The sequence below is a fragment of the Vigna umbellata genome, chromosome 9, assembly GCF_029865625.1.
Source record: "Vigna umbellata cultivar VRB3 chromosome 9, Vumbellata_1.0, whole genome shotgun sequence".
NCBI classification, from domain to species: domain Eukaryota; kingdom Viridiplantae; phylum Streptophyta; class Magnoliopsida; order Fabales; family Fabaceae; genus Vigna; species Vigna umbellata.
Genome location: NC_142173.1, coordinates 23,662,359 through 23,734,276, shown reverse-complemented (window position 1 = coordinate 23,734,276; position 71,918 = coordinate 23,662,359). Strand labels below are relative to the sequence as shown.

At 33.7% G+C, this 71,918-nt stretch overlaps 4 protein-coding genes and 1 long non-coding RNA gene across 6 annotated transcripts; 1 reads left to right on the top strand and 4 right to left on the bottom strand.

The window, feature by feature from the left end:
- Nucleotides 1-19,694: 19,694 nt before the first annotated feature.
- Nucleotides 19,695-20,577, bottom strand: LOC124823666 (uncharacterized). The gene has a single exon (XM_047295921.2). It carries the CDS (start codon nucleotides 20,333-20,335, stop codon nucleotides 19,931-19,933), a length of 405 nt encoding a protein of 134 aa, XP_047151877.1. The 5' UTR covers nucleotides 20,336-20,577; the 3' UTR covers nucleotides 19,695-19,930.
- A 10,401-nt stretch (nucleotides 20,578-30,978) lies between these two features.
- LOC148192973 (uncharacterized) lies at nucleotides 30,979-33,249 on the bottom strand. The gene is made up of 2 exons (XR_015782334.1): nucleotides 31,533-33,249; nucleotides 30,979-31,454 (listed from the first exon to the last, which is right to left on the bottom strand). It is a non-coding gene; the product is annotated as an uncharacterized LOC148192973 (long non-coding RNA).
- Nucleotides 33,250-33,811: 562 nt separating this feature from the next.
- Nucleotides 33,812-35,127, bottom strand: LOC124823667 (uncharacterized). 2 transcript variants are annotated; one of them, XM_047295923.2, is made up of 5 exons: nucleotides 34,972-35,127; nucleotides 34,761-34,900; nucleotides 34,556-34,626; nucleotides 34,390-34,446; nucleotides 33,812-34,206 (listed from the first exon to the last, which is right to left on the bottom strand). In XM_047295923.2, exons 1-5 carry the CDS (start codon nucleotides 34,977-34,979, stop codon nucleotides 34,006-34,008), a joined length of 477 nt encoding a protein of 158 aa, XP_047151879.1. In that variant the 5' UTR covers nucleotides 34,980-35,127; the 3' UTR covers nucleotides 33,812-34,005. The 2 variants fall into 2 exon arrangements, with proteins under 2 accessions (XP_047151879.1, XP_047151878.1); XM_047295922.2 differs by having other exon boundaries at nucleotides 34,761-35,058.
- A 7,768-nt stretch (nucleotides 35,128-42,895) lies between these two features.
- Nucleotides 42,896-45,910, bottom strand: LOC148192972 (uncharacterized). Its single transcript, XM_088099326.1, has 3 exons — nucleotides 43,854-45,910; nucleotides 42,961-43,528; nucleotides 42,896-42,919 (listed from the first exon to the last, which is right to left on the bottom strand). The coding sequence occupies exons 1-3, from the start codon at nucleotides 45,908-45,910 to the stop codon at nucleotides 42,896-42,898; spliced, it is 2,649 nt and encodes an 882-aa protein (XP_087955452.1).
- A 23,279-nt stretch (nucleotides 45,911-69,189) lies between these two features.
- Nucleotides 69,190-70,104, top strand: LOC148192971 (uncharacterized). The gene has a single exon (XM_088099325.1). It carries the CDS (start codon nucleotides 69,190-69,192, stop codon nucleotides 70,102-70,104), a length of 915 nt encoding a protein of 304 aa, XP_087955451.1.
- Nucleotides 70,105-71,918: the final 1,814 nt, after the last annotated feature.

Here is a 71,918-nt window from a genome sequence, read left to right as displayed (position 1 = left end):
AAGACAGCGTCTTCAAATCCGAATATGGAAGGTGAATTCATCTTCCAATTGGTATAATAGGGTAATGTATCTTTATGGATGTCAAAGCAAAGAACCTAACAAGGAAACAACTTAGGTATGCTAGGGTGCAAGGGTCCTATTAGCTGAATGAAATTACTATTTCAAGTGTTTGTTTTACACACAACATATGACCATAATTACTATTTCAATGTCTACCATTTACAGACAACATATGAGCAGAATTAAAGCTAATAATAGGAAGAACAGTAAAATTTTAAAATATGACATCCAACTAATATTTTCCATGGTTAAATGGTTTAGAACAAGTTCAGAACAAATTCACAAAGCTAAAAATTTAAGCAAAACAGTGAAAACAATATGAAAAATAGCAAAAATGAGGAGTAAAGAGACTTACATATCCACGGCAGACAAGTCCAGCAGCTGGGTTTTCTTCGATTGTTGCCTCCTCCACGCACCACGAAGCCCCTCCTCACCGTTGTGCCCTCCTCCACGAAGCCCTCCTGACGCACCCACAACAAATTTCTGACGCAGCCCCTGCAACCACGGAACGTTGGGGAATGTTGGTGACTGAGACGACCTCCGACAACAAAACCTCCCAAATTTGGGCAATGTTGGTGACGGTTTGATGGCTGGAAGAAACGAGAAAGCTGGTGAGTGTTTGATGTCTCCGACAAAGGGGGAATGCTGGTGAGGGTTCGAAGAAAGAAACGCAATATTTTGGCTCGAAAAATGAAAGTTAGCAGAGGGAAACCAAGTCCGCTGGTGTTAATTACACGAGCACCTTACCGAGGGTCATATATCCTTCGGTAAGTTAATTCACTAAAGCCAATACCGACGGTCCAAAGACCTTCGGAAAAAAATCCTTCGGTAATTAGTGCATTTCACCATGGCCTTCGGTAATCATCTTTGTGACCGTCGGAAACGTAATTTTACCGAAGGGCAAAAGGCCGTCTGTAAAAAGCCTTCGGTAATGACTGAATTTCTTGTAGTGAATAGGACGAACGTTAATATAGGACGAACGGTCACGTAGGATAGAGGACGAACGTTTGAAAGCGTAGAAAACGAACGCGCACGGTGCAGGACGAGCGATCTAAAGGTGGAAAGCCAAATGGTAAAGATTGCCGAACGGTCGTCAATAGAGGACGGACAGTTGCATAGTGGAAGAAACCGAACGGTCGGTCAAGGCAGAGGACGAACGGTAGACCCATGCAGAGGACGAACGATCCTCGAAAACGATCACGAACGCTCGGTCCGAAAGCTACAATAGGGAACGAACGCTCGGTCCGAAAGCTACAATAGGGAACGAACGCTCTCTTCTTTTTTTTTTTTTTTTTTTTTAACACTCCCCATGAAAATAAAAATAAATCTATTAGCCAATCCGGACGAAATTGGGTGTTGACACTCTTTGTGTATTTTAGTTCTGTACTTCAAGCCGTTCGGCTTTTGAACCTCATATCTTAGTGTAAAGATTGCCTTGTTTTACTGTTAAATGTAATTAATTCTGATTTATGGTTATTACTGTATTTTGGGATGTTACAATTGTTATTACCTTTTGATCCTTTCCTTCCAATTCTCTCCCTCACCAACTTCTCCAACAACTACTATGGTTTTCTTTTAATTTTAGACATTTTATTTACCAAATTACTACCTTCAAGAATAAATAAGTATTAATTCACCACGACCAATAAAAAAAGTTAAATTAATAAGTTTAACTAATAATACTATCAATTTAAATTTTATTACAAAAACATTAAAAAAATATACCCTTTAAGATACAGTAATGTTTAATGATTTCGAAATCTTAAAAGTTAATTTTTACATTTTATATTGCTAATTGTCAATAATTAGATCACTTTAATGAAAAATCAGTACACTTCACAATAATAATTGAATTATATATTGATAATGAATTAAAAAATAATTTTAAGAAATTGAAAGATTAAATATATTGTTAAAAATTTATAAAAACTAAAATTGTACGATCGGTGAGGTGAAAGTTAAATTTAAACTTAACTAAAAAGCATAATTAATACATTTTCAAAATGGTATATATTTCTTTTTATAATCACAAATTCTAATCCGAAAATATCATTTACATGCTCGGATTTTAATGGCCTTAATTAGGTCTTTGGTTTTAAAGATGTGATATAATTTGATTATTTTAATGTTAATTATGTGTTATCCCTTCATGATTTTTTTTAATTATTTATTTTAATTTTTAAAAAGTGGTCATGTGTCAAATGAGGAATCTACCACGATAGGTACAATGTGATGTGATAATGATTAGATAATGTGTTCTTGTTAAAAGAAGTGTTATGTGAAAAATCTCACTTTAATCTCTTTATTTGTATTTTGTCTCAATTTAGTTTCATTTTTTTTAAACTGCAACAATTTCATTTCTCTTGAAATTGAAAAAATTTAACTTTTATATAAATGTTATAATTGTTATAGTAATATGTTTTTTAATATTTTAGCAAGATTAAGTTTTTTTAAATTTATATTTTACATTGAACTTTATTTCAATTTTGTTTTAAAACTTTAAATATATTTATTTTAAATTGTTAAAAAATATTTTAAAATTTTATATTTGAATTTATAAAATTGTTATTTTTAAACCAACTCTAACATTTGTATAAAAATTATTACATCTAAGCAAACACCCAAGACTTGATCATTTGCAGCTCCATATTTATGGATAAATATGATGCGAGAGAAGGAGAAGTTGTGAAGTTGAACTCCAAGGCAGTTTCAACAATCTAAAAGTCACTCATCTAGTAATCTAAATCGTTTTCTAACTTAATTTACAACATTTTTACTAACACAAATATGTTTTCCAATACATCTTACACACAACTACTGTTTTACAGAAGATCAAGATAGTTAAAACATTGTATTTTCTAACAAATCCCTATAGATACGACACTTGTTATACTACAACAACCCAATATACTTACTGGTATATTTTAGGTGTTGCATAGATACATGAACAAGATTTTGGCACCATTGTTGGCGATTTAAGTCAAGAAAATCTTTTTTTAAACCAGATTGATAATTGCACAAAACTATATGAAAGTATATATAACACTAGTACAAAAACAACATATAACGTTACACCTTTAACGTCCAACCACTGAATAGCCAACGTTAAAAATAACCAGTGACATTTTTGTAAATAAATGCAATTATTAAACGTCGTTTAGAATTGTAATTCAACGTAAAAGGATATAAATCGTCGAATGTCCCAGCGTTAGACGTCAAAAGGTTAGTGAATTCAATAAAAAATTGAGTGGAATATTGAAAATTGATTCACTTTATCTTAGCACGCGAGACTCTTTTCTCTTCTCAAACTTTTCTCGAACGAAGTTTGACGACCATCACATGTAATCTTTCTTTCATTTGATACAAATGCATGTTTTGACCGATCATTTTCATTCTCTTGTCCTTCATAGGCGCATTCTGCTTTCTCTGTCACTGGTGACAACACTTTATTTCGACGAACCCACCTTTCGAAGGTTAGTTTTCGTTTTCGTTTTGAAAAAACTTGTTTGTTTTTTTTTTGTTGAACTTGTTTGTTGTTGTTTGGTTGAAGTTGTTTGTTGTTGTTGTTTGATTGAACTTGTTTGTTGTTGGTTATTGTTGTTTGTTGTTGATACTACACTACACGTTCATAGTTCTTGCTTTATAAAATACCAAAAATGAAATTTGTTCTGCTTCACAAGTCTCGTAGAGTTGTAAAAAAGGATCACAATTAATTAAATAAAACAAAATTCGACGACGTTAATTTAACGTCGAATTTTTTAAATTTGATGTCAATTTAATGTCTCCTGATATGATGTCGTTTGCGAATTCACCATTAAAAGCCCAAAATATTCGATGTTGTACGCGATTTTTGTACTAGTGTAAGCTAATCAATTTGTTTGTTTTCGTGTTATTGTTTTTTTTAATTACTATTACATTGATTGCTCACTACTATTTGAGTTATGGTGTATGCAAAGGAGAAGACAAAATCAAGTTTTATTGTTTGATCTAGAGGTTGAACGCATTATCAAAGGCATAACAACAAGAATAGAAACAAAGACAAATTATGACGCCACCGCTGTAGCCGTAGACTGAAGTCGCAGACTCAAACCTTGATTTGAAAGCAAAGTTTTTTAATCAAATGGCTACAAGAAACACTAAAAGGAGATTACTGGGGGATTACACTCATTCATAGGGGTCACACCACTTTTCAAGCATTATTAGACCTATAAGTAGTGTGAAGATGAAACCTACATTACTCTCTATCAGGGATGGCAATTTTACCCGCGGGCACGGGTATCCTCGGGTAAAATCCGCGGCAGGTAGTAACTATCCGCGGATATTTACTATCCGCGGGTAACGGGTAGCGGATATTTGAATACCCGCTTCTAAACGTGTCGGGTACGGGTAGTATACTACTCGCCCCGTGGGTACCCGCTACCCGCGAAAAATTAAAAAAAAATAATTTATATAATTTTTAATTAAATTAATTAAAAATAAAATAAAATAATATTTTATTAGGTTAAATTTAATTAAAATTAAATTTTAATTTATATTTAATTTAATTTATATTATATTATATATATATATATATATATATATTTTGTAATTTTATTTAAATTTTATTTTAAATATGTATTAAATATTTCTTTTTTATTTTTTGCGGGTATCCGCAGGTACCCGCGGGTTTTAAAATACCCGCGGATATTTTTTAAAGGGTACCCGACGAGTAGCGGGTACAATTTTATCCAGCGGGTCGGGTTGCAGGTAGGCACTACCCGTGCCCGACCCGACCCGTTGTCATCCCTCATCTCTATCATAACAACAAATCTATTTGCTGGTTTAGACTAAGAATATCCATTTAATCACTTGGTCACGTCCTATTAACTATATGGAACACTTGGGATTGATATTGATGATGAAGAAGTTGTGTACCTTAAGTTGTTTGCATTCTCACTTACAAGAAAGACCAATATTTGGTCACAATCTCACACAAATCAAAGCTTAACAAGTTGGGAGAATATGGAAAAAAAAATTTTGGTCAGATTCTTCGTACCATATTAATATTTAAGTGCCAAGGCTACCATTACAACCTTTTTCCCAGGATTGGATGAAAATTTTTGTGAAGCATGAGAAAGGTACAAAAGTCTTGCTAAAAAAATGTCTTAATCATGGATTTAATGAAGTACCACAACTCAACATGTTCTATAGTAGGCTTAGACTACCAACAATAATGTTGTTGGATGCCTCAGCAGGAGGAACTGTGATGATGAAGAGTGTTGAAAAGGTTACTACAATAATTGAATCACTAGCAACTAGTGATCACCAAGCACAATATGACAAAAATCAGCCTTTCACAAGATGAATACTGGAACTAGGCACACAAGATGTCATATTGGTACAAAACAAACTCATTTCTTTTCAAATGGAAGAGTTGAAAAAGCATATGGCAAAGCTACAACTTCGACCGCGAGCTCACAACTCCACAAAGCAGATAAATGTGATTTTTGTATAGGTGAACACTAGAATAATCACTCTTTTGTTGCTAAAACTGCAAGGGAAGAAGAATTACACTTCATGATGATGGTTCAACCAAAATTAAATGAGTTGGAGGTAAGATGATGGTTCAACCAACAAGAAATCTGCACAAACAAATTGCCATGGACAACAACCTCAACAATAGGACAAAGTATCAACAATTGAGGATGCATTAACACAATTCTTCCAGGTGTCTACATCAAATTAGAAAAATAAAGAAGCCTCACTTAGGAACCTATAGGTGCAGATTGGACAACTAGAATAACAACTAGCAGAACAACAAAAAGCAAAGCTCATGACCAATACCAAGATTAATCCAAAGGATTAATGTAAAGCCATTACAACTAGGCAAGAAATTGTTATAGATAAAGGAATTGGTGATGACTTGGCATAGAAGAGAGGGGTGAGGAAATGAGGTAAAAAAAATATAGAGAAAAAGAGAAAGATTATGAACCTAAATCAGAAAAATTGAGAGAAGAAAAAGAAAAACAGTGTGAGCATGATTTTGAAAATTTGAGAGAAAAACAAAATGCAGAGAAAGATGATGAGAGAATGTCTATTCGAAAAGAAGTAGGGAGTGAAAAAGAGAGCTCACGAGAGAAAAAAAGGAAGAGTGACAAAAGAAAAAGAAGTCTTTTGAGGATGACAATCCTCTTGTCACTCACCTACCATACCCTCATGGACCAACTAGAAAGGAAAATTCACAAGGTTCTTATATATGATTAAAATGTTTCAAGTCAATAACCATTCACTAAAGTAATGGAACAGATGCCTACCTATGCAAAGTTCATGAAAGATGAAATCTTGGAACTATAGGATGGATATTGTAATTATTCAAAAGTCCCCGCGATAGAAGATTGTTAATCCAGGTAACTTCACATTGCTTGCAACCATAGGATAATTGACAGTGGGAAAAAGATTAGTGATGTGGAGCAAGTATCAACCTTATGGCATTGTCAATGATTAAAAAGATTAGTGATGTGGAGATCTTACTTATAAGGATGACACTGCAATTTACCAACATATCAGTGAAACATCCTTATGAAATAGTAGAAAACCTATTGGTGAAGGTAGATAAATTCTATTTCCCTGTAGACTTTGTGATAATGGACCTAGAGGAAGATGCAAAAGTACCATTAACTCTTGGCAGGCCATTCATGAAAACTACGAAAGTCATAATTAATGTGGACAATGGCAAGCTAAAGGTTCAAGTACAAGACAAAAAAGTGACCTTTGACGTGTTTGAGGCTATGAAATATCCAACCAAAGAAAAGATTGTTTCAGAATATATGTGTTCGATAGAATATACATGGATGTAAAAAGCTCATTTTCTCCAGTGGACCCTCCACAAAAAGCCTTAATGAATATTGAACTAGGAGGAGATTCTGATGAAGAAGAGAAAATTAGAAAAATTATCATAGGATTTAACAAGTCCAAAGAGCTGTAAGAAGAAACAAACTTAAAAGTTGTAATGACACGAACCTACAGTTGGAGCGATACTGATGTCGTAGATAGCGGAACTGAAATAGATGCCTCCTCACTTGAAGTATGTGTTTCTAGAGAAGGAGTGCAACAAGTCATTCATTCTAAGCAACTCTCTTGCGCCTAAGAAGCAAAGAGGTTACTTGAAGTGCTAAAGGCCAATAAGAACTTAATAAGATGGACTCTTACAGACTTAAAAGGAATTAATGCTTCATAGTGTATACACAAAATTATAATGGAGGAAAATTACAAGCCTATGGCTCAGCCACAAAGGAGACTTAATCCTACCATGAAAAAGGTAGTTAGAAAGGAAGTAATCAAGTTACTTGAAGCAGGAATGATTTACACAATCTTTGATAGCACTTGGGTAAGTTCAATACAAGTTGTGCCAAAAAAAAGGAGGGATGACACTCATTTACAATGAAAAGAATGAATTGATCCTCTACAATAGTAACATGATGGAAAATGTGCACTAATTACAAAAGACTCAATCAACCTATGAGGATGGATCACTTTCCACTTTCATTTGTAGATCAGATGCTAGAAAGACTAGCTGGACAAGAGTATTATTATTTTCTTGATGGATACTCAAGCTACAATCAAATAGTCGTGCATGCCCAAGTCCAAGAAAAGACAACCTTCACCCTTCCATTTGGTATTTTTTGCTTATAGGAAAATGTCATTTAGTCTGTGCAATGTTCTAGCTACATTTCAAAGGTGCATGCTAGCTATCTTTTCTAACTTGATTGATAAAAGCATTGAGGTTTTCATGGATGACTTCTCTTTCTATGATGATTCGTTTAATACTTTTTTGAAAAACCTCAACATCGTACTAAAGATATGAATAGAAACTAACTTTGTGTTGAACTAGGAAAATTGTCATTTTATGGTTAAGGAAGAAATAGTTATAGGCCTCAAAATTTCAAAAAAAAAAAGAGAATAGAAACTGATCCTACTAAGACTGACAAGGTAGTTGAAGGAACTATGAAAGATGTTCAACTAGGAGTAGTAAGGTAGCTAGTAGGGAACTATGAAAGTTTTTCTTGAAGGCTTGCTATTTTAAGAGGAAATGAAAATAATGCACATATGTAGAGGGAACCCTTTATTTATTGATTAAGTGTCTTGTTAAAACCTTCTAAGCCAAAATCCTCCTTAGGGAAAAAATATTATGTAAGGAAATAATACACTATGGATTACAAGATCAACTGAAATAAAATTTAAGTGAGTTACGTTCCAAGTATTAGATAAAGGCTACCCCGACAAGTACTCCTGCCTATAAGGAACTTTGTTGACATCCTCAATTATTTGGTATGGTCGAAAACTTGCCATCAGACTTCCTGGAATTACTAGCAATGTGCCACACCATATCACCTTTCTTAAAAGATCTTGGTTTTAACTTCAGGTTGTATTTTCTATTTTCTCTTTGCTTCATGATAATTTCTTAAATTTGTGCTTTCTCTCATTTTTCGCTTAGTAGGTCTAGCTCTATATTTAGACAATCGTCTTTCTTCATCATATTTGTTTTGGCAATATGAGGGTTCACATACTCAACAGGTATCATGGCATCAATGCCATATGTTAAATTAAACAAAGCCTCTTTAATGGATTATTAAGGTGTGCACCTATACGTCCAAAGTACTTCCAACAAATCTTTAGACCACCTTCGCTTAGTTGAATCCAATCTCTTCTTAAGCTCCACTAGTATTATGTTTTTCCTAGCCTCGACCTACCTAACTTTTTGTTGGATCGTCAACCAAACTAGTAAAATACTTGATTCAAAGGTTGAAATTGAACTCTGCTAACTCTTTATCTACAAATTGTCTCCCATTACCAATTATAATAGTTTGTAATACTCCATATCGACATATGATGCTTTTCCATACAAACTTCTACACCTACTAAGCTGTAATGGTTATTAAGGGCCCGATCTCGATCCTCTTGATGAAATAATCTATAGCCACTAATAAGAAGTTCACCTGACCTTTCCTTAGAGCGAAAGGTCTGATGATATCCATTACCGACTTCAAGAATGACTAAGGGGAAAAAGGACATGGAGAAAATCCTATTGTTTACTATGAATCAAATTTCAATGCTTTTGGCATGGTACACACTTCTTCACGTATTTGGCACAATTTACTGCCATGGTAGGCCAAAAGTAATTAGCTCATAGCACCTCAACTACCATAGTTCACGCTCTTGAATGGTACCCACAAATACCTTCACGTATTTCTCTTATGACATAATTAGGTTGTTCTGGGTTGATGCATTTCAACAAAGGCCAAATATATCCCTTTCTAAACAAGACTTCACCAATTAACGTATACCTAACTACCTTCTTCGCTTGTTCTTTTTCTTATCCCTCAAGTAGTTCTTCGATATGCATGTATTTAACGATAAGTGTCATCCATGAGTGCTCGGTATCCATCACCATTACCTTATTCAGTGTACTAATCAATGTTGATACCAATACTTGTTGTAATATAGACTTGTATATGCCTTTCTTCTTAGTGCTTACCAACTTTGAGAGCATATTAACTCTTATGTTATCTCCCATAAGGATATGTTCTAATTTAACTCCTTCAAATCCTTCCAACATGTTTTTCATCAGATGGTACTACTAAAGCAACAATGCCTCCTTAACCTGATACTCTTCAATTAGCTGGCCGATAGTAGGTCTAGAATCAGTTCGACATATTATCCTTACAACTCTCATTTCTTCAGCAAGCGTAAGGTCGCGTATTAACACTTCATAACTCGACCTGGTTATCGGAGGTTTAGAAATTAAAGTGCAACGAATTCTCTACTAACATCTTTTTGATCCTCCTAGTACTATCCTTGCTCCTGCTCCCTTAAGCTTGGAAGAATTGTCTATGTGTATGATCGACCACTCATCTTCTAAGTCGATGTCCATATGAAGTTCACTAGTAAAGTTTTCCAAGCATTACACCTTTACAAGCCCCCTCTGTTCTTACCAAATGTTGAACTCCCATAACTCTACTGATAATTCTTCAATTTTGCATCTTTTTCTGTGTTTAGAAGTCTTTGTTAGTGTATTTTAGTTTCTTATTGGGTAGAATTAGGCTGGTTTTAGGATTTTTCTTTATATTTGTAGTTTTGTAAAATTGTAGTTAAAAGTAGGTTTTTAAGAGTAATTTTTAGTGTTTGTAAATAATTAGGAAATTAATATTTTTTTAGAAAATATTTTGATAAAAATCTTTCTTTTTGATTGATAAATTTTCTTTTCTTTTCTTTAATTTTGGATTGATTTTTTTTATGCAGAATAAGCCCTTATAAATTGGGCTAAGTTGACAAATGAGCTGTTGAAGCTGATTGGGCTAGTTGGAATTAAATTTGGAAGCTGCTGCACAAGCTTTTGGCCAACACATAAGCTGGATACTAGATATCTTGGGTCGCTGCTACTGTCTGGATGAGTGGGCCGCTACTGCCACACTTGGAATGTACTGCAACATTTCATATTGGGCTGCTGCAATTAGGCCTAAGTTGAACGGCGTCGTTTTGGGTGAAGAGAGAAGTTGCTGCTTTTGGGGGTAAGTCTCGAAGACTCAATTCATTTTTTCCCATTTTGGAAGAGAAGAACCCTCGAGCTAGGGCTCCTGTGTGAAAAGAAAAAGAGAGTTTGAGAGACTAGGAGCTGCCTGGAGATGGCTAAGGCACGTGACCGAAGGAACTACCCGACGAGGATGACCGGAGCTGAACCGACAAAAGTGGAAGATGACCGAAGTTGCCACGTGGAGAGGATCAAACGGCTGGAAAGCAGATGAAGGTTAGCCGTCCGACTAAAGTGAATGAAGCTTCTCGAGCAAGGTTCCCATCTCCCATTTTGATCTCTTTTTCCCATTTCTTTTCTCTTTTCTTTTCTGTAACCCTATATAAAGGGGTTTTGCTTCTGCCATGTAATATATACACTTTCACGGAGACATATATTTTTTTAGTTTACGTTTTTAGTCTTAGGAATAGATAGAGCGAACGTGAGAGCTTAGGGTTTTATCGCGCTTTCGGCTTCTAGTTTCTTGTGTTCTCGATCGCCTTTTCTTTGGTATATTCTCGTGTAATCCTTGTTTTCTTGTGAATAAAATTTCTTCTGTGATGTTTCTATGTGTTGTATGGTTGGTAATTTTGTTGTTTTGATTTTTCCTTTAAGTTTTTGTTTTGTTTGATGATATGTGTTGTATAAAAAAATCTGACTTAGACTATGTGACTCCACATAGTTGAAATTCCTTAGAAAATTACATGCCTCCATAATGAGCATGACATACCGAGATGTCTTCTCAAGTTGGGAGATGAGTATAATGAAAGACAAACACTGTAATTAGTATTTTGTTTTTGTTATTTCATTTTGATTAGAGTTTTGTATGTTTTAGAGTATATAGATTAGGTTTTGCATCTAGTGATGATTAGAAACATGAATTAGGAATTGAACTTGCTGTGATTTGGTATAGTAAGTGGACATTTACCCAATCTAGGTTCTGATTTGGAACTTAAATACCACACAATGGGTATGATTGTCCAGGATGTCTTCCTGAGTTGTAAATGACTACTTTTCTACACTAACTTTGGCGCTTTTGATTCTGATTCATGAATCTAGTCAATCAATCTGTTTCTACTCATTAGTTTAGGTGTTTGTTCATTTGATTTCAATGTCAGTTGAGAATATTAACATGATTATTCTTGATTACTTCTGTTTAGAGTAAGATTTGATGATTCATTTATGTTTTAATGAACGACGTTAAATTTGATGTGTTGTGGCATGCTGACCAAGCAGGTAATTTTGATGTGGCACAAAATATTATTGACGAGGGATTTGTAATTTTTAAATGAAAGAAACTTGGGGGGCGTGGTACTACGTCGTTCTCCGCTTCCTCGCTTCCCTTCGTCAAGCCTTCCATTCTTTCTCCGTCACCCACACACTTACAGCTCTCAAATACTAGAAAAAAAAATCAAAATCTAGAGTAACTGCAACTTGACAAAGCGTAATGTGCAAAAATGAATTAAATTTCTGTATGCGAAGTCCAAGCACAAAAGTCGTTCATACTTTGTCTTCATAAATCACTGTACAATTTAAATTGATTATTTTGTTTTGTCGAGGTATCAGTATTGTCGTAGTTTCACGTCATTTGATAATTAATAGTGTTGATTTTGGTGTATGGTTGAATAATTTGTAACTTGTAACTTCAACCTCTTTTTTTCTCTTTCTCTATGTTTTACCATTTGCAGATGACGGAAGAGGCACTTAGTGGAAATCCATGGACTCCAGATTCCATAACTAGTAGAAGGTTATCTAGAGGCATTTAAGGTTTTGGAAGTGTTCCTCATCGGTCGCGAACACACAAAATGGTGTGTTGTCTGATATCAAGGAATATATCAAAAATCAAAATATTGAAGAATCCTAGGTTGAGGTCACTGATGTAGTTGGAGGAGAGACTACACCTTCGACGTTGTCGCCGAATTCAACGCCTCCCCCAACGTCTTCTTCCCATCCACTACCACGACCTTTTCCCACTTTTTCCACCTCCTATTTCACAAGGAGACATTTTTTTAGTCTGACGAACCTTTATCAGAAATTCTCCCAATTCTTGCTTTTTACTCCTTGTACAAATCCTAGCATTAGAGGGTTTTCTCTCCTTTCCTGTTTTAAAAAGGCTTGACAGAATAGGGAGGCACCCTTCTCCTTCTCCTTCTCCTTTTGGTTCTGGTTCAGGTATGCAAAGAACCGATTTCTTCTCCCCTCTTTCGAGTTTTGTTTCGCATCAGGAGGACGTCAATCTCCTCTTCTTTTTTTTTGGTTATGGCGCGGTCTTTGCAAGGAAGGAGATGATTGGTTGGATAGGCGCGACGTTTCTATGACATCTGGGTTCGCTCTCTAGCGGCGAAGGTCTCTGTTAGTTGGCATTCTCGTGGCGGTACAAGGCCCTGCATTAGGGTTTCGTTTTGGGGATTTTGGGGTTTCTGATTTTGGGTTGAGTCCGAAGAAGAAGACCTGCATTTTGTTCTTGCTTTCTGTGTTTTGTTTTGATTGAATTGAAAAGTAAATAAAAGGAAAGAAATATAAGGTAGATAAGCTTTTAAAATGAAAAGTAATCAAAAGGAAATAAATACGTAAGGCAACTTTTAAAATTAAAAGTAATAAAAAAAATCCACCTAAGCGAATAAACTTTGCCACGTAATTAAACATTGCTTAGTCACCAAGTCACGCATCAAAATTTTTAACGCCGTCTAATCTAATTAACAGCGAGGTTTAAATTGATTCAATTTTTCACAATAAAGGATCTAACTAAGAACATTTAGAATACAAGGACCTATTTGAGACGATCCTGCATAAATAGGGATGTTCGAAATGATTAAACCTAAATAATACAAGAATTAATTCTACATTCTAAAACTTAATTTTGTTGAGTCCTAGGATTGATATTTTGGTCATCCCTATGCTACGTTAGTGGGGACCAGACTTTGTTCTGATTTTAGGCGAAAAAAAATCAGTTTAACATCTATAAACCATGGTGACATTCTCCCTACTAGATCCTAATTTTCTAATATTTTCTATATTGGGTAATCAGTTTTGCCCTACCACATTATGGCTTTGAAAATAAGACCTCAACCTTCTAGCTATTTTAATGAGGGATAATGTCACCTTTTCTACCATCTGATTTCAAGTTTCAACATTCTGAAGGGTTATACTAACAAAGGACATTGGGTGTTGTTCTCTATCATGTTCTTAAATGAGAGCTACATTTATGGCATCTTCGATTTTTGTTATATAGACAAGCAAAGGCTTAAATCACTAGTACAAAAAGAGCGTATAACGTCACATATTCAACGTCCAACCACTAAATAGCCAACGTTAAAAATGACTGGTGGCATTTTTGTAAATAAATGAAATTATTAGACGTCATTTAGAACTTTAATTCGACGTCAATTTGTTATAAGACGTCGAATATTGAGAAATTCGACGTCCTATTGGATAAATTTTGAGAAAATGTTTGGCTTGAAGGTGATAATATGTTTACGTATGACGTTGAATGTCTTAGAATTAGACGTCAAAAGATTATAAAACGTCGAATGCCCTAGCGTTAGACGTCAAAAGGTTAGTGAATTCAATAAAAATTTGAGCGGAAGATTTAAAATTCATTCACTTTATCTTAGCGCGCGAGACCCTTTTCTCTGCTCAAACTTTTCTGGAACGAATTTTGACGGCCATCACATGTAATCTTTCTTTCATTTGATACAAATGCATGTTAATTAACTACTTTAGATATGATTTTCTTTTATTTTGACTGACTATTTTCGTGTTTTGTCCTTCATAGGCGCATTCTGCTTTCTCTCTCACGGGTGACAACACTTTATTCCGACGAACCCACCTTTTGAAGGTTAGTTTTCGTTTTCGTTTTGAAAAAATTATTTGTTAAACTTGTTTGTTATTGTTGTTTGATTGAACTTGTTTGTTGTTGTTGTTTGGTTAAACTTGTTTGTTGTTGTTGTTTGGTTTAACTAATTTGTTGTTGTTGTTTGGTTGAACTTGTTTGTTGTTGTTGTTTGGTTGAACTTGTTTGTTGTTTTTTGGTTGAACTTGTTTGTTGTTGTTTGTTGTTGATACTACACTGTACGTTCATAGTTCGTACATTATAAAATACCAAAAACTATTGTTTTTCTATTTTTAAAATAACAAAAATTAAAATTTGTTGTTTTTCTATTTTTCAAGTCTTCGTAAAGTTGTAAAAAAGGATCACAATTAATTAAAAAAAATAAAAAAAAATGATTAACGTCATATATTGACAAATTTGACGTTAATTAACGTAACGTCAAACTTTTTAAATTCGACGTCAATTTAACGTCTCTTGATATGACATCGACCTTGAATTCGACGTGAAAGGCTAAAAAACACCGATGTTATACGGTATTTTTGTACTAGTAGATGTATCCGACTTTTGTAATATCGAGAAAGATTTCAACACTTTTAATCTTATCAAAGTTGGCTTGACATGCTTCTTCTGGGGAAAACTTGATCAACTTATTTAGTAATTTTATCATGAGCAAAAATTGAGATATCGTGGTCAACTTCCAATCAAGCTTTGAACCACTTTCACATTTTTTGGGCTTCTCATTTCTATCATCACTCAAAACTTCTCAAAGTTCTCCTCTATTACCCTCTAGGTCAACATAAAACCTAAGAACTTTCCTCCATCCACTCCAAAGACACATTTCTTACTATTAAGTCTCAAATGATGCATCTTTAAAGCTGAAAATTCGTCAGCCAAGTTTTTGGCATGTTGTGCGAGAGAAGATGATTTTACCAACATACTGTCAATGTATACTTCCACACTATATCTAATAAGATCAGGGAAAACCTTGTCCATAACTCTATGATATGTCACTCCTGCATTTTAGGTCGAAAGACATTACTTCACAATAACAATTAGTTCCTTCATTAACGAAAGTTGTTTTAAGCGTATCCCTTTTGTCATAGGAATATGATTATAGTCTAAAATTATCTGTAATTTTTACTATTTTTTATAATTAGTCGACATCTATGAAATTATTATGATACTTTATTTTAATATTTATGTAACAATAATTTATTCATCGAAATTTGATTTTGAAGAAAAGAAAATATGTACCCGTTTAATATTAAATTATTAATAATATATTATTTCATTTGTCATGATTTTATTTTTTGTAAAAATATTATTTAATTAATATCTAGAAAACTGCAAAAGTAGATACATGTTTGAGTATCGATGTATATATTATTTCATAGGAATAAGAATAAAACCCAAATTTCATATTCCAAAACAAATAAAAAAATAAATTCATATAAATTTTTAGTTCAAAGATGATATCTTCATTCCACTCAATTATCCTAATTGGTATTTCACGTAATACTAGACAAGACCAGGCTTAGAAGAAAAAAAAATCTAGTTATCACAAGAATAAAAAGTTTTACATTTGGGATAACCAGAATACAAACAATTAAAATCGTCAAATGTTTTCATTCTATTCTGTCAACTGTCATTTGCATCATAGTGCCAACCAACTCTTCATTAACTATTTGATCGATTTAGTGCTCCCATTTCATATATATATATATATATATATATATATATATATATATATATATATATATATATATATATATATATATATATATATTGAATAATTCTTTTTTTCTTTCTAGAGTGTATGTAGTATAAAAGAATATTTTGGGTGTCAACGAAACATTTTAAATTTTCTGGCAATTATCTCACTAGTGCAGAAAACACTTTAGACGTATGTTATTTTGGGTTTTTAACGTCTGATCTCTGTCCGACGTTTATATGGGTGACGTTAATGAGACGTCGGACACTATAGGTCAGACGTCTATATAGACGTTTGATCCATACAGGTCAGACGTCTCTGAGGTTACTCCTGACTTATGGTGATTCGAGTTTACAACTTTATATTTTAGTTGAAGAGAATGTATTGTACATTTTTTTTTATTGGATGGTTTTAAAAACGTAGTGGAGGGAATTGGAGGAGTGTAAAACACAAGAAATCGCCGCCGAAGAACGCCGCCTAAGGAAACGAGAATAACTGCACCAAAACCCAAAGAAAACGCATTTTAATATGTTCAAATAAAAGATAATGCATCAAAGAGTGATGTAATCGGAGTAAAATTAATTTAAAATGGTACGAAAGTGAGAAAACGAACCTGAAAAGCGTAACCCGTAGAGAGAAAACGCGACGAAGATGATGAACAATGAGTGCGCGTAACGACTGTCTCGTGTTTGCAGTGTTTTAATGCCGACATTTAGAAGTTGGTTCCCCCATAACAGATGTCTAAAGGGCTTTAGAAGTCGGTTACCCCCATAACAGACGTCTAAATGGAGTCAAAAAATGATTTTTTAAATTCTTGGGCTACGTATTTAGACGTCGGTTCCCCCATAGCCAACGTCTAAATGGCTTTAGAAGTTGGAGTGACGGGATCAGACGTCTAAATGGAGTCAAAAAGTGACTTTTTAAATACTTGGATTGTGTATTTAGACGTCGGTTCCCCATAACAGACGTCTAAATGGCTTTAGAAGTCAGAGTGGCGGGGTCAGACGTCTAAATGGAGTGAAAATGTGGCTTTTTAAATTTCTGGGTTGAGTATTTAGAAGTCGGTTCCCCATAACAGACGTCTAAATGGCTTTAAAAGTCGGAGTGACGGGATCAGACGTCTAAATGGTGTGAAAAAGTGACTTTTAAAATTTTTGGGTTGTGCATTTAGACGTGAGTTTCCCAATAACAGACATATAAAGGGCTTTAGAAGTTGGTTCCCCCATAACAGACGTCTAAATAGAATAAAAACTTATTTTTTTAAACTTTTTCGTTTAGTTTTGATGTCTATTCGGGGGAGCCGACGTATATGAGTATTTAGACGTCGGACCCCTCAATAGCCGACGTCTAAATAATTGTTTTATTTATGAAAAATGTCACTGGTCATTTTTTACGTTAGATATTCGAGGGTCAAACGTCTAAAGGGTGACGTTAAAGGTCTTTTCTGCAGTAGTGTCTGTTAACGTTAACTATCCCAAGGTCCCTTTTTTCTATCAACAGTTATAATGAGTCAAAGATGAAAATAAGGGCATTCTTTGTCGTGAATCTCAAATTTTCTATTAGTTTCATAATTAACCTCCAAAGCAGAAAAGAAAGAAACTCATTTGGATCATGATGCAAACCACAACACCATAAATAATTACATCCTGGAATAGGTGCACCGGTTTCAATCACACTTAATCTTAGTGATGTCTCTTCATGTTACTACGCATATTTGTTCGTTCTAAAGAATGTGGTTACTAATTTATTAAGGTTGATGTGACGAGGTTTTTCTGAATATTTCCAACTTGAAAATTAACATCTAAAAAATGATTGAAAAAACATCACAAATAAATTGAAACTCAGAATAACTAGTTTTCATTATAGTCAACAAATTATTATTAACCACAATAATGATGAACAGTGAGCGAATTATTAGCACAGGGAAATGTCCGTGATCCGTCCTATTAGGACGGGGAATTAAGTTCTAAATCTTTTTATTAGTGAAATTTTTACTATAAATATAAATTGAAGTTAGTTAATATTTTAATTGAACAATGTTAAATTTCTCTATTTTTTGGTTATTTTTTCTTGTTCAACTGTCTAACTGTTCTTAAGAGGTTCTTGGTTATAATCTTTTCTTTATCGGAAATGATACATTAAGACATTTTCTTAACACTAATAAAATTGTATTTTTAATTTGAATATAAAATAGTTTAGGTGTAGGATATATAGATGTAGAAAAATTAAATGGTATCCATCTCCTTTATTCATTTTTGGCAGTAGAATATCTAGCAGGTTTGTGAGCTATTTTTCAATATTATGTAACATAATTAAATATAAGTTTGGTATTTAAGTTGACAACGTCTAATTGGTTCGATGATGAAGTATAAAGTAAAAGATAGTAAACAACTTGGGAATAGTGTGGTTTTTAGTGGCATTTTGTCCTATGTTATGCAAAGAAAAAGTACCCCTCGTTAGGATAAACATTGAAAAACAGTAATTCAATGGTACTCACTTATAGTTGGAAATTTTGAATACAACTCAAGGACAAGGAAAAAAAGTTGTAGACTTAACCGATCTGCTTCTGTCATTTATATGCAACCTAAACCTAAAAGTTGTGCCCCATTGAAAGTTTCTCTACTGGAATTTTTTTAGTGCGTGAGATAGAATCAAACAGTGAAAAGTTACAACAAGATAGGCTAAACTTGTCAAACATCAAAGCATTAATTGGTCCCCACTCTATGTATGGTTGGTGTAACCGAAGTTGATGTTTCAAGCCACTGACAAATGGATCTTTTCATTTCATAAACATGAATTGAACTCTGACATCAGGATCCAACGGATTATACTTTAATGTCACTGCTCTCTTTGGTCCACTTACAAAATGATAAAGATCAGATTCCACATTCACACGTGGCTTGTCTAAGTTAAACAGTTTAGCCCCCTATAATACTTATCTCTTGTTAATTATATTAACCTCTTTATATTATAAGTTTCATAGTGTATACCTAAAACATTGGTGAATGTTTCTGCATATTTTGTTCAGGAGCATTTCCTTTTTCAGCTAGTTTTTTAATTAAACTTAAAAGAAAAATGGAAATTATAAAATTATCGGTGTTAATGGTTCTATAATTTCCACGATCCATCCTTTACCATGTGTATAGAATATAGATAGGTTACGCCAAACCTAAGAATCATTATTAGCAAAGAACGTGGACCCATCAACAATGAAGTTTTTGTGTATAATTTAGACGGCAATTTGAATGTGTGGCGCTGGTGGAGGTGGTGGATGATCTGTTGCATTCATTATAATTAATGCTATGTCTACCTCTCAACTATTCAACATTAATCTTTTTTCAGCACCGACTTCTATTTTTATTGCTTTCATCAAACTTTAACTATTCACCATTTTCTCACATCTCGAGTTACAATTTATTTATAATATAAAGTTTTACATTACTATTTATTAATTATATGACTTGAAAAATGTAACTTACTAAGATAAAAAAACGGGTAAAATAGAAAATCGTACGAGACAAACGCGATATGAAAATTTGATAGAATTGCTAGAAAGATGGATATTATTGAACAAATCGATGGCATAGAAAGAAGACCAGAACGTAGTGTGAAGCACTAATGTCGAAGTACAAGTACAAAATTCTCTGCGCTGTACCTTATGTAAATCTTGATATTCATAACTACAACGACATCATAAACCGTAAAATTTTCCGATGTTGTGTTTAAAATGATCTGAATGATATATCTATATGTCGTGGTTATTACCTTCTTCACAAGCGAATCACCAAAATGCAAGCGTAAAAAGCATGCCAACAAAAAGTGGCAAGGAGGCGGCGACGAAGCTCCGGCGGTGGCAGGCGGCGGCGCTGAAATCCTCGTCGACGGGATACAAGTTTCCCGGAGGCCCAGTTATGTATATGAAGGAGGAAGGGGGTGGCGGAGGGCAATACTGTGTGGGTGTTTTCTTGGGTGGTGGTGGCGACGGCGGTGGAATGGCCGGTGGAGGCGGGGAGGGGTAGACGGTGCCGCATGAACCGCACTTTTGTTCGGTGCCGTTTATGGCGGGCACGGGGGTCTCATCAAGTTTCCTTGATTCAACGGCGTTGACGGAAGAAACGAAAAAAACAAGGACCAAATTGACGAGAAACAATATTGGTACCTTAATTTGATGCCCTTTGATCAGCATGATGTGTTTCACTACAAAGATTGTTGTTTTTGAGTGAGTGTGAATGAGATTATGGATTGGGAGAAGAGAAGAGAGATTCAGAAGTGGAGAAGAAGGTGAAGGATTTCTTACGTTATAGGTGCATGGGAACTATAAAATATAAAAATTAGACCTTTTGGAATAGTTTTCTTAAGACCAAACTTGAGTGAGTGAGGGAGAGTGTTTCTCTTGTGAACTCTTCTCGATTGCTTTGTGAGTCTTTTAAGTAACTTATGGAATAAGGGAACTCAATAGCATGTGGCTTATGTATACTTTGGGCTCCACCAAGGTTCAAGTTATGTATTTTTATGGAATATAAATATAATTTTCTTGTGAAACACAATTTCCCTATTCATGATTTGTCCACGTGTCCTCAAAATTAAGATGTTTTGGCACATAATTCGAGTTTAATCTCGTGATCCCCGTATTCACCAATACTTTGAGGTCAAATCAAAACCCATCCCTGAAAATTCCGTGTTATAATCCAATTCCTAATGATCATTTTTGTTGAAATTTATGCAGATTAAAGTTGAAAGCAACAACTTTAAGGCGTATGCGTGTGGAAATCATATCTTGCAAAGAGGGGTAAGTCATTCCTTTTCTCGGTGAAAAGCCAGAACAGCTTTACCATGTTTATTAACTTTTTTACGAACTTTTAAATTGTTGGTTTGCTCAAAAAATTAATGTGATTATATTCCTATGAAATATTTAAAACAAAGTTTGACGTTACGCTTGAAATTTGGCACCACAACATGTAAATAAGGAGAAAAATAGAAAGGGAGATAATGACTGGGGAAGGGGTTGTTAAGCTGTCACTAACACATTCAAATGTTTATTTCTACTATAAAAGAATTGACAAAATTTAACAATTATTTTTGTGTAGGACTTATCCCTTCCCATGTCCTATTTTCTAACCCACCCCACCCCTCATCAAATCAAAGGGCTGAGTTGGTCATCATTTTGGACTAATGTAGCTTCAATTTGAGTGATCTTGGATTATACATATGATTTTGAGTCATCATCTTCACACTATATGCTAGAGATCTCTTTACATTTTCTATTACTTGCATATATCAAACTAATTATTTAACCCCCTCCTTGCTCTTTCTTTATGTAGGACAGGTGTGGAATTTATGAGGCACAAATCCCTATTTTTGTGAGACATATTCCTAGAATCTCTTGCTCCAATATCTGTAGTGCAGTGGTACAACATTTTATTCAGGAAGGTTCCTTTTTTTCTTAATCTGCACCACTCGTAAAGCAAATAATAGAGACTATTTCATGGTTGAAGTTCCTTACCATTGGAACGACTTTCTAGTTGTCCTCCATCCTCAAAGTTACGTTATTCGTTTTCTTTTTTGTCTGTCGAAGCTTTGTGGACGGATACCTGTCAAAGACATTCCGACGCTCAAGTCAGTAATATAATCGATCGGTTATCACAATAAGTGATGCACATAATGCGCATAATCCCTAAAGTCATACCTGAGACCTTTATTTATACTAGTTATGATGGATTTTTACTTTTCTCTGATCTAATGACGGCTCAATCACATCTTAATTTGCATTAGGGTTCCAATGAATTATTATCAATTATAATCTAACCATGTGATCGATCTAGTGATTAGTCGACCTGAGTGATCGGTTTAGTGGTTAACCTGGATGGATGGTCTTAATGGTCGACCCTGGATAATCGGCCTAATGATGCCCATAAGACCGTACTGTACAAAAACAAATAAAATCCAACTAAAAGTTTTACTCCTACCTGCCACAGCTTCTTTGACCTATGGGTTAACTTTTTGAAACTGTATGATGTTAATGGTTAACTTACAACTTTTTATTTCCTTTTAGTTAAGAAAATTCAAGGGTGTCGATTTTATAGATTATACTAGTATTTTTTCACAACTCTCGTGTATATGCATGCTACCGCAAAGAAAAGAAGTTATAATCTTTTTGTTTTTATAGAAATTTTGTTTTATAAAAAAATTCCATTCAGAACGTTATAATAAATAATACTTTCAACCACTTTAAATTGAAATAACACGTATGTCTTTCATGTTTTTCATAACATTAATATATTTCTATAATACAAAGTCCTACGATAGAAAAATGTACATTAATGCAAAATCTACACTACTAATGATTTATTACTTGTTCTAATCCATCCAGCATAACGATCGACATGGTAATAATATTATAAATTTGAAAGATTTTTTATTTTAATTATCACTATAATCGATATATAAAGTTGATCTTCATAACAATTTTATAATAAAACATTTTTATACAGGTTCTATAACGGGCATAAAAAGTTAGTGCAGTGATAATTTTATAATAAAGGAAAAAAAAATTCTTTACTAATTCTAGTTATAATTGGTATAAAAAATATGAGTGAATATGTTGTAATATAAAAATAAAAAACTTCTCAATTAACACACAATCAACAATTAGAAATTAACATTCTTATAATTACATGACTTCTCAATTATACTCCAGATTTCAATTATTCATTCCCTCTTGGTTTGAAACAGTAGAAAAGCTTGTAGCTATAAGGTCACACGCTATAAATACATGTGCAACTATAATAAATAAGAATAATGTTAGAAATTTTCTAAAATATCTCAAGACTCATTTTCAAGCTGGCAAATAAATTATTTCTATTCGCAGTTTGGATATAATTCTTTCAAAGTTATTACTCTTTAGACCTTTGGTAAGTATATATGTAAATTATCCTTGAGAAGAGATATATGGTGTGCAAATCATGCTGCTCGTAAACTTTTGTTCAATAAAATGTTTATCCACTTAAATATGTTAAATTCTATCATGTTGTACTGGATCATGAGCTATGGTAATTACATATTTGTTATCATAATATTGCAGGTCTGTTTCATTTTATCTTTAAGTTTTCTAGTATAATTTTTAGTCACAATAACTCCCATATCCCTTGAGTCATTGCTCGAAATTCTTCTTTAGCTGGACATGGCTATCATACTTTTCTTTTTACTCTTCCAAATTACCAAGTTTCCAAGTACAATATCCAATAGTCAATTTTCTATCAAGAACTTGCATAATCAACATTAGTGTATGCTTCAAGACTAACACTCTTGTTTGTTTGAACAAAATTCCCCTTCCAGGTGTTTGTTTCAAATATTGAACAATCATAAGCATTGCTTATAAATGGACTTCTTTTGGTTTATGCATAAATAGACCTACTAAACTCACAACAAAAGTAATATAAAGTCTAGTGATAAATAAAAAAGACTTCCACAAGCCTTTGATAATTTTCTTTATCAACACTACACCATCATCTTAATTTTCTAAGTTTACATTTGTATCAATAGATGTGCTCACTGGTTTACAAGCCATTTTACCTATTTTTGCAACAAATCAATAATATACTTTTGTTTAAAATCTCTTTCTTGTAGTGAACAGCTTCAACTCATAGGAAATATTTTAATTTCCTCAAAGTCTTAATTTCAAATTCTCTGACTAGACATTGATTCAATCTTTGTTGTTCATGTTTATTATTATTAATCACAATAATATCATCTACATATACTAACAAAATATGCTTGTGACGATTTTGAAAATCATTGTAATTCCTATTAATGTGATGATTTTAAGAAAATCACCATCACAATATCATTATTTATATTTATATTGTATAATGTCCTAATTTTTTAGAGTAAATTATGACAGTTAAAACCGTCATAATTTTTTAAATAGAAATTTAGTATACTAAAATTAGAAGCAACTTAAAAACACCATAATTCACATTATATTATGATATTTATAACTATCACTACTATCCATTATCATAATTTGAATATTTTATTATTTATTATTATTTAGGTATATTTATAATTTCATAATTTAATAAAATTTATTTTTAATAATAAAAATTAAAATATATAAGAAAATTTATGATATTGTACAAAAGAATTTAACAAACATTTTATTTCATTGATTGATCACTGTAACAAAATAACTACATTAAATACCATAATATTCAAGTATCCAACAAAAAACAATATTAAAAATCCATAAGACAATTCTATGGCTAAAGTTGTTATCTTGATCTTAAATGTTATGCTTCCACTTCTCTAAATTTTGGGTTAACTGCTCGTAACCAGTGATAATTATTTTTACATTTTTGTCATTTTTAATTGCGTTATTTATTAGAGTGACAGTTTCTAGAACCCGTACATCTTGCGCTACAAAATATAATATTATGACGGTTTATGGTGAATTGCTACAACAACTTTCACATTATACCATGTATAGAATGATGATTTAAAGAGATGTAATATATTTACTAAATAAATAAATTAATGGAAAAAACGATGCTTAGAACAGTAATATTCCAAATTTTAAGATGTCGGGGATTATATAAAACAATTAGAAATTTCAACTTTTTATCACAATGTGGAAACATATTTTTTTCAAAACTTTAATATTTAAACATATATAACTTAATGAAAGTATGAGTTTCAAAAAACTTATCAATTACATTATTCAAAATAACTCTAGTTAGATTGTCTTAAATTTTAAAAAAATCAATTTCAATAAAAATTCAAAATTTGTTTTTAGTCATTTTTTGACTCTATTTTATCTAAGCACCACTTTCTACAATATCATCACGTATAAAATATGATCATAGTTAATAATTTCATTGTGAAACAAAACAAACACATATAAAATAAGTTATCGATAAAACTATAATAATAATAATAAATAATAGAATATAAACATGGTGAATATATCAACCCATAAACAACAACCAAAACCCGATAATAAAATCAATAAAATTCATAATCCTAATGTTCTTAACGCGTTTTCACTGCTAAAACGAAATATTAAGCTTTGAATACTTCGACTGGTTTTTATGTCTCTTTCATTGTGTTGCGTTTTTGCTTTGAACTATCCTACCTATGACAAAGAGTTGTATGCCCTCATTAGAGCTTTAAAAACTTGGGAGCATTACTTGGTAACTAGAGAATTCATCATACACACTGACCATGAATCTCTCAAGTACATTAAAGGGCAAGCAAAGCTAAACAAAAGACATGCAAAGTGGGTGGAATACCTTGAGCAATTTCCCTATGTCATCAAACACAAAAAGGGGAGTACTAATGTTGTTGCAGATGCTTTATCTAGAAGACATGCATTATTAGTAACCCTAGGATCCCAAATATTAGGATTTGATGACATAAAAGAGTTATATGAAAATGATGAAACATTTGCATCCACTTATTCATCATGTCTTAAGAAGCCTTTTGATGGATTCTATCTTTCTGAGGGGTATCTTTTTAATAAAGGAAAACTTTGTATACCCCAAGGATCCATTAGAAAACTTCTTATCAAAGAGAGTCATGGAGGAGGACTCATGGGCCATCATGGAGTTGATAAAACTCTAAACATTTTGAAAAGTAAATTTTATTGGCCACACATGAGAATAGATGTTCAAAGGCATTGTTCTAAATGTATAGCTTGTTTACAAGCTAAGTCCAAAATTATGCCTCATGGACTCTATACACCTCTTCTTATAGCTAATACCCCTTGGGAGGACACAAGCATGGACTTTGTCTTAGGATTGCCAAGAACTCAAACGGGGTATGATTCTATATTTGTGGTAGTAGATCGTTTTAGTAAATTGGCTCATTTTGTACCCTTCCACAAAGTAGATGATGCTAGCTATATCTCTAGACTCTTCTTTAAAGAAATAGTGAGATTGCATGGCTTACCAAAAACTATAGTGTCTGATAGAGATGTGAAGTTCCTAAGCCATTTTTGGAAAACTTTATAGGAAAAGCTTGGAACTAAACTTCTATTTTCTACTACATGTCACCCACAAACTGATGGGCAAACTAAAGTAGTAAATAGATCTTTATCTACATTATTAAGGGTAATATTAAGAGGTAATAACAAATCTTGGGATGAACATCTACCTCATATTGAATTTGCTTATAATAGAGTAGTCCACAAGACTACTAATCTTTCTCCTTTTGAGGTTGTTTATGGATTTAACCCTATCACACCTCTTGATTTACTACCTCTTCCAGAATCATCTTCTTTTCTTCATAAAGAAGGTGCTTCTAAAGCGGAGTTCATCAAGAAGTTACATGAGAAAGTCAAAATCCAAATTGAAAAACAAACTCAAAAATATGCAGAATACAACAACAAAGGAAGAAAGAACATAGTTTTTGAAAACGGAGACCTAGTTTGGCTTCATTTGAGAAAGGAAAGATTTCCCTCTCAAAGGAAGTCCAAACTTAGTCCAAGAGGAGATGTTCCATTCAAGGTGGTCAAAAAGATAAATAATAATGCATACATATTAGACCTTCCTGAAAGTTATGGTGTCAGTCCTACTTTTAACATCTGTGATTTAATTCCTTTCACAGGAGATGATCAACAGGATGAAGCAGATATGAGGACATATCCTTTTCAAGAGGGAGGGTCTGATGGAAAACCATCAAGAAATCACATTGGACCTCTTACTAGAGCCATGGCAAGGAAGATTCAAGAAGAAGAAGGATCACCTAACATTTTACTTCTATGGAAGGTTACTTATAAAAATCCTTCTTCTCTTAACTAAAGCACTTATACTTTGTTTTGTAGGAACTAATAAATCTTGGAGACCATGATTGAGCCATCCAAGAAGTTAAATCAATAAAGGCAAGCAAAGGAGCCAAAAAGGAAGGTGCTTGCAGAATGGGAAATGCACCAGCATTTTTCACCCGAGAGAAGACCAATCCACGTGACTTGGCTGATTTGGAATGAAGCATGCACCTTGCTGGCTGAGCTGGAATGAGGCATGGACTTTGCTGGATCAAAATGAATGTGCCTCCTATGCTAAACATTTGAATTTAGGAGGGAATTAAATCAAAAATTAGGCTCCTCTTCACCTATAAATAAGAGGGCCTTTTCTTTGTATTTTCTCACTTTTGAGCTTAATAATATGCTGCAGAATTTGCTTTCCAGCTTTTGTGCTCTTAAGTCACCTTTGATTTACTACTTCTTCTCCTTTCCTCAAGCTTCCTTCCTCTGTCGGAAGGCCCTCTGAGCTATGAGGCTTCACCCATACACCTTTCCTCCATTAACACACCTCAAACACTGCATCATTTCATCAATCCGCTGCACCATCATTCATTACTGGTTTCCTCTGGTCTGGAGCCTCTGTCTGCACGTTTCCAGCTGGGGATTAGTTTCCATCACTTAACTTCCTCTAAACGCATGAACTTAGCATCCCTTACAATCAATTCATTCATGCTCGTCGGCAACGTCATGTACAAATCATTAATGAACGGACCCAGCTTTAGTGTCGTGACCATGTAATGGAGAACAACCATATGATTTAAATTCTTGGTCTTTAAAGTTATTTTGTGAACTTCTTAACAAAGGTTTTCAAAGGTTCATCCTTCTCTTATCTAATGTTCAAGAATTCTAGAGATTGTGACGACAACTTGTGACAAACTGAGCAGTAAAGGACGTTATTATTGTATCAAAACAATCGATAAATAAGGAGGGAGACTGATGAACCACTCTAGGTTGTCCCCTTGAGAGTTGTAGGAAAGACCTTACATATGATGACGTCATTTGTTGAATACAAGCTAACTTATGTAATGTAGACGACAACATGCTTATTTGGATGTGTGTTGCCATCATAACAAGCCAAAGTTAGGTCTGTCCACTTCTCAAGAATAGGGTGTCAGTAATATCATCTATGAAAGGATGACAATATTTTTCTCTTAGTATCAAAGAGTGGTGAGACTTAAGAGGGGTATGGTACTCACTCTCAGCCTTGTTCCTTTGGGAAGGCAAGGGGTTATCTATATCGAGACAACATTATGAACAACTTCCTTGTCCTTCTTCTTTTCAATTGGGTCCTTAGTCTCAATTATCTTTTTAAATATCCTCTTAAACCTGGTATTTTATTCTCTCAATGCACTGCTCTTATTAAAGTTCATAAATTCTTGTTGCATCTTGCTCTAAGCTTCAAGGATTACAGCTATATCAATTGAGAAGGGCTGTATTAGTTTCTCTCCAACCACTATATTTTTGGTGGACACCATACTTACTTTTTTTTCAAACCCAACTTTTTTTTAAACTAGACATTCTTTTAAAGAATATTTCTCAACTTCATAGTAAACGTTAATTATACTTACAAGACGAAGGGGTAACTTTAAAGAAGCTTTAACTACATGAACTCCTTCAACCAATCTAACGTCAACTAATCTTTCTTTTCCATTCGATACTCATCTTCCACAAAATGAATGGATATTGTATTTGCAGAAGGTTCTCTAACATTCAAATCAGTTTTCAAGAATCATAGAATAGTTAATATGATTATTAATGTCGAAAATAAAATCAAAACCTAATTTCTATTGTATTTATGGTAATATTTTAATACTTGTAAGTTCTGATTTAAATGACCCTGGGCTCAATGGTTCATTTATCATTTATCATTTACTTAAGGTGATTCTTAGTTATTTTTGGTTAAATTAAATAATAGTTAGTTTCTCAATATCTTTGACACGCAATACATGACAATGATAGAAAACACGTTTCTCCTAGCATTAGGCATTGATAAACAACATAAAATCTTAACAAGTAACACAACCTTTGGCAAGAGACATGAGTTCATTAATAGACAACACTTAATCTTATTTAATCTTTGACAAGTAATACACAACATTTTGTATGTAATACATGAAGCAACATCTGTCTTTTAGTCAATAGATATTGATATTTAGTGAAAGATTATCTATCTTTGGTAAGTAACTGTTAATCTTTACTTTAATAAGTAATACCTAATTATTAACCAATAGATAATAATCTTTACTAAAAAGCACACCACAATCAATGATTAACTATTAATTTATAAATGTACTATTAATTAATAAGTGTAATACATCGAGGGGTCCAATTATCCTAAAATTAATTTATAAGTGTACTATTAATTTATAAGTGTAATACATCAAGGGGTCCAATTATCCTAAAAAGAGATCTAGAACTAAAAAGAAAAAAAAAATATTTACCACACATACTGCAATATTCTTTTTTTAAATTTATTCTTTGAAAAATAATGTTTTAAAATTATTTGAATAATAATTATTTATAATTTTTATTTTATAATTTGTATTTAATCAACTACATATAAGAACCTAGAAAATAGACTATTAGAGTAGATAGGTATATTAAAATAATGAGACCGAATATTTTATTTTAAAATAATTTTATGATATAAATAGAATTTTATAAAGCTCAGTTCATTATCTAAATCACCTCTATCTCTCTAGAACATTATTTTACTTGAGTTCTCTCACTTCTCTTTACTCTTTCTCAGTCCTTGATCCATTATTTGACGATCAGGAGATACCTAGGCGATCAAGGCGTCAAGGTTTACCTATCTGTCCAATTAATTTCTAGATTTGAGCAAGTAAGTTTAGTTTCTCTTTTCTAAGTTTTCTTTAATTTTGTGATCACGCAAAAATTCTGCCTTGCATGTGTTTGGGGTCCTCTTCTAGAGATTCCTTGCACTACAAAGCACGATCAGAGTAATTTTTAAATAGTACAAGCTTAATTGAGGTAAAGGAAGCTAGTAATTTCTTTTATTTGTGTAATTACTGGAGTATATTTATAAAGAAGATGATTTTGAACTGTTTTGAATGGTGATTGGATATGTTTTAGTGATAAGAAGGGGTTAGAAATCTGTGATGGGGTTGGTTAGTCATGATTTGGAATAATTTTTCTTTGTAGTAAATCATTTTAATTAAGGTAGTGAAATGAGAATTAGAGGTTAGATCCTCAATTAGTCTGTTGGGACAGTTTGGGTAAGTCAAATATAACTTGTTTGAATACCTATATTGCTTAAAAATGTGTAAAAAAGTGGTAGAACACAAATTGGGTCCATAGGTTGTTGAATTGTGAGTTTTGAAGAGTGAATTGCTTAGGAAACTCTTTAGAATGAAAGTAGTAATGTGTAACAACATTTGTTCAAGTATATTTAAGTATATAATACATTCTAGAAATGTTAGAAGTTGGGAAAAATAGTTAGAATTGGTAAAATTGGTATAGGTTGTGTAATTCTGCATATTTGGTGTTGCAGATTATGCAGACTCGCTAAGCAAGTAGAGTCGCTAAATGAGTGGTTTTAGGAGTTGGTTATCTGTCTGAGGATTTTCACTCAACGAGAAGATGCGCTGAGCGAGTTGCTGAAGTTTGGGAACACTGTCAGTTTTATTCGAATAGCGAATAGGTGTCATTAGTGCAATAAGAGGAAATGACATCGGTTAATTTTGCTTATAGGCATCGGTTCTACAACCGAGACATATACAAACGAGATAAAAAGGGGTGGCTTTGTGCCTCGGTTCTGAACCAGGTTAAAACGAGATAGGATTATGCCTCGGTTCTTAGATAACCGAGGCAATAGCGTGTTTTTTTTTTATTTTTTCGGTATGCAACTCCCTCTTTGTTCCACAGTCCAAGCAAAAGGGTTATTGATTATGTTTTGTTTTTCCTATGCTCTTTCGCTTTCTCTTTTCCTTCTCTTTTTAATCTTAACCGAGTCTAGAATTCTTGATCAAACATAGCAAGAAAGAAACTCCTTAACATTAGCAACTAAAATATAAAGATAAACTGAAAAGAAAAACTATCCACATATGAAACTTGCTGCTGAGTTCTATTTATTCAATGAAGCCACTACATATAAACAGAACCTGTGCTGTAAAAAAAGGAAAGAAGATATGAATGACAGAAGGAAGAAAACACACATAAACACAATTTTGAGACAAAAAAAACAATATGTGGCTTGATTATCATGAACCAATGGCACCCAAACTCCATCAGCGCATTCTCACTGCCAAATCCTTTGATTATCACAAACCAGTGGCACCCAAACTCCAACCTGCATTAACAACCCAAATTTTCAACCCCAATCAGAAGACCCTAACAGAGGTGTAATCGGAGCTCTCCAATAGGCTTCAAATATGGGCGCGCTGCTCCCTTTCTTTCTCTTTCTTCTTTCCCAGTGAGCAATAAAAGTCGCAGAGCAACCTAAGAAGCAGAACTCCCAAATCCATTTCGCCATCCATTTGTAGAGACACTATCTTGACCGATTAATCAGTGGAACCAAGGTTTTAAACGGTGGAAAAAAGGAATGAATAGAGGAAAATAGACTTACAGTGCGGAGGAGAGGGGGATCTGTAATGGAGGTTGGCGACGAGGAGATGCGCTCTCGAGAGAGAAACTGGCTCGCGAGAGTGTGTAGAGACGTAGCTAACCGCCACCATGCCGTCGTCGCCGTGTCCTCGCTGTGGTGTCCTTGCCGCTCCATGAGAAAAGAGTTTTTGCCATCGCAACATCGTCGTTGCTGTCTCGCCGCACTGTCGTCGCTGTCTTGCCGCACCATCGTCGCTCTCACCGCCATCGCACATCGCAGAGAAAAAGGAGAAGAGGAGAGTGCTGCTAGGTTTTTGGGGAAAATCATTTTCTTATCTCGCACCGTCGTAGAGGCTAGGTTTTTTGCTCTTTAAGGTCCAGCCCAAGCCCATATGCCTCGGTCCATCTGCCAACCGAGGCTGTATCATTGCCACGTCAGGTTTATGCCTCGGTTTACCCTGCCAACCGAGGCAGTATTATTTTGAGACATCGGTTGCTTAATAATCAAGGTATATACTATTTTAAAAATTACAAGACTACCACCGCATTTTAATATGCTTCGGTTTCAGAAAAACCGAAGCCTAATATGTGAGTTAAAAATGCAATTTTTTACTAGTGTGTGCTGAGCAAGTGAGTAGAAGGTCTGGTCTACTGTCTGGTGAGTTTCACTTAGTTAGAGATGTCGCGGAGCGCGAGTTCAGGTTTGGAGTTTATTCGCACAATGAATTTGATCATTGTGCGAGAAACCTTTGTATTCGCTTAACGAGGGTATATGTAACATTCCATTTTAAAATGTCATGAGTCAATAATAACATTCTAAAATGGGACGTTCAATATGTATTGAGCAACTGTTTCAGGTTATAATGCATTCTTTTTTTCTTTGTTCTTTATTGGATGGAATAATGCAAATGATTTGGTTGTGATTAATGTATGACTATGTATGTGTATCAAATTAAGGTTTATGATTTTAAAATGATATGAAAGAAAATTCTAAGGAAGAATTACTCAGTGATGATTGTCAAAGTTTGTAAGTCTAAATATAGGAAGCTCAATCTTAGAGTTCATTCTGACATTTTAATGATCACCCATTCTCAAGTAGAGATGGGTGAGACATGTCGTGAGAATAGGAAGAAGTCCTAGCCTAGAAGCTTATCTTTAGCTTAAAGTGAGTGATAACGGACTAATTTTGTGTAGTAGCTTGAGGTGGTCAGTTGTTTCACCATAACAAGTGAACAAACTGTCATAACTATATATTCATACTAATTTAGATGGTCGAATCAAGAGTTATTCGATTACAAGTTAATTTGGTTTAGTGTTTTGTGCATATATTGAAATGTTTAAATCATATTTATATTTTATTATTTGTTTTTCTTCTAGTTTATCTTTATATCTGTGTTTTTGTTGTATGTTCTTTTTGTTTTTCTCTTTTTTGTTATAATTGTTGCAGAAAGAAATGAAATGACGTTAGAATAAATTATTGAAAAAAATGACCAAACTTTTGTATATTAAAATCTAATTTATATTTATTTTAGAAGACTGTAAAAGCCAATTTATGATATAGTTTATGACTATTGTATAGTATCATATTTGTCATATTTCTTTAATATAGTAATATACTATATTTTTAGATGTTACAGTAAAATTAAAATAATTATTTATAATAAAATATTGTCTATAGAATAAATAAAAGTTATTTATAATACATTAATTTTTAATATAATTGTCTTTTCAAATTTAACTATTTTCTTATATTAAAATAATTATTTATAATAAAAAATTATTTACAAAATATTAAAAACCTTCTTTAATAAAATTATAATACTTTTACTTTTATAAGTAAAATAATAATAATAATAATTTTATTATTTTCCTTAACATTAAAAAGGTTAACATATATATATAACACCTATTTCTACTTGTACAATAATTACTTAGTATGAAAATGCTCGTATTAAAAATGTAAAACTGAAATATATAAATTATTAAATATTAAAAGGAATTATAATTACTAGATTAAAAATATTAAGTTAAATATTACATTATGAGTGATTATTTATTACATATATATAGTTTTCTTATTAGAATAATTGTATAAGCTAAAAAAAAAAGTTGAATAGGTAATACTGAAAAAAACTTGTGCATATTTTGAAAGGAGAATCCATTTGTTAGTGTACGTTGGTATAGATAATAATTATTTACCGAAAAGTGATCTTTCATTAGAAATTTTTTTTTTTAAATGACATGGTTTTAGAGGACAATTTTCTAAATGAAACAAGTAAAAAGAAAGATGCAACAATTCCATGACAGAAAATCCCTACATACATAATTTCCAACAGAAGATTTCATTTACAAGCTACAGAAATTGAGAGTAAACTTTTGTATCTCACACTAACATCTCAGGAAGTTTAACACCTACAACAAATATGTACAAGATATTAAGTGTTCAAAATATCTGCTACTGTTACCAAAATTTGACAGAAAAACCCAAAAAACTTTTAACTGCAATAGAGGTTAAGATCAGGTACTTGAAAATGTGACCCCTTATTCTCCCCCGTGCTCTTGTCTAAACGAGTCTTCTTTAAGCATCGAGACTCATCAATCGCAGAGGGCACCCCACAGTACATTGAAGGACACTCGAATCCTTTAGCAATTTCCATCAACATCCCCTGCAACTCTTTCAAATCGTAATGTTTTTTCTGCAACATATACGGTTGGCACATGATCAATGTCTATTCTTCAACCCCTATTCATCCGAAACATATTCTCTCTTCAAAATGCTACTGTTTTCATCTTATACAAATACTTATACTTTATATTCAAATTCATATATCTACAAATCTAAACTACCCAAAGGATCGTTATATAGGATGAAGCATTACCTCTCTCCTCGCTTGAGCCATGAGAGACAACATTTCTTCCATAAAATCAGAAAACCCCTGAAAGTAGAGAAACACAAACATAAATCTTTCATGAATACAACACAGCAAGAAACAAAAGGAATCAAATTTGAATGCACATAAAAGGCAATAACTCTGAAGCACGCACCTCGTCCTCTCCCTCTTGAGGATCATGCAAACCCGCATCATACAGAGTTCTTTTCTTACTGTCCGACAACACTGCTCCAATAAATCACAAAGAAATGAGCAACAAAACCTATGTAATTCGCAATACCATAATCATTTCTATGATATAAATTGAGAAAAGGCACAATCTTTTACTCTTGAGACGCAAGAACTTGAAGCAAACATACCCGAATAGGCTTCTTGAATTTGCTGGAATTTGTGTTTGGCTTCTCCCAGCAAAGAAGGCATCTTTGTCCACCTATCAGGGTGCCATTGCATAGCAAGCTTTCTGTAAGCACGCTTTATCTCTTCCACGCTAGAATCCGAACTAACACCAAGAACGTTATAATAAGACGACCCTTCTTTGCAATAACCCATTATCGCAATGAACAAACTTACAGAGTCATGAAAAGAAAGTGACAATTTTGTGTTGTCCTTCAGCTCATGGAATTGCACCCAGATGACAATGAAGGAGGGAATGAAGAAAAAGAAGGTATAACAGGTATTTATTGTTATAGGGATAAAAGGGTGATTTTGGAAATGAATGGTCTAGAAGAAATATCTGAGAAAAAGGAAGATAGTGATTCCAGACCCTGGAATGTTCGTGAAGGAATAGTAGATATTTTGACGTGGGGGAAGTAGATAGATATTTGATAGAGTATACATACATGTGGTTGTGAATGTGACAGTGGTAGAGATATTTTAAGATTGAAAGTTTCTTCAAAACGTCATCGCTTTGTGTGTTGTCGTTCTGACTCTCCTTCCACGTGTAAATCACTATTTTAATGGCGCTTGAACTGCAATCTCACAAAACATGTTATGAAGAACACAAAACCCTATACGCAAATATTTTTCACACAAGAAAATACAGTGTGTGATAAAATTAACTGAGTTTTATAATTAATTAATGCATTAAAAAGTCATAGTAAAGTACTATCGCCTTATCGTATATTAATGTTTGAAAGTAAGAAAATTTTTAAAAATAAAAATATTACTTTAATAACAACACAGGGAAAACTTTTTAATGATAATTTGTGATATAAATTTCAGAAATCTATATTTTTAAGAGAACTTTAGTTAGCAGCATTAAATTTATTATGTTATTTCTTTGCAGAATTGTCCCTAAATTGTTAAAATTCTCGCTAAATTAAAGAACCATTTTTAATGAAAAACTATATACTTTCATGAAATATTGATAAAGAATAGTTAAAACATTTAATTTTTAAATAAACATATATACAATTAGATGATATATAATCCCTGCTCAAAGTAAATATATTGTAATAAATATTTGTATTGTCTTTTCAATATTTATGAAGAAAATGTCCATTTAATAACCATGCTATGCAAGAAAAAGTCCATTTAATAAACAAGTAAATGCAATGTGTAAAATCATATATAATGTACCAATTACAATATTAATTTTATCTATTTTTATTCAAAATAAAAATAATGTTTTTAAAATAAGATACTAAGACAGTTAAAAGTTTTTATGTTTATTACAAAAGAACTTTTTATACTTTGATATCAATATAGATATAATCGATATAAAAAAATTATTTTTTATGCTGATTATTACATAGAAGTCTAATTTTATATATTAAATATTTCATCAACTTCTTCTCGTTTTTCAAAATCTTAAAACTTAAGACCAAACAGCATGAACTCCTCATTTTGCATCCTCATACTTGTCTTCATACGTGTCCTTGACTTCACCGTGTGCCTTTTCATAGGCGACATATTTTATCTCAGTTTTATGCTCACTACATGTTACTATGCATTCTCTACTTCACTTCATTCACATTTTTGTTCACATCAGGTCTTCATTCTCATCACCCTTTTTTTCATCTCCGATATCAATCTCATTCGTACTTCTTTACTAAGGATGTTTGAGACTCCAAAGGCTGCATAGGAAACACAATAAATACATTGTTACACCTACCACTGGTATTTTTTAAGTCTCAAGTTAAGTCTATTTTTAATCCCTAAATCCCGTAACATATTTAAATTTTGGTTTTAAGTAGGTTAAAATACAGATAAACTTAAATTTTGTGTCATTTAAGTTTTCTAACATACTTAAATTAATATTTTAAGTCTTTTCGAATATAACAAAATTTTAATTTTATATTTGTTAATTTTTCAATAGACTTAAATCTATGTTTAACCTAAATGATAACTTTTTTTTCACAAAACATCGGTTCTCCTTTGTCTACTCAAAATACAAAAACACTTCTTTCTCCTTTTCTCCGACCACGAGAAATTTCTTCTTTCTCAACTTTTGCTCATGTCCAACTCAACGAGTCCATGTCTATCTTGTTAGTCGTGCCCCTCCTACACCTGCTCGCACCTTTCACCTTCGTTTTTGCGTGGAGAGATCTCCCCACCTTTGCGTTCAAGTCTAATAGGAAGTGTTGTCCTCTGCTCACGCCCTCCACCTTCGTCTTTGTGTGAGATCTCTCTGCCTCTGCGTCCAAGGGCATAATGTCACACTCATCGCATTACAGGTCATGTCTCCCCGCCTCCTCACACGTTGTTGTTGTTGTTGCTACCTCTCGCGTTGTCGTTGCTATTGTTGCCTCTCGCGTTGTCGCATTCGACGACGTCCTCCTCACTCTTCCTATCCTTAATTTCGAGTACAAGTGAAAGAATTGGTTTTGGTTTGTAAGGATTAAGAATTAAGATCTTTGTTTTCTTTTTAGGGTTTTAGATTTTCATCTCTGTTAGTGATTTTTAGGATTAAGAATCTTTAGGGTTTCTTATAAAGTGATTATTAATGGCTCTAATTTCTCTTTTTTTATTTCTGATTTGTATTATGTTCTGTAAATAATGTGATTGAATTTATGAGTTTTTGTTGTATATGTTTGATTGTGAAGATGAATTGAATTGGGAAATGATTGATTGTGAAGATGTATTTATGTTGTATTATATTTCAATTTCATCTTTATTATTGTGTATGAGAAAAAGATAAATTTTGTGATGGGTGATTGAAACATTTGGCTATTTGACTTCTAATTGGAATTTTTGAATTGTATGAATCAAATTGTGTGGATTTTGTCTCCTTTAATTTGTAAATTTTGGATGTTTTTCATTACAACATTTAACATAGATTCGGTAAATTAATTTTATCATAATTTAATTTTTTAAAATGATATATAGAAAACAAATAGTATGTAATTTACATTTAATTATTTCAATAAATTAAATTAATTTTCAAATAATTTTTTATATTATTACTTTCAAATTTATAAAATAATTATTTTTCAATTAATTCTCATTTAGTTTTAATTCATTAAATTTTAATCAAAAATATTTTGGTAATTTACTGTATTTCTAAATTAATTTATTTTTTATTTTGTTATATCAATCATATTAACATAAAAAAGTATTCACTTTCTCTTTATTTAACTTAATCTAAAGAGTTTAATTTTCTCTTTATTTTTTTTATTTGACCTTCTATTCAAGCAAAGCACTAGAAATCACATTAAAAAAGGAGAATCATACAATATCTTCGATAAAAGAAATAGGATAGTTACTCCCTTCACCATCACACACTCCTTACACCTTTTCATTTCTTTTTTGTCCTTCACTAATATTTAAACGAATATAAATATGCGTTGATTTTAAACGAAGGTCAATATTCGTGGACAAATATCGATATCCGTTGAAGAATAAACGAATGTCGATATCCGTCCATAGATATTAACATCCTTTTAAGAATCAAGATCCACGAGTGTTGAAATTCCTCCTACACATGTATTGTGTTAGCTAATATCAAGAAGAAGGATGTCACTGATCAACCTGCTACTACAACAACCGGCGAGTGAGTACGAATCTTAAATGAAGCTTTCATTACCTTAACTAAATATTACAAAATTTTCTAGATGGTCAAAGCAAGTGATATGGAACTTTATGGCTTGATTGATTGGACCGCATATGGGATTACCTTTAATATTTCCAACTTTTGGGCATTACATTTTTGTGTTGTTGGATGCCTTCTGTTCTATTTGTTTGGATTTAAATTGCGTTATTCATTTCCTAATTGTTGCTTTTCTTATATTTTTAAATTCTCTTTCCTGGATACAGTAGTTACTTAATTTGCATGTTTGTTAAGTTATTGTATTACCAAGTTTATTTTTCTCTTGGAAGTAACATTTTGAGTGATTTCTTTCCATTTTTTTGGGATGTTTCATATACAAATTTGTTGTTTCAGCCTCAGAACCAAGGAAAGTTGGTAGCTTGTCATAGAAGAGTCATGTGTTTGTTTATATACTAAAATAATCATAAACAGCCAACAAAAATTTCTGATTCTGAATATTCCCCTTTTAATGTAGGGTGAAAAAGTGGGAAGAGAAGCGGTGGCGGCGGAAGAAGGAGGGGTTGGTTGAGGCGTCCAGGATCGTGGTAATGGACATTCATGTGGCTGTCGAGAGTTTAGGGGGAGCAGAACTCCCTTCTGTAGTATGTGCAAGTGTAGGAGTGTGGAGGTGTAAAAATGTAGGGAGATTTAGGGTTTTAAAAAAGGTAAATAAAATTAAATATAAAAGTTAAATTTATTTAGGATATTTTTAAAATAAAGAAAATAATGAGAAAGTATAAGAAGCATTTGAGTGGTGGAGGAAGCAAACTCTCAATAAATAGTCCAAATAGTACCTAAGGATGTGAATAGTTTAAACTTTGTTGGATTGGAACACGATTAGCAAGGCCCATCGGAAACTACTGATTTTGGTTTTGGACAAGTTGAAAATAAACTTAATTTTCGCACACTTAAAAATTCAACTAGCAACCTTTTTCATTTCCAAATGCATTTTCTTGAATAATACGGGTTGTTGGTAGAATTTTCAGCTGAAAATATTTTGAGTGTTTCTTCTTGCATCCTTATATTAGAAAAATATTTATTAAACAGTGTTTCTGCTGAATGGAATCAGAAAAAACGCCTGCTACCTCCGTCTGGAAACACTCCTCCTTCACCGATCGGTCCTCCTATAGTCTTCTGTGTGCTCGGTATCCGTGCAAATGGGTTGACCTGCAGCAAACACTCCGACGCTCAAGTCAGAATGGGCTTTTGCAAGTCTATATAATTATCAAAGAATATAGAGTTTACCTTCTCCTTTGACTGCTATTTATATGATTTCAGAGAATATTACCCATCAATTTACCTCTTAATGGCTTTCAATGTACACTTTAAATACTCGACAATGACTGTTACCTCATTAACTACACATTCATGAGAATTCAACTGTTGTCTCCAGTCCACAGTTTTATACACCTGCCCGATCGGACATATTGTGCTTAAGAGATCCAATCGGACATATCAGGCTGGGACACCCGATCGGACATATTAGCCTTGCTTCCACCAGCTCGGCCTTGTCCAAACCTTCTCGGTCGGTTGCCCGCCCTCGGTAGTAACACAAGTCCCCCAAGCCCTAGCAAAAATACCTTTTTGCGTAGGGTTTTGAAGTGATCTCCGTTCGGCCTTTCTCTTTCTCTGTCTGACCAAGTCTTTAACACGCTAACACTTGCTCTGGTGAGAACTGTAAAGTCATGGCTGTAACTTTTAGGCGGGAAATGTAAAAAAAATGAAACGTCTTACCGCCTGAACCGTCAGATTTCTCTATCACTGAAACGTCACGTCACTCAGACCGTCAAATCTCTTGACGTTTGACGCTTCGAATATACCAGTTGAATCGGTTTTAATCTTCATATAAATACCCATACTTTTACCCTAATTTGTTACTTCAATCTCCTCACCGTCGCCAGCCTCTCCTTCCTCTGAATCTTCCTCTGCTCTTTTCGTCCTCCACACCTCAGGTAACCATGTCTTCTGATTTCTCCGGCGACGAGGGTAGGGGGTATGCTGACGATGACATCGCTAGTCCATCTTCATCCCTGGTTGCTTTTACCGGTCCCGGTGCTAGGGCCTCGCCTTCGGGGAATTCCTCCGATCTCCTGGTTGACAGTGATGCTCCTGACGAAGTTGTCATCCACGTGGACTCAACCGGCGCTTGGGATGGGAAGCCCCGAGCTTGGCCACCTGTTTCCGGCTACGACTGGGTGCCTCATGAAGTTAGGCAAATTCCCTCTTCTTTTTACCATCGCCAGGCCTTCCGCGATTTAATCAACCATATCTGTCTGGTCAAGGCGGCTGCCGACGCCAGGCATTTCAAACTAGCCATCTGTTAGAGAACCGAGCGCGTCTGCCACGGTCGGGGTAACTACCCCACCGACTTCTTCTATGTTTATGCCACAATGTTCAAGGATTTGAAGGTTCTTCTACCCTTCTCTGATTTCCAGATGAGTGTATTGAGAACACTTAACTTGGCTCCCACCCAGCTTCATCCGAACGGTTGGGCCTTCATGCAAGCATTCTCCGCCATCTGCTCCAGTTTAGCTCTCAAACCGACTCCTGCAGCCTTCCTTTATTTCTTTCATGTACAGCCTCACCCGTCCAAACCGTGGGTTTCCCTTCGGACGGTCGGGAACAAGAACCTGCTGACTCTGTATAATAGCTCCTACAAAGACTTTAAAGGGCACTTCTTTAAAGTCGTGCCCACAGAAACTGGATATCAGAGCTTTTGCTCTTCGGCCAAAGAGGCCAAGTTTCCTTTTTACTGGACCCGAGATCCCCGGAAGGTCCTTTCCTGGCCTAAGCCCCAGATGGCTCCCGAGGACCTGGACTTGATAAACCAGCTTTGTTAGCTACCCCCTAAATCCTCTTGCCATGTTCTGATCGGTTTTCTGGGCAACAAAAATCTTCCATCTAATGTGTTGGTAAGCTATTTTTGATCGCCTTTCGTTGAGCAGCCATTTGGAACTTATCTAAATTTTCTTCCGCTTTGCAGATTATCTATCGAAGATGGAGCCATCCAAGAACAGCACCTTCGCCCGCCTGTTCGCTCAGAGGGGGGGCGAAGTGAGAAAACCGGGCGGGAGCTCGTCCCATGCCCCCTCCACCGTCGCTACACCTGCAACTTCCCGACCAGTCCAGCAGACTTCCATTCCTCCACCTCCAGTTGAGGTTGTTCCCGATCAGGCTCCCCCGATCGAGTCCAACCTAAAGAAGAAGGGGAAACGAAAAGCCACTCGGGAGGCATCGGCTGAATCCAAACATGCTAAGAGGCGTCTGCCCGACGGGCCTCCCCTCCCTGGTCTGTTGAGTCCGAACTCATGGGTGGCGAAGCGCATCCATTTTGACCTCTTTGCTAAGGAAAAAACTCTGGTCAGTGAGATGACCGAGGAAGAGGCCTCCAACATGGCTTTGAAGCTGACCGCGCGGAGAGAGCTTCCGCTTCCACAGAGCTTCAAGCCCTTCAAGCGAAGTTCGACGCTACCTTTAAGGCCAACCAGGATCTGACCCTTCGCTTGGCCGAGACTGAGCGAATGACGGAGGAGGACAAGAAGAAAGCCAGCACTCTATTGGCCGAGGCGCGTGCTACTCAGCGTCGTATGCAACGGTCTTTAGACGATGCTAAACTTGACCTCCAAAAGGCCACCTCTTCCAACTCAACTTTGACGGCCGAGCGGGATTCTCTCCTCGATCGGGTAACAAAGTTGGAGGCAGAAAACAAGCTGATGGGTGATGAAGTGGTAAACGAGCATGTGCTCGGGTTTGACAAGGCCCTCGCCCAATGCAACCTCCTCTTTCAAGTGCCTACCGACGATCCCCGCCTGGACGTGAGCATGATGGTGGTGGATAACAAACTAGTTCCAATCCACATTCCCCCATCCTCTCCTCCGGTCGCTCAAAATGTCGACACTGCCGTCGAAGTGGTTGACGAGATCGGTGAAGCTGGAGGCCAATCCTAAGTGTTTAGACCTAGGATTTTACCGCTTTTGAACTTCACTTGTAACAAATTTTGGAAGTTAATGAAAAATACAAGTCCCTTTTGCCATTTTGCCTTCTCCATGTTTATTGCACTTTCCTGTTTTACTTGTCTTTTTGCGCATAGCCTTTTCGTTTCGTGCTTGGTTTGCCTTGTATGAGTTTCGCTCGGTTTAGGTCTTAGGAGCTCTCTAGAAGCGTGCCCTAAGACCAAGGTGAGAGTTCACGAATGAAATCTGCCTCACCCGCTCGGTTTAGGTCTTAGGAGCTCTCTAGAAGCGTGCCCTAAGACCAAGGTGAGAGTTCACGAAAGAAATATGCCTCACCCGCTCGGTTTGGGTCTTAGGAGCTCTCTAGAAGTGTGCCCTAAGACCAAGGTGAGAGTTCACGAAAGAAATCTGCCTCACCCGTTCGGTTTAGGTCTTAGGAGCTCTCTACAAGCATGCCCTAAGACCAAGGTGAGAATTCACGAAAGAAATCTGCCTCACCCGCTCGATTTAGGTCTTAAGAGCTCTCTAGAAGCGTGCCCTAAGACCAAGGTGAGAGTTCACGAAAGAAATCTGCCTCACCTGTTCGACTGTTAACACATGACGAAAGAAAGCTTGCTCACACCGGTCGTCCCAATCAGCACCCGTACTCTTCTTCATGATTTTCACTATCGGCTTTATCCGCTCGGCTAACTTTGGAATAAAGCGGGATAATGAAGTCAGTCTCCCCACCAGCCTCTGAACCTCCTTCAGCTTCTGCGGACTTCTCATCTCCAGTATTGTTCTGCACTTGTCGGGGTTCACCTCAATACCTCTAGTTGTCAACAGGAATCCCAGAAATTTTTCCGCCGGCACCCCGAAAGTACACTTGGTCGGATTAAGGCGCATGTTATATTTGCGAACCTGGTGGAACACCTCCGCAAGATCTCTCACATGGTCTTCAACCGAGCGGCTCCTCACCACCATATCATCTATGTACACCTCCATGCATCTGCCAATCTGGTCAGTAAAGATCCTATCCATCAGGCGTTGGTAAGTAGCCCCCGCATTCTTCAGTCCGAATGGCATAACCTCATAACAATAGTTAGTCCGCTCGGTGATGAACGTTGTCTTGTCGCTGTCCGGGGGAAACATGGGATCTGATTGTATCCTGAATACGCATCCAAGAAACTTAGCACATGGAACCCTGAAGCCCCGTCCACTAACGCATCAATACTTGGTAGTGGGTAAGAATCTTTGGGGCAGGCTTTATTTAGATCCGTGAAGTCCGTACACATTCTCCACTGTCCGTTCATCTTCTTCACCATCACAACGTTTGTCAGCCAAGTTGTGTACTTGATTTCACGGATGAAATCTGCTTCCAACAACTTCTTTACCTCGACTGCCACTGCCGACCGCTTCTCCTCCCTCAATCTTCTCTTCTTTTGAGCCACCGGTCGGGCTTCTTTGAACAATGCCAGCTTGTGCGACATAACCTTTGGGTGGATTCCCGGCATATCAGCTGTAGTCCACGCGACATAACCTTTGGGTGGATTCCCAGCATATCAACTATAGTCCACGCAAATAAATCTTGGTTTTTCTTCAACTCAGCGCCTATTAACATTGCCTGATCCTCCTCCAATTCACTTCCGATGGTAGTAACCTGCTCCTCCTTCCGCCCAAGGCTGAAGGGCTTTGTCTCTCCCATCGGTTCTATCCGATCATCAGTATTAGTTCGTGGGTCTAGATCTGTCATGGCTACCTCTGATCGTCTCCTCCTATGCCGGTTGGGCGGATCCGTCGACGATGGTTGAACCTTCAATCCTGCCATATAACATTCTCGCGCGATCCTCTGATCGGACCGAACGGTACAAATATTTCCATTGTCCAACGGAAACTTGAGCGTGAGATGGGGTGTGGAAACAATTGCCCCAAATGCGTTCAGACATGGTCGTCCTAATAGCACATTATAAGAAGTATTCGTGTCCACCAGCAAAAACCTGGTTTTCACCTCCTTACTCCGCTCAGTTCCCAAGCATGTTCTAAGGTCCACATATCCTCTCGTATCCACTCTTTTCCCCGAAAATCCTACTATCTGTTCATTGTACGGGGCGATCAGATCTTCGGATATGTCCATCTGCTGGAACGTTTTCCAATACAGAATGTTAACTGAGCTGCCCTGGTCCACCAACACTTTTCCCACGCTATATCGGGCAATGACCGCCGTTATTACCACCGGGTCATCCTCATCCGGATCGGGAGCGTGGAAATCCTCATATGTAAACGTGATTGGTGGCATAGAGCGCTTTCTCACATCTACCCTGTGGACACTTTTAAGCTCCCTCAGGTTTCTCTTCCTCGCGGACGTCGACGACCCTCCCGCAAATTCGCCCGAAATGGTGTTTATTGTTCCTTGCAGCGATCGGTCATGGCTGCGACTTCTACTCCGCCTACGGTCGGGACGCCTGTCCTCTCTCCTGTCACTTATCTTCACCCTAGTCCTTTTGGGTGGACTTCTCGTCTTTCGTTCCTCCTTAACAAACTTCCTCAGATGACCCGCTCGGATCAATTCTTCCACCTTATCCTTCAACACCGTGCAGTCCTCGGTGTTATGCCCTATGTTTAGGTGATAGGTGCAATGTTTAGTTCCATCTGCTTTGGGTGATGATCGGGAAGGTCTTACCTTTATCAAATCTACATTCAGGGCCTCTTCCAATACTCTAGCCCTTGGCGTGTTCAACGGGGTGTACCTTTCGTACCGAGCCCCCTTCGGGCCATCTCTATACCTCGGGCCTTTCGACCGCTCGCCCGGTACTAACGGTTTCTTGCCCTCCTTTTTCTCCTGCCCTGAACTCGCGTTTTGCTCTTGCTGTCGCCTCTGGACCGCCCTCATTTCTTCTATTCTAATGAACCGAGCGGCCCTCTCTTGCAATTTGTCCAGGGTTAACGGGGGTTCTGCAAACAAGTTATCGGCAAATGGGGAAGGCCTTAGCACAGTAGCCAGAGTACTGATAGTAAACTTCTTGCCTACTCCCCTTACTTGTTGTGCGGTTCTATTGAACCTATCCATGAAGTCCTTGAGACTCTCTCCTTTCTCCTGCTTTATGTTGGTTAACTCCAGATATGTCAGATTTCGCGCTCTACCCGCCGAAAACTGCCGCTCGAACATATCTCTTAAAGTGGCAAAGTTATTGATGGTTCGAGGCCTCAACGAGTGGAACCATGCTAACGTTTCTCCCTTTATTGATAATGAAAAAACTCTGCACCACACATTTTCCCTAGGCGAGTAAATAGTCATGGCGTCCACAAAGGATCTCAAATGTTCCTCTGGGTCCCCTAACCCATCATACTTCTCCATGACCGGAAATGCTCTCTCCGGAATCTGCTCTTCCATGATTGCAGCCGTGAACGGATGCAAAGCTCTAACCCGACCGGCCGGGGCCGGACGGTTTGCGGTCCGCTGCGAGCCAGCCTCACTCTGCTCCTCTCCTTGATAATAATTATCAGGAATGGGATCTGTGTCCTCTTTTGAGTCTGGCTCGGTTTCTGGCATCTCTACAATTGATGGTGATTGGGCGCGTGCGGAAGATGGACGATTAGCTTACGCCCCTTTGGCCGCATCACGCTCGGCCCTAAGGGTTTCAATTTTCGCCTGCATTGCCTCCATTCTCCTTCTCATCTCCTGTAAAAACGCTGCCGGGTCTTGCTCCATCCTTACGGTCATAAAGGTTGTCTTCAACGATCCTCGACCCCACGGTGGGCGCCAAAATGTTTCTGCTGAATGGAACCGGGGAAAATGCCTGCTACCTCCATCCGGAAACACTCCTCCTTCACCGATCGGTCCTTCTCCTCTAGTCTCCTGTGTGCTCGGTATCCGTGCAAATGGGTTGACCTGCAGCAAACACTCTGACGCTCAAGTCAGAATGGGCTTTTGCAAGTCTATATAATTATCAAAGAACAGAGAGTTTACCTTCTCCTTTGACTGCTATTTATATGATTTCAGAGAATATTACCCATTAATTTACCTCTTAATGGCTTTCAATGCACACTTTAAATACTCGACAATGACCGTTACCTCATTAACTACACATTCATGAGCATTCAACTACTGTCTCCAGTCCACAGTTTTATACACCTGCCCGATCGGACATATTGTGCTTAAGAGATCCGATCGGACATATCAGGCTGGGACACCCGATCGGACATATTAGCCTTGCTTCCACCAGCTCGGCCTTGTCCAAACCTTCCCGGTCGGTTGCCCGCCCTCGGTAGTAACAAACAGATTTTTTGAAATTCATTAAAATTTTTGAAAAATCTTTCAACAAATTTGGAAATTTGTTTAAAACAAATTTTTAAACAGATTTTGAAATCTGTTGAAGAAAAAAATCTTTCAATGAACTGTGAAATTCGTTAAATTTTTTTCGAAAACTTTAATAGATTTCAAAATTCATTGAATGCTTGAAAAATTCTTCAATAAATTTCGAAATTCATTTAAAAACTTTTTCTTTAATGAATTTTGAAATTTATTGAAGAAAAAAAAAAGTGAAATGCATAAATTTTTTAAATATAGATGATAATTTTGAAATTAAAAAAAATGTGAGAGTATAAAGAGAAATGTGGGATATTGTAGGAAGAAATGAACGAAGGAGTATGGGCTTAAAGAGTTTGGAAGCACCTAATTGAGAACAAATGGAGACCGAACCTAATGATGCCGGGCTTCAAAATTTGGGTTGGGCCGAAATCGGATTGAAGAATCCAAAATTATGAATTATTTGACGTTAATAATAAACAGTGTTTGTTTGTATACATTCAATTTATTTAATGTGATTATTTATTTCTATTTTTCACTAACCTTCTGAAAATGAATAATTAATTTTTCCAAAATAATTTTTATTATTGCATATGTCATTTGAACTTATTATAATTTACAGTGTATAAAGAAAACTTATACCGAAATCTTTTTCATAACTAAAATTACGATACTTAAGGATAATAATGGAATGAGACGATTAACAATAAGAATAAGTAAACAAAATAATAATAATTATATGTCTTTGTTTTTGAGGTAAAAGTTTAGATCTATTTCTATTTATGTATTTAATTGATGTGAAATTTTTGTTTTATTCGAATCTTTATCTAGTAATTTGTATGGTTGTACATGTAAATATACTATTTAAAAATTATAACAGAAAAAATTTAAAATATCAAGAGATTAAATATCAAAAGGTATACATTTTTTTTATTCATTGTCAATATGTAATTATATAAATATCAAAATAGACCAAAATGAGAATTTAATATATACTATATATTCTAATGTGATAAAAAAATAAAAATATTAAAAATGAATAAACATAATGAAATGTGTATACAAGAAAACTTATTTAATTCAATGAAATTGATATTTTTATATTTTTTAAAATGCAATACAATGATTCACAAAAGAGAAAAAAAAGTTATATAATTGTAATAAGAGAAAATAATACCTTGAAAATATGGATAAATTGGGTGGATATAAAATGAATTCAACAATTGAGAGAGAGACTTGAATTAAAAAATAATTCTACCCTGATGTGTGAAAATGCAAGTCCAATAAAATGTTGCACACAGACATTTGATGTGTTTATAAAACTTAAATGGTTAGATATAACTATTACTTCATATTTAATAATAATAATAACCATTGGCGTCATCCAATGGCTTTCTTTCTAGCCAAACCAATAAATGCCCTTTAGTCTACTTTTTCATGTCATGTCACAAATAATATTTTATTTCTTTCATCTTTAAATATAATAAGGACTCAATCATATTCTGATCAAACCTATTTAAAGTGAAAAAATAAAATAGGTAAAATGCAAACATAAGAGTTATTGCTTTGAATTAAAAAAAAATCCTAAATTTAAATTATTAAACATATCATTTTATTCAACCCTAAAGAAAAAGCTTTTTGCGTTGGTTCGTATGCATTGAATGCGAATTTATTAGTACATTGTTGAGTTTTAAACATAAAAATGTCTTAAAATTAGCATATCCACGTGATACTCATAATCTACAAGTTAGGCACAACAAGAGTTTCTTTCTTTTTCTCTTTTTTTTTTCTTTTTCAGCACAATATCTTTGTATCACTTTATTTTTCCTAATAACGTTTTTCATAATATATATAAAAAATGGTTTCATTATAAAAAAAAAGGAGAAAAAATGGTTTCGTAAATTGACCCAATAGGGTTTAGAGAACACGAATGAGCAAACACAATTTTGTTTTCGTCAAATATAGAGTGTGGTCTTAGTCAATAATGGAATGTACACCTTTTCTTTTGCCTGGCTTCAAAAAGTAACACTGAAAATATTATTAAAAAATATCCACTTTGAAAAAGACAACGTATTATACTTTATCAAATATAAATGAATATAATTAATTTCAAAACAATGCCAATTAATTACAAATTACTTTACTTCTAAAGTAATTATTACGAAAGTCAATAGTTTTTAATGCATAAATTTGGTGCAAGCTGGGTCCCACTTCAGGTTTGGAGGTTCAACTGTCATTCTCCGGATTAGGGTTAGCTATTGTTTTTCTTTTTTTCTTTTTTATAACAAAAATTAATTCAATACAATATCATTTTCTTTTCTTAAAAAAATAAGTTTTGATTTTTTTTTCTTGTTCATTATATCATCATCTGTTCCCTATTTCGTTTTCTCTTCCTTTTTAAATTATCTTTATATCCCTCATTCCCCTTATCCCACACCCTTTTATAAAGTAAAAACAATTTTGTAAAGAGATGTAAACAAATACTATTATACCTAAATTAGATTATTTACTTAAATATTTAATTCGCATTACAATAAATAAAGTAGACCTTTTAAATATGTGCCCATATATAAAAAGTTAATAAACTTGTAGATAAACTAATGATGATATCTGTTAACTTATGTTTTAAGACGCATATTAGTATGTTTAAATATATTTTTATTTATAATTAACAAGCCTACTCCTAAATGGAAAAGTAATATATTAATACAATAGCAATTAGTCAAATAATAACAACTACACCGATAGTAAATATCTAATAGCAATATATAATTATCCTAAGTTTGGTTTAAGATCCTCGACCGTTGGATGTATATCTAACAAAAAACTGCTAACTCATCTGGTTGCACGTCCATTCAGAAAATATGCACATCATATTCTTATTTTTAACATAGAAATTAGTATTTCAAAGTTTTGAATTTTTGCAGTTGATGTATAGAAGCTACCTGAAAAGTTGAGAGTGCATTAATTTTAACATCTTCAACTAAGGTATTGAATTCAAGCATTGTGGTATGTAATGTAATATTTTTTCTAAACATAATCAATCTGATATTTTAATAAAGATTAATCGACGACAAATTTTATAAATTTCAAAACCAATAATATAGTTATAAAAAATAGTTCAAACTTGCATTAGTTTACATACACAATGAAAAACGTGATTTAATGTAATTTTAATATAGAAATTATGTAAGTAGTCATTTTGAATCAAAATCAAGTTTGTTTGAAAAAAGGTTGAATAATAACTTTGTTCAACGAATTGGGGCAATTTTTTTTTATATCAAAATGTTTTATGAACTTAAGGCAATGTTGAAATTATTATATGTAAAATATAAGAATGAGAGTTAAGTTGTGGTTTCAGAATTAAAAAAAAAATAAGTGATTGAAATTTAAATTATTAAATTAGTTTCTAATATTAGAAAGTGACCAAACTTTTTAGTGATCGATTAGTGACCAAAATTTAAGTGATTGTTTAGTGACTAACTATTTTGTAATTCATTACTGTTTATTTTCGGTGACCAATTTTATTTTTTATTGATGGGTTTTCAGTGATTAAAATGTCTTTTTTTAGTGTTAGAAGATGTATTTTCTTTTATTTTTAACTTCCAATACTTCATTGTTATAATAATAAATTGGTAATGCTAGTACAATAAGATTTTCAAATTTCAATATTTATTATGTATGAATATTCTTTACTGATGTATTTTGTATATTTCTTAGAAGAATTTCTTTCATAAAAGGGGATGGATTGTGTATTAATTTGTACTTTTAATTATCAATAATACACACTAAAAGTAATATATAAAAGAGGTACAAAATCATTCTAATAAATTTTAATACTTATCATATGAATATATTACTATTAATTAGCTCAACGGATCAAGAAGATGGACTATAAGACTCAAGATTTGTTCTTGAATACATAAAGCAACCATTGTTTTGCACTTTATCAAAACAAAAAATGGGACATATTTAATTTATCCTTACATTATATATGTATTAAAACATATTTTATCCTTATATATACATATACATACATACATACATACATATATATATATATATATATATATATATATATATATATATATATATATATATATATATATATATATATATTAAAACATAATTTGTCCAACTTCCAAATTGTATAACGATTTCTCCTTTTGTTCTATCAAAAGGTTTTTTCTGTTATTGTTTTGTGTTTTTGTTCAAAAGTGAGTTAGCAATTACACCTAAACTCACTAGTAATATAGATTATTCTATCCTGACTAAAATTTATTTTATATGTCCAAAAAAGAATCCTAATCAATATAAAAAAATTAACCAAGATAACTGAGCTATTTTATGCATTCCTAAGTTCCTTTCACTTAATTTTAAATGCATATTAAATGCGTTCAAAATAGGCTATGGTCTCTTATTTTTACTAGTAAATTTTATACCCTTAACGAAGTTGAATATATATGTAAATATAAAAGCAAAATTGTAACACTATACATTTTCTAACATATAGTGCAGAATTATTTGAAAATAAACAAACATAGAATAAATGCAATTTGTTTGACGAAAACACAAAGAATTTTATCTGGGACGAAATTGAAGAATTTAATAATTCCAGCCCCACCTAAATTATTTTAGTTATTTATATATTTAATACCAAAAAAAAGAAGTCATGTATGGTCTGCCTAACTCTTGGTTCTTTTGTTGCACTTTTTCGGCAGTCTTTTTCATTTTTCTATTTTGATTTCCATTTCGTTCACGCCTCTATCCTAAACATTTTCCAACTCTATGGTCTGCTGGATAACCCTACTTTTCCAATCTTCTTTAGTCTTTCCGAAACCTTCAAATATACATCACCATCGCATCATAACCATAATATATATCGTTTTATATTTTCGATCCACCAAAATAATATTCATTAAAAAGTTTTAGCATCTCATTGGATAAGGAGTTATCCCAACTCAAGTTTAGAGCTTTCCACGCCAGCGTCAAATAATCTCATGCGGATAAGTTAAACAAAAATAAAATAAAACTGAATTAATATCTCATGACTTGGCTAAGTTAAACTAAATTTGGAAGGGAGAATAATAATGAGTGTGATTTGGTAGAGTTTTTATGATTTGTGATTAAATGGTCCATAAAGTGTTTCAAGGAGACACATGAAAATGGGCATTATAATGTATTGTAAGCACCTTTTGTCGACATGGATATCCCCATAGAAATGTGGACAAATGATAACTATATTCTCCACAAAATTAAGACTTGCAAGAAGAAGCATGGGAATAGAATCCTAGAATGTGAGTTTGGAGTTTTGAGAAATAATGCTCTCACCAGACACTCACAAGAATACAACACAACTCTAACTTATAAATAAAGACGACTACAACGCCTTCAATGCCACACCACCACTGTCTCCCACGAATAAAAACCACCATTTACAGCAGTTGTTGAAACACCTCAGATGCACTAAAACCTCTCATCACATCCCATTTAATAAACAACCTACCACACTTTTCACCAATTACCCATTCCAATTTTTACCATCTAAAATTTTTACTTGAACTGTAATATAACATCCACGTGTAAGGGCAATATATATATATATATATTTAATTTAACATCTAAATAAAATTTTAAATTTAAAATGAAAAATATATTTAATTTTTTTCATTTCTATTCATTATGAAAAAAATATTAATTTATGCTTGTCAGTGTAATGTTAAAATTTGAACCATAAAGGTAATGCAAGGAGGGCATTGCGTTGGAATTGGTGTTAAGATTAGCAGCATGTATGATTGAGATATATAGGGATTAGTGAGAAAAGTTTTGAGTGTGACATAACACAATTGAGGATTAGTGGGTGTGTTTGTTTGTCCTTAACTTATTGAGAATATGGTCAAACCGACCAATGTAGAGAAACATACATGCACACAAGAAGCTACTTATTAGCCATGTTTTTAGTCAGAGTATTGCCAAAAGATACTAAATAGCTCCTCATATAGGTCTTAATCTTAATCTTTGTGTTTAAGGACTAATTTCATCCTCAAGTGGAACATGACAAGATTGCAACCATCATGCCACACTTTTATTATATCTCATTCATATTATATACGTACTTCTCAATGAGATAATGTTAAGGATGCAATCTTCTAAAGAATACAAAAGGTGTGAACTGTGTTTGAATTTTGGATTATAAATAATTGGGATTTGATTGCTGTAAAGTAACATGCATTTTTAAAAAGAAAATAAAAACTAAGTTACGTATATATGACAAAATCATTGTTATTGATTGGAAATAATTAGCAATTATACCTTATTTTTCTTTAAAGTGCATCATTTATTTTGGATTAACTAAATTTTGTTTTTTTAATATTTTTTATATATTTTCTCCGTGTAATTTACAATAATTATATTGAATGAGATTTTTCTTTTTAGTTTTAATGGTTATTCTTTAACTATAAAGTTTGTAAAACCTTTTTCTAATAGAAAATAGTATTTTAAAAATTTTCCTAATATTTTATCTCTTTTATTTTATCCTTTTCATATTATTTTTAAAGTGAATTTCAATATTGTAAAGAAAATTATCAATAATTTGAAACAACTTTGTATTATTATATAATTTTTTACTATGGATTTAAAATATAATTTTTATGTTAAAAATATTTATTTATTGTATGTTTAGTTATAGTATAATTTATGTATAGAATTTATTTATTCATTGTAAATTTCAATTACGTAAAATAAACATTATCATAAGTTTAAATATTAGATCAAGTAAACCTAAAAAGATTAACTAGTGTTATAAGGATGTGAATCTTTTAAAAAATTTGTGACCACGGTAAAAACTGAGTTTTGTTTAAAGAGAATAATCCATTTGAAATTATTTAAAGAAAATTTATAAATGGAATATAATTAACTTTTCATTTTATTCAAAAACTAATTTTTCTAAAACTTATATCTTTCTAATTTTCTTTTAAGTTATGGAAGAATTTCATTGTTGTACAGTATATCATATTAAGGAAGTAGTGAGATAAGGAGTAAAGTAAACTAATAAGTGTGATCTTCGTAAGTGGTTGAATCATTGTTAAGATTTTCATTCTTTTCTACTCCTCTTTAGGTGGTTGGTAAAGGGAAGATACTTGGTGTATGGTTTACATTTTCTAATCTATATTGAGCCTTGTTGGATATCTAGATGCATTAACAAAAGAAAATGACTATTACGTTAACCCATTTATATATGATTAGAAGATATAAGATGTAAAAAGTGTATAATGATAATTTTATAAATAATTTGTCATTGATCCTTTTTCACTCTGCACAAATTTTACTTTTTACATCTAGTTTTAAACTTATGTCTAACCTAAATGAGTAAAAAGTGAAATTTATATTTGATGGAAAAGGTTAAATATAAATGGCTTAGAAAAAGCTCTTGTGTCTCTTTGATTTTCACTTCTCCTTCATAGTATGTGAATAAAAAACATAATACGATTTTTATGATTTTGGTACCACTTCAAAAGGTATTTTACCAATGGAGGTATCTTATGTGTATATATATTCATGCTCTTTCTCTCCTTCATGGGTTTTCTTCTTCAACCATGGTGGTTTTCCCCCTTTTAGTTTGGAGAGGAAGTTAGGTTGCATATTTAAGGTGGAAATGTGAAGGAGAGCCACAATTGAAGCTTGGAGTAGTCTCTAGGTGCCTTATTCTTTAAGGTTTCAATTTCTTCTTTATCTCTTCAATTTCTTAACTATAGGTTCTCTACCATGGGGAACTATTTCTATTTATTGAGATTAGATGTAAAACACTGAATTCTTGTTTAAAATGTGTTGTTAATATACATATATGCTTGTCCAATTCAATTTAGTATTTAATTTCCATGCTTAATGCTTGATATGGATTGTTTCCATGCTTGACTTTGTGATTCTCGAGGTGTTGGGAAATTTCTTTAGAATCTAGACTTGAAATTAAATGCCTAATGGATGTTTGTGTTTAGGAATAGTACTTGGTTCATTAGTAATTTTAGACTCTTTAAATTAATGCATGATCTCACTTGTTGAGAGATTCAAGGGATTGAAACTTGATGAGTGATTATAGGTTCAAAGGCTCTAGGAATAGGATTTGAGTATGTTAGTGAGTTGGTTTTGACATGAATATGGAGTTGAAATGTTTGTGAATGCATGAGAATGAAGTGTATGAAATATAATCTTGAAAATCACAAATAATCTATGTTTAATTTTTTGTTGCACACCAACTGTTTGATAAAAATACAGAGAGTTTCCATAGTATTTTTGTGATTTTTGTGATCTAATTGAGTTGTTGTGTGCAAGAGTTGTCAAGTGTTAAAGTATGTTACCAATGAGAAGCATTGATGTCTTGAAGATATTATGGTTTTGATGATGCTACAAGAAGAAGAACTTGAAGAATTTGTGTTGTATTTATTTAAAAGCATTTCTATAGAATTAATTGTAATAGGAATAAGTTTGTTGATGTAAACACCTTGAAGTTTTCCTGTCTTTAGAAAATTTGTGAAGATAATTGATTATTTGGTGTAATAGTCGATTATCACGAGCTTATTTGAAAAATAGTTACTTGTGCAAATAATCTATTATTGCTCATAATTATCGATTATTACAGTCTGAGTCACTACTGTTCAAGTCATGCAAATAATTGATTATTCCTTAGGATAATCGATTTTCACATTTCAAAAACCCCATAACGGACACGAATAATCGATTATCACTTATAATAATCGATTATCAGTAGCAGTTGGGAGTTGTCTTTTTAGTTTCTGACCTCTAGGCTATATATACTCATTACCAAACCTCTTAGAAATAATCTAAGCCACTTAAGAATACAGATACGTTCTGAGGAAGTTGTCAAGTATTAGAGGTGCTCAAATCAAGTCTTGTGAATAAGAGAAGCTTGCGCTTAGTGTGTCTAAGGTTGAAGCGGTTCTCTTTAAGTTGATTGAGCAGGTTCTTCCGTTCGTTTGTCGAAGGAAGGCATTTTCTGTTCTTTATCTTTATTCATCTGATTGTAATTGTAACAACACTATTTTAGTAAAAAATTTAATCACTGTTTGTAGTGGTTAACGATTGGACGTAGAATCTTTTTATTCGAACCAAGATAAAACTTTTTGTGTTGATTTTCTTTAACCCTATCTCTTTAGCACTCAAACTGTTTGATAAAAGTCTTAAAAGAAAATCAAGATTTTTAAATAGAACCATGTTATCTTGGCTATTGACCATAACACGCTTTCCGCTATTAAAACATTCTGATGCGCGAGACGCGGATACCTACAAACTAGTCCTTTAGGAGGGAACAATATTTATTACTTACTATGTGTGAAAGATGCATTTGTCGTTTTCCACTAACACTATCCTATAAGTAATCATTTCCAAAATTATCCACTTGAATTTATTTAGAGCTTATTTATATACTGTGTTATGACACATAATATAACAATATGAATCAAAGTGGGATAATTCTAAACATACAACTGATGAATATGAGAGTAGAGTAGAACAATTTATTGATTTTCCATGAGTAATGTTCTAGATAATCATGAAAGATTGCATTGTCCATGTGTTAATTGTTTAAATGAGCAAAGACTATCCATTGAAGTAATAGGAGAGAATGTTTTGTGTGATGGATTCTTAAAGAGTTACACATAGTGGACATAACATGGTGAATGAGTAGAAATTTCAAAAGCACATGTATCTCAAACAGAATCACAAGAAGTGAATTTAGATATAGATGATCGGTTGGAGAAAATTATTCATGATGTTGAAGATGATGTCTTCCAATAATAAACACTAGAAAACTAAATCTACCATGAAAACAAGGTTTAAAAGTTAGTCCGACAATATTCTATTATTCTTACGAATTATTAAGATTAATATCCAAAGATGCACTGGACATAGAAAAGTATAACTAGATTAAAGACCTTGCTATATATATATATAATTTTTTTTTTGTTAGTGTGTGTGAGATGAGTACTATTGTAGATGTTTTATGGATTGAGATTATTAAACATAAATGTTATGTAATGTAATACATTTTATGTGAATAATGTGAGTAAATATGTGTACAGTGAAATCAGGAAGTTAAATGCAGAGAGAACGTGCTTTATTTGAAAGAAAGTCAATAGAAGGCTGCGATGAGTTAAAAGGTTGAAAATAAATTATAACATTTGATTTGTTTCCCATAGTTATAGGTTTGACTTTTTTTCTATACAATCGAAGTAATGAGATTTAAACGTATAACCTAGTTTATTAAATTACCATAACCCCCACGTCAATGAAATAATTTCACTTTAATTTAGCTCTAAAGTATAAGGCAAGTTGAAGGAACAGTAGGTGCCTCTGAGGTGCTCTTTTTTAATTTATGCCTCTTAGGAGCTAAATAAAATACACTGAAATTTTGAATAATTTGAATAAACAATTAACTTAATTTTTTATTCAAAATTATATTTCACAGCACATTTCCCAATTGAATTTTTATCCCATATTTTACTGTTCAACTTTTAAAATTGTGCACATTTTACCAATTCATTAACTTCTAATATGATAATGATGTGTTACTAAACAAAGTTAGGAGAAAATGGAAGCAACGATGATTCAATACACTTCTTTTCATTTTGCGAAATAAAATCATTTTGATCTCGCTTTATATCTTTTATAATTTTTATGACATATCATCATTATGTTATAAATTTAACGAAACGACAAACTGAGAAAAATATAAAATTTTAATCGTAAATAAAAAAAAATTCATGAAACGATGTGTTTTTGTTACATCAATTGATATTATTTTCGAACGTTCTTAATCATAATATTTTTTATTTATACGATTAAGAAGTGAAATTTAAATTTGATTTAAGTTTATAAAATTAATTTATAAAATGAAGTTTATACTTCATAATATATTATAAAATTATTTTATTTTTATGATACAAGACTTTAAATAAATATTAATCAAATTTTCTCTTTTGCCAACATTTTATCAGTGTTACTTACAAAAATTATCTCATTTAATATCGATAAAAATAAATACTAGTTAAGATTGGTATAAAGTTTCCTCAATCAATATTGGAAAAATATATATTGATCTGACTTTAGATAAAAATTTAACATTAGTGATGCACATTGAAAAGAATCCTTATAAACATCAACTAAAACCTAACATCGAGATGTCAACCTAAAAAGATTCGCTGACTTGGACCAAAATAGTATCATCACATTAGCTAAGAGAATCGTAAATATTATCAATTGAGCCAATACACGGGTGAAAAATAATCCAAATAATGTTATTATAAAAAGATATACTTAAAATTCATGACTTATATCAGCTAAAAATAGTCTCACTTATGTCAATAAATTTTTTTCTTGATGGTAGGAAAATAGTCCACCAGAGTTGGTTTAAAAGAAATTAATTATTATTACTTGAAAAATAACCTCAAATTGGTAAAAAAAATATAAGTTTGGTAAACATTCTTGAAAAAAAACCATATCTAGATATAGTTTATATTCTTACATAGTTGATAACATAGTATGCAAATATTTCAAATACTTATCGTACATATGAGAATATTTATCTTTTATAAGATGAATGGAGATTGTGCCATACGTACCAGTTCTGGTAGATCGACTTGTAATCGACCAAGTCTTCTAATAGTAGTCACATATCATATGGATTAGTGTTGTCAAAACGGGTCACACAGTCCAACTCAGTCCGACCCACTACGGATTGACTAGTTAGTGAGTCAACTCAACCCAACTTATTTATTAGTGAGTAAAAAAATTCGAATCCGACCCGACCCACCACGAGTTGGTGGGTTAAAGAGGTTGGCTCACTTAATTACAAGTTCTTTTTAATCCAAAAAAATTACAATTTTTTTTGTAATTCAAATTTAAATAAATTCACCCTAAAATGATGTTAAACTCTAATGATAATTCAAAATAAAAAATTAATATACAACTCAAATATAATCCAAAAGCAAACCCAAAAAGCTAATAAATAAGTTTATAATATTGATAATTTTTGTGTCACTTATTCATTTATAAGATTAGAGTCTTGAATGGATAAATTTATAATATTTTGCTCTCTTAAAGCATCTTTTTCTTTATTCTCATTTACAATACAATAAAAAATATTAACTAATAATATTGAAACACAAAATAATAAATAATTAAATTAAACTAGGTGGGTTGGTGAGCCAACCCGTCTCACCACGGGTTCAACCCAGGTGAATTGGGTTGAAAATTGGCTTGTATGAAAAAAATTTATTTTTTTCAAACCCAACCAGGCCCAAACCTGTAGTGGGCTGGGTTGGCCCATAGGTTCTAACCATTTTGACAGTACTAATATGGACTGGACATTATTATGTGCAAATACATAGGACATCTTCGACCATGTAATATGCATTGTATTGTCTAAGGACGAGACCAATACTAGTATGATCAAGGGGTATTCGACCATATACACTACACTAGAACTCGTAATCTTTACATGTAAGATGTTAAAGGCTTGTAAAGAGCTTCCATGAATCAGGTAGTGATCAGTCCTTAGCTTCTGACTTGTCAATCATGATATTAGTACTCAGTAGTCGTTTTGCATAACTTTGAAAAAAAAATCTATCTTTAGTCATAAATTTATAAGTATAGTAGTCTCCCAACCTTGAGAAGCGTAACAACGAAAATGTTATAATGATTAAGTTCTAGAAGTCACATGGTGAGGGAGGTACAGAGGCATGAATGATGTGTTACTTAAAAGGGGCAAAGTCGCAACCCTTAGCCCTTAGATTTGGAGAGATCTAACAGTTAAGGAGGAGGGGTTGAAAGGTGAACTGTTATGAAATTTGTTTTAAATAAGGACTTCATTTGACCTAATTGATCACTAAGTTCCAAGAATTTGCTTTGAGGCTGCGATCTTTGTGAAAAGAGTTCGTCGTATCCAAAAGCAAATTTAAACAAAAGTCTATTACTTTGAAAGGTATATCCTACAATGGATCAAGCATGAGTTCAAGAGAAGAGTCGAGTAGTAATAGTAGTGCTAGTAGTTAGGTTTCAATGTCATCGGATGCTTCCTCATCTCATGGCATGGGGTGGAGATGAAGGTAATCATGGAGAACAGGGAGGACCTCACTGAGTATGTGTTGGTATAACCCATAGTTAAAACTCAATTTTCTAAGTTTAGGTGGTCTACAATTTTAAATTCTTGGTTAACCAACATCTACATCTTTTTAGAGAGGGGTGTCCGAGGACATAAGAGGGTAAGTGTTAAGACAATATCGTCTATAAGACATGAAATACTTGGAAAACAATAGAAGGGATGGTTGAATAGTGATGGAGGAAAACTTTTCGCAAAGAGATAGTTTAACAACCTTGTTAAAGATTAAAAGGTTTATATAAGTTGTCAAACACTTGTAGAAACAAATATTTTTCAATCGTTTGGTTAAATCTATTGTAGTGTTTTGAGAAAGATAATTCTTAACAAGGATAACATTTAGTGACAAGAGCTTTTATAAACAATTGAGTTAGTAAGCAACTACAAAGTTTATAAGGAAAATTTTTAGCAAGACTGAAGTAATAAACACACAATTATTTTATTCTAGTTCACTCCACTAAGTTACGCCCAGTTCTCCTCTAAGACCTCTTAGAGGATTCCACTATTATCTTCAACAAGATTACAACTGAGTATTTGCATCACTCCTAGTATCACCTAGTCAATCCTAGTAACCCCCGTTACTCTGATTAGAATCGAGTATCACCCACTCCTAGTTGTGCAGTATTCTTCACCACTTCTGGCATCCCTAGAAAATCTTGGTATCTTTTTGATACACTATATAGTTAACTTTCACCCACTCCTGGTTTCCACTAGACAATCCTGGTATCCCCTGATACGCTGCCTAGTAATCCCTAACTCTCTTGAGTTAATCAACAAGTGTTTGAATTCTCTTCAGAATGTGCAATCAATTTGATTGCTTACAAGTCGTTAGACGATTACTCTCATAGAGAGGATATATGTTCAATACAATTCAGTTTATAGATTCATTAGGTATTTTTCTCTCTTCTTACAAATAGTAAGCTTAAATTACAATGAAACTTGAAAGTATTTTGATAAGTGTGAAAAATAGTTATTTTTATACTTATAAATGAGCTCAATCTTGTAATTATTCATGTTGTTCCTCATTGAAAAGTTGCAATAGGTAGTAGATTGTTATGTAAAATATTGTACAGGAAATAGTGTATTATTTAGACTCTGTTAGTCAATTTTCGCAAAGCGAAAGCCAAAATTCGCACTGCCAAAAGAAGGAAATTCGCATAGCGCACCAGTACCTGTGCGCTGAGCGAATAACATCAGTTAAAGTGCAGCAGTTAAGAAAATTCGCATAGCGCACTAGTACATGTGCGCTGAGCGAATTAATGAAATTAAGTGGCTTTGAAAGACGTGACAGAAGACAGAAACTTCCTGCTGACAGAAGTTCCGGACAAAAGAAAGAAACGAAAACATTTCAGGAACTTCCGGAGACTACTCCAAGGCATCAAGACACCATTGTTGCAAGGGATTGCTTCAAATGTGTACGTTTTAGATGACTAGGAGTAGTTAAATTTCTCTTTCGTTTGGATTGGATGTAATGAACTCACTGTGATTTAATTTTCCTGTTCAATATATCGTTGTTCGTTCATATGCTCTTTCTTGAATTTATTATCATTGTATGAAAATATAATGTTATTTGAATGTCTTTGATTACTGGAAAGTAACTTTGAACATGAACGTAGATAGAGCACTTAAGTGATTGGGATCTAGGGATAGACTCAATAACTTGATCATTCTTAACATCGGACTTAATGCAAATTGTATGTTAAATTGACTAAGGGATTATCATTTTAATATATTAATTTAGAACTAGTTGCTAAGGGATTAGGACTAGTATGCCTTGATGTGAATGTTTGAATGAAGTAATGAAATATTGAACAGAGTTTTATATTCATATGATTCATGAAACCCAATTCCAACGAAGTTTCTTTTAAATATAAATTCCTTGCACACCAACTGTTTGATAAAATACCAAAAATAGTTTCTTGTGTTGTTTTGTGCATTTTGACATCTAATTGAGTTATAAAAGGAAGAATTGTCATGTGTTGTACAAGTCCCTTGGGAGACGATACTTTTACTTATTCACTGTATTACTTGGAACGATTTGGTATACTTGCCAAAAAGTTAACATATTTTTAGACTTGAGCTTTTTCTTCTCATATATTCTCTTTTGAGTTCTTGAGATCTTAATTACTTTTCTCTCATTGACATTTGGTTATCTCTTCGTATGATATTCTTTTCGTAAGCTATTATTGTAATTATTTCTTCGAATCATCTTCTATTTAAAGGCTTATCAAAAGATAACTGTTTGACTGAGCTTTTGCCTTGAATCTCGTGTCTTCTTAGTCTTGTGTGTGAAGCAGCCGTTTGTTAAAGTTAACTTGTCAAAGTAGGCTTGCTTTTTTATTACTTTGATAGAAGTAGGTTGTATTATTCTTTTGGCACGACTTCAGATGGAGAGAACATTCCCTGAATGTCTTCTTTGTTTCTAACGTCTACTTTTGATATATATTTGATGAAGCAGGTGGATTCGTGTAGTAAGCTATTTACACAAAGTAGAGTAGATATGCATGCAGCAGATATGTCTTTTCTATTATTACTTTTGTTGCTTTTGAACGTTGAGCATTTACTGATATTCAATGCTTATTCAAAACAACAAAGTGCTTTTTATATTTTCTACCAATCAAGTAGCATTTTATCATTTAAGCCTTTTAACTAAGATACCAAGCATTAATTGAGACTTCATTGTTGGGCGAAATGAATGTTTTATTCCACACATTTTTGGGATATTGATTAAGACTTTCAAATGGCTTACCAAAAACGTTGTCTAGAAACTTTTATCTATTTGAGAGTTTTGATTGATTACCGTTTGGTACAGTCTAGCTTCTACGTTTAGTAAAAGTGTCTTGTTGACGCTTTAACCTTTTGGGAATTATTTAGTGTTACATTTATGTTAAGCCTAAATGTTTTTCTATGACTTTCCTAGGTTACTAGATTTTCAGAGTATTTAACTTATCACCTATGTTTTAGCTATTCCTATATTCTACTGATAACCTATTCATATACTCATTTCATTTAATGTTGTTTTGTTAAACTTCAAAAAATGTGAGAACGTTTAGACATTTTAGTTTTATAGACGATTTTTTCTTAACACCTTGGGCTACAAATTAAGAAAGAGACAAACGCCATATACATACATAAGACGAAATACATCAAAGAGCTACTTAAGAAATTCAAATTAGAAGAAGCAAAGATGATGACTCCAATGCATCCAACAACTAGCCTAGGGCTAGACGAAAGCTCTACAAAAGTGTATGATGAGTCAATATTTTCTTGAGTTCACTTAGCTTATTGTACTGCATTTAATTAGAGAATTGTGCTTGAATGTCCATTATTTCCCCAATTTTGCTAATTGTGCTTAATTTGACCAGTAATTCTTATTTTAATTAATTTGAATTATCTGAGGCTAATTATTGTCATTATTAATTGCAGGGGAATTTTTGGAAATATATTTTGGGACATTTAAGAGTTGCCACATCAGCATTTTAGCTTAGAACTAAATTGTAAATTCGTAGTTAGTGACTATTGGAAAAAATTTACATTTTTTGGACAAATTTAGGGTTTGGGCCCATTTTTGGGCAGAATTGAAAAAATCCCATTTTGGTGGCTGACCTAGTTTAATGTGCCAAAGGGGGCAGACTCAAGACACTCTCCTCATTCTACATTTTACGTTTTTGGCTTCTTGGAGAGCTCCATCTTAGGTTTTCATTTTCTCTTCTATTTGTATTGAACTCCTCTTCTCTAATTAATTACAATTTCGTTTTCCATTCTCGTTTACTTTGTCTTGCTTATTTTCATTTATGGAATTTAGTTCGTTTTCCATTTTTGTTTTGTGTTTAATGTTCGTATTCCAGTAGTGTTTTACTATGATGCATTGGGTTTCGTTTTTCCATTTCTGGGCGTTTTAAGTCTGGTGCGTTTTTCTTTGATGCGATTCTATTTGGTGCATTTTGTGTTTAGGTTTTCGAATTGGGAATTTCATTTTTCTGCGTTTTGAATTGCATTGCTTTTCGTTTTTCCTATTTTTTCTACTGCATTATGTTTTGCGTTTTGTAATTAATGGCAACTTAAATTTTCTAGGTTGGTATTAGTGAGGTTGCAATGGTTCCATGAGGTTTCTGAGTTGTTGATGTAACTACCTTGCTTTGCACCATGTTGAATCAGTTTTGCACTTGCAATTAGAACACGCTTAGTGGTCTAATTGGGTTTAGTTCTCGCTATTAGTTAATTAATCCATAATGTGCAGAACCAATTGATCATGTGCAATTTGTTTGCTTAATTCGAATTTAAGATAACCCAATTAATCTTCGCTTAGTTGGTTGATTGGTGTTGGAATAGGGTAAAAGCAGCATTTATTTTGTTGCTAATCAATGATTGGAAGCATTGTAACTAAGCTAAACACCAACATGTCTTCGAATTGTGTTGAATTTCGTGTTTTGGTTTTTTAGTTTTTAGTTCAAAACTGTTCAATTCCCCCCCACTACGTTTTTTATCTAATTCCTAAACCACATTTGGTCCTTGAGAGACGACCTAGGGGGTCATTCCTCTAGCTGATACTCCATTTAATTGCTCAGTAATTTGATTCAGATACAACCTCGATCAAATTGGAAGAAGCAAAGAAGATGATGACTCTAATGCATCCAACAACTAGCCTAGGGCTAGACGAAAGCTCTATAAAAGTGTACATCACTACTTATCGACAAATGATAGGTTTAGTTTTATATCTTACAATATATATACCTGATATAATGTTTAGTGTCTGCCTATGTGCTAGATTTCAGTCAGATCCAAGAGAAACCCACCTTAGTGTTGTTAAACAAATCTTTCGTTATCTAATTGGAACAATTAAAGTTGGTATGTGCTATAAAGCAAGTGAAGGTTTCAGGTTGCAAGGTTACTGTGACGATGATTATGCTAGAGACAAAGTTGAAAGAAAAAGTACAAGTAGAGGTTGCCACTTCATTAGAGGAAACCTTGTCTCATGGTTGAGCAAAAAGCAAAGGACAATTGCACTATCAACTACTAATGCTGAATACATATCTACTACTCATTTATGCTTAATACTACTCTGGATCAATAATCAATTAGAAGATTACAACCTTTACGATAATAAGATCCCTATATACTATGATAATGTTGCTATTAGCTTATCTAAAAATTCTACATTGTACTCACATGCCAAACATATTAAAGTCAAGCATAACTTCATACATGATCATGTGAATAAGGGTACTATAGATTTACAATATGTAAACATAGAAGATCAACTTGTTGACATCTTCACAAGCCATTGGTTGATGATAGACTTCATCGTCTAATCACCCTCATTAGCATGAAAAACGTTGAATGAGGAGATTTGACTCAACATCAAACACAAATCAGATAGTGTTTAAAGACAAACGTCGAAGACTCATCGTCTAAATGACGTCATGCTTAACATTGTCTAAGACAGATCACCTACAAAAAATTGCATACTTCCATAAGTCACATTTAGTGCTGAGCCCAAATAATACCGATCATAAATTGTCTAAGTGATAAAAGGACTCTAAATGCTAGGTCATCACAATTTTAAATCAAAATTTTATCGTGACTTGTCTTATCACTCTTTGCGTGTCAACCAGGATAGCAACTATTCTTCTTCGTCGAGAAGACAAATCCTTTAACTCTTTCACCTTTTCTATGACCTATCTGTTGCATCAATGCCTCCTTATAAAAATATTCTTACCCTTGGGAAAGATAAAAATTCCATCTGGTATCTAAGTCGTACAATATGTATTAAATAGATTAAACAAATGTTCGGATCATCAATACAAGGTCTAAGTTGAGAGAAATTTAGTTCGCACCACAAATGTGTATTTAATTTTTCTTTATCTTCTTTGTTCTTTATTTTCTAACTTATTGCTTTGTTGTTTGGCCGAGTGTTAGTACTACTTTGTGAAGTTGAGTAAGACTCATTTGTATTTTTTGTTCATCATAATAGAGCTATTTATTTGTCTGAAGGACTCGTGATTTTTATTTGTTTTAAGGTATTTTCACATTAAAAATATTGTGTCTTTGTTTGTTATTTTGATGATTTATTGTTATTTTTATATATAATTGTTCTTTATATATTCTTGTACAAGAGAAATTATATCCATTCCATTCTCTAAAAAGTTTAATTGTATTGTTATTTTTCCATCACTGTCATGGTAAAAAAAAATAGTAAGAATGAGTTTCACCAAATTGAGGTGGGGTGGGTGGTTGTTAACGAGGCTTCATTTTGAGAAGCATGAAGAAAATAAAGAAAGGTGTGTACCAACCAAAAATAAACGAGAAAGTATGACACCGTTCCACATGGAGATGAGTCACGTCCTATGTAACTTACAACACCCACTTGTCCGTTTAATAGCGTCAAGGACGGTTTCTCTCCCTCCTCTTTTTTATCCCTTTGTCACTATTCCTGCGTAACTATGATGCAAAACATCCCAAGTTGTCCATTAAAGAAACTAAAACGTTTGGAAAATGATTAAAAAATGTGACCCAAAATGGGAGAAATGGTGTTATGGTGTAGAAGAGAAAAAAACGCTAATAATAATGGGAGAAAGAAAAATGGAAAGAAAAGGCATTGTATCTTTCGGCACAACTCACCGAGCACACCTCATTTGCAGATGTTGTCTGCCTACCAAACACTTTCCAAGCTAATGCTACCCAACCCTTTCTTACCTATTCATTTTGCATTCACCAAAATATTTTTCCTTACTTCTAAACACTATCTTTTTTATATTTATTTTCGTTTTTCATTTTTACACCAAATTTCATATTAATTCAAGAGAGACTTTTTGATTGTGTTTATAGAGTGGATTTTTTTATATTTAAACAATAAGCTGTTTGATTTCAAAAATTCAAATATCTTTGAAGATTTAAAAAGCTTTTGAAATCCAATTCCTCCACTTAAGATATAGGGACTACTTTCCTAAGAAAATATTTTTCATCTTATCATATCATTAATTGTACATTTGTTTTCTTTTGTATTATTTCATTGTATTAAATTGTTTCTAAGACACACATTTAATCATTTTTACTTCTTTTTAATATTTTTGTTTTTTGTTCTTTTTATCATGTGGAATACAAATTTGATAATTTTTTTACATAATTATTTTTAGTTTTTAACTTATTAACTAAGTGTAATCTTATCATCACAATTATATAAAGGTATTTAATTTGTTATAATATAATCATTTAATGTCATTGTCATGAAGATGTTTTATTACTGTCAAACATAGATTGAAGTTTAAAAGATGAAAGATATATATTAGAGTTTACTTATTAATAGTTTAATCTTTATTTTTTCTAAGATTTCCTTCAAGTGGTGTTTTATAATTTTTATTAGTACATAAAAAGATATTTCATTAGAATTTAGAGAAAGGAAGTAAAGAGACATTTTAAATATTTTTAAATTTGAAAATTTGTTTATTTTTGATAATTTCTTAAAAATACTTTTTAATTTTATTAACTTTGTTTCATTATCATTTACAAATGTAATAAATGTTTTACTTGTTATAAATTTTATTTTTTACTCTAATTTAAAATGTACAGAGTTATAATTTCTTTCTAAATACGTGATATTTGAAGAAACTATAATACACCTTTTTTATATTTAATATTTTGATAATATCCTATTTTCTTTGTTGTGATTTATTTTTCTATAAAAAGTAATTAATTAATATTAAAATAGTAAGAAAGTGAATATGGACATAGTACATGTATACTGAAAACTCGATGAAGATGGGATGTGGATGAATTTTTTCTTTACTGTTATTACCGAGTAGGATGGACCGACTGGATATGCTTAGTCGCTACTGAGTAGGTTAGACCGATCGTCCAAGGACGATGGAAGTATGAATCCGACCGACCGGGTACGTAAGGGTGATGGAAGCCAATCATTCCCAGTCGGACGCTAGGGTGATACTCGCAAACTCTCTAGTCGTTGGCTGGAGACAACCTTTTGAATGTCAATGAATGCATAATTAATGAGGTAACGGTCATTGTCGAGCAGTTAAGGTGAGCATTGATCGTCATTAAGAGGTAAATTAATGGATAATATTCTTTGAAACCATATAAATAGCAATTGATTAAGAAGGTAAAGCTCTGATTTTGCTAATTTTTACTAGACTCGCGGAGATAAATTCTGACTTGAGCGTCAGAGTGTTTCCTGCAGGTCACTCCACTTTGGCATTGAGAGAGGAAGAGTCAGGAGGTAAGACGGAAGCAAGAAGGACCGATTGGTGAAGGAGGAGCGTCCCAAGCGGTAGCAGCAGGAGTTTCCCTCGGTCCCTTTCAGTAGAAACATTTTGGCGCCCACCGTGGGGCCGAGGATTTTTGAAGACACCCTATTGAGGCCATAAGGATGGAGCAGGACCCGACAGCGTTTATGCAGGAGATGAGAAGAAGGATGGAGGCAATGCATGCAGAGATTGAAACCCTTAGGGGCGAGCATGATGCGGCTAGAGGGGCGCAAGCTAACCGTCAATCTTTTGCACGCGCTGCAACACCACCTATCGTAGAAATGCCGGAAACGGAGCCGGACTCGGAAGAGGACACGGATCCTGCCGAAGGTAGTCATTACCACGGGGAGGATCAGAGCGAGGCTGGCTCGCGTCGGACCGCAAACCGTCCGATCCCAGCCGGCCGAGCGAGAGCTCTACATCCGTTCACAGCGACAGTCATGGAGGAACAAATTTCGGAAAGGGCATTCCCGGTCCTAGAGAAGTATGATGGGTCAGTTGATCCAAAAGAGCATTTGAGATCCTTCGTCGATGCCATGACCATCTACTCCCCTAGTGAAAATGTGTGGTGTAGAGTTTTTTCCTTGTCAATAAAGGGAGAAGCATTAGCATGGTTCCATTCACTGAGACCTCGAACCATCAGTAATTTCGCTACCTTGAGGGACATGTTCGAACGATAGTTCTCTGCAAGTAGAGCTCGCAATTTGACGTATCTAGAGTTGACGAATATAAAGCAAGAGAAGGGAGAAAGTCTTAGAGACTTCATGGACCGTTTTAATAAGACCGCTCGGCAAGTAAGGGGAGTAGGCAAGAAGTTTACCATTAGCACTCTGGCCACCGCGTTGAGGCCTTCCCCTTTCACCGATAATCTGTTTGCGGAACCCCCATTAACTCTGGATGAGTTACAAGAAAGAGTCGCTCGGTTCATCAAAATAGAGGAGATGAGGGCGGTTTAGAGGCGACAGCAGAAGCAGAGCTCTTCAGGGTAGGAGAAGAAGGAAGGCAAAAAACCGTTCGTACCTGTCGAACGGCCAAAGGGCCAGAAGTACAGAGATGGCCCGAAAGGGGCTAGATTCGAAAAGTACACCCCGTTAAATATGCCAAGGGTTAGAGTTTTGGAAGAAGCCCTGAGTGCAGATCTTATTCGTTTAAGACCTTCTCAGTCATCACCCAAAGCTGACGGGACTAAACATTGTACCTATCATCTAAACATAGGACATAGCACCGAAGACTGCACGGTGTTGAGAGATAAAGTGGAGGAGTTGATCTGGACGGTTCACCTAAAAAAGTTTGTTAAGGAGGAACGGAGGACGAGAAGTCCACCCAGGAGGGCTAGGGTGGAACGAAGTGATAGGAGAGATGATAGACGCCCAGATCGTAGGCGGAGTAGAAGTCGCAGCCATGACCGATCATTGCGTGACACGATAAATACTATCTCTGAAGGTTTTGCTGGAGGGTCATCGGCGTCGGCTAGGAAGAGAAATCTGAAGGAGTTAAAAAGTGTTCACCGGGTAGATGTGAGGAAGCGCTCCATGTCGCCAATCACGTTCACCGATGAAGATTTTCATGCTCCTGATCCTGATCAAGACGATCCGATGGTAATAACAGTTGTTATTGCTCGGTACAACGTAGGAAAGGTGTTGGTGGATCAAGGAAGTTCTGTTAGATATTCTTTACTGGAAGACATTCCACAAATGGACTTGTCCGAGGATCTAATAGCCCCATATAAGGAGCTGAAGACCAGGTTTTTGCTGGTAGAAGCGAACACATCGTACAATATGTTTTTGGGCCGACCATGCTTAAATGCATTCGGAGCGGTTGTTTCCACGTCCCACCTCACACTTAAGTTTCCATCAGATAGGGGGACCATTTGCACAGTTCGGTTCGATCAGAGGATAGCTAGAGAATGTTATGTGGCAGGGCTGAAGGTTCACCCATCCTCATTTGATCCACCAAACCGGCAGAGGAGAAGACGATCGAACGTTATGATGGTGAAAAAGTCAAGCGGGTAGTGGAGAATGTGCACGGACTTCACGGACCTGAACAAAGCTTGCCCCAAGGACTCTTATCCGCTACCAAGTATTGATGCGTTAGTGGATGGGGCTTCGGGGTTCCTGATGAGTGCATATTTATGCCCACATTTATGCTTTAAAATTCAAATTTTTGATGGGATAATTGTGCTTAAATGGTTGGTTTTAAGTGAATTTGTGATGATTGGAATTGTTGGGTTTTGGGAAATAAAGAAACTAAAAAGTGAGTTTTAGTGCATAAATTATTCTCGGATTTTCTAATGTTTATTTGTGCAGCTGAGAATATAAGTTTTATTGGTCCAAATGACAATTCAAGGCCCAAAATCAGATTTTATTTGGAAAATTCAAAAGGGGCTAAAGTGCAGATAGAGGAAATTTCAGGGTATTTGTGCAATTTTGGAAAGTCAGAAAATCTAAAAGATAAAATTCAGTTGTTGAATTTAATTTGGGAATATCAACAGAAAATATCTTCCAAATAATTATCTAAATCTTTTGGTTATTTGGAAGATATAGGATATAAGATAATAAGTTAATATCTATCAAATATTATTTAAAACTGATTTAATCTAATGAATATTTGAAAGATATAATATATCAACAGAAAATATCTTATCAACAAACTATTCAGAGTCCAAGCCCAATCAAGCCTATATAAAGAGACCCAAGGGAGGCAGAAAGGAGGACTTCACTTCATATATTCATTCTCTCATACTCCTCTCACTTTTCTTTCCTCTTGTATTCAACTCCATTCATGGAGAGCTAAGCATCTAGGGCTATTCTACTGTAATTCCATGACGGATTCTGAGGTTACGTTCAGTTAATGCAATTGTTTACTTTGATTATTGATTTAAGTTGTTCTCTCTATGTCTTTCAGCTCTCTATCTTGTTAAAAGCAAAGATTTTTGTATCATAATATGTTTGAATCTACATGCATATTGATTATATGAGTTCTAGGGTTTCTAGGTTTAATTGAGAATTTACTTTGATTTAATTTAGGAACTTTCATATGATTAAATGATTTTTACTATCAATTGAGAATGTACTTTGATTGATTAGTAATAATTTCAACTATAATCAATTGAGAATTTACTTTGATTGATTAGCTTTTAATTTGGTTAGGAGATTTAAGAATAGACATGATTAAACACAATAGAATTTGATTGAGAATGTACTTTGGTTGAATTTATTGTGAATAATCTAGAAAGGTTTTGCATTTGATTGAGAATTTACTTTGGTTAAATACATGATCGCCCTCGAATTAATTAAGAATTTACTTTAATTAATTTGAAACTTAAACAATAATCAATTGAACAATTATCCGTGAATAACCGATGATGAATCTATCTTGGAAAAGCAGTGGAATTAGCCTATTTCATCGTAACTGTTTTTAAGTTTCTTATTTATTCTTTAAACACTCTTCAATCATTATTTTTATTCATAAGCATTGCATAACATTCATAAGAGTCACAGATATTCAAAAGCAATTCCGTGTTCGTTGGGAGACGACTCAGGGTTACTTCAACCCTGTCTACTTTCTTGAATACTACTTGGCAATACTGAAGTTGCCTTGAAAAGTAGTATTAATTTGATAGCTTCAACGGCAGTACTATCAAATTTGGCGCCGTTGCCGGGGAATACGGTTAGTATTTTGAATATTTTGATTCTTATTTTTACTTTTATTTTTACTTTTACCTTTATTTTATTTTTTTATTTTATTTTTTTTTTTTTTTTATTTATTTAACGCACATACATTTAATTTAATTTGAGTTATTTTGTAGCCTTTAATCATTCTTGTT

Coding starts and splice junctions, on each gene's coding strand:
- LOC124823666 (XM_047295921.2), bottom strand. CDS start 20,335: ATGCTGATCAAAGGGCATCAAATTAAGGTACCAATATTGTTTCTCGTC.
- LOC148192971 (XM_088099325.1), top strand. CDS start 69,190: ATGCCAAGGGTTAGAGTTTTGGAAGAAGCCCTGAGTGCAGATCTTATT.
- LOC148192972 (XM_088099326.1), bottom strand. CDS start 45,910: ATGCCAGAAACCGAGCCAGACTCAAAAGAGGACACAGATCCCATTCCT. Junction 43,529..43,853: donor TGCCGGGAATCCACCCAAAG/GTTATGTCGCAC, acceptor ATGCGTATTCAG/GATACAATCAGATCCCATGT. Junction 42,920..42,960: donor ATGTGTTAACAGTCGAACAG/GTGAGGCAGATT, acceptor CCTTGGTCTTAG/GGCACGCTTCTAGAGAGCTC.
- LOC124823667 (XM_047295922.2), bottom strand. CDS start 34,950: ATGGGTTATTGCAAAGAAGGGTCGTCTTATTATAACGTTCTTGGTGTT. Junction 34,627..34,760: donor AATTCAAGAAGCCTATTCGG/GTATGTTTGCTT, acceptor TTATTGGAGCAG/TGTTGTCGGACAGTAAGAAA. Junction 34,447..34,555: donor CTCAAGAGGGAGAGGACGAG/GTGCGTGCTTCA, acceptor CTCTACTTTCAG/GGGTTTTCTGATTTTATGGA.